Genomic DNA, 72,089 nt, shown 5'->3' with positions numbered 1-72,089 from the left:
CCAAGTCTTTCCAGATCGAGATCAATTTGTGCTGCTACCACGGGTTTGATCGAATGAGGTAGGGCTTGGATGAACTTATGTCGGACAATGTCTTCTCCAACACCAATTCTACCTGCTAACGACATGAGTTCGTTCAAATAAATCGAAGGACGTCCTCTCATGATTGAAGATGACATTAGTTTGTCCAGCATTTCAGGCTTTGATTTTTCATACTGATTAATCACAGCATCTTTTAACTTATCAAAGTCTTTTGATTCCAGTATGCTGTTTTGTAATTTTCCAACTATATCCGTTGGTAGTGACGCGAGAATATGATAAAATTTTTGTCTTGGTTGCTTAATGTTCATAATACTGAACTGGGCTTCCATTATTGAAAACCAAGCTAGTACATTTGAATCAATAAATGCCGGAGTTTTCATCGCAATTGACTGCACTGGTTTATCTTGTTCTGCTGCCATGTCGACTTCGTTTTCTGCCATTTTAGTTTTCCCTTTTGTTATTCACACTTTTGCTGTATGTTGTCTTTTATAATTTTGTTATGAAGATAGGTTTTTATGTTAAAAAAAATTTTTTTTTTTTTTTTTTTTTTTTGGAAAAGTAGATTTTTATATTCAGAAGGATTTGTTTTATCGTTTTCATACAAAAATTTTTTTATTTTTGTTGAATTTCCATAGTTTTTCGCGACCTTGGTGAAATTGTTTCTTGAGTTTTTTATTTACTTTTGTTGAAATTCACATCAAAAGTTGGTTATTTGAAGTATTAGAAGGCAGTTTTGTTTGTTTGTTTGTTGGTCCATGGTGAATTTCTAGTGAAATTATTTCTTGGGTTTTCATTTTGTTTAGTTTCATTGAAATTCACATCAAAAGATTGGTTACTTGAAGCATCAGAAGATAGCCTTTTTTTTTTTTTTTTTATAGAAATGTTTGCGTGTTCAAAATAATCACGTCGGTGGGTCGCCAGTTTTTGGCCTATTCCAATGTTTCTTACATTTGTTTATTATTTATTAATTAATTTTACTATTATTGTGGGGAAAAGAAGTAAAGAGAGCAATACAGAGAGTCGAATTTACGATGTTCTTTCGTAGAAAATATATCAACAAAATAAATACAGTTAACTCTCAATTTATAAAAAAAGATTTATTACTTTTTAGGAAATATTTCAATGAAAATAATAGTTCATTTATGAGTGAACAAAAGGAGGGAATTAGTTGAGATTAAGGAAGTTTTAAAATAATTATTTACATAAAATTAATTAAAAATGAGCATGCGATAATAAAAGGGAGAATACAAAAGTTAGTTACTGTGTCTGTGTGTTCGCCCACATTGTTTTATCAGCCGACTCGCTTGCTACGTTCACAGTGTTGTCGCGTTAGTTTTTAGCTGCAGACAGTAGTGATATATATATCTTTCAACACTATCTCTGAATTTTGTTAACTGCGCTTTTTTTAGAAAACTACAGAGGTTTTTAAAGGTTTTCACCGGCTCCCAGACACATAATTTCCGACAGCCCGGAAAACTCTCTGATTGGTCAAAAAAAAATCAAAACATTGAACCTCCAGAGCAATTCAGTAAAAAGAAAAAGGGCGCCTCTAGCCGCTTGCGCAGAAAAAATGTTTCACTTTTTATAGCCAACCGAATTGTGTTACTTAAATATGACTTAAATATAACTTTTTTTAAAAAAATTATTTTACAATAATTAGTTTTATATTATTATGTTTAATGTGAAATTTTATGCTCTTTCTAATAAACCGAATATAATATTCTAGACAAATATTTTTTTTTAAATTCAACCCCCCCCCCCACCATTTTGAAATGTCTATTAAAAAATAAATAATTAATTTTCTCACCTAAGGTTTATACATCACAAATTGAAGATAAAAAATCAATAAATAAAATAATCTAATTTAAAAACAAAAACAAAGGAATAGTTTTGTGCAAATTTATCTGTAAAGTCAAAAGTTTAAAACCTTTTTTTTTTAAACACATTAATTTTTTTTAAAGTTAAATTTTTAAGTTGATTTTTTTAAGTTAAACTTCAAAATTGTCCTGTAAAAATTGGACACCTACATTAATTTTTTCTATTTCATTCAATGTTTTTTTTTGTTTTTTTTTTAGATTTTTGAAAAAAATAATTCATTGCATAAAGAAGAAATAAAATATTTTAAATAAAAAACTCATGTAATTCTTTAAGAGAATAAAAAAAAATCGAAAATTTGTCGGTGTTTTTTTGTTTTTTTTAAAGTAAACTTTGATGAATGAAATATGATCATTTTGCAAATACGGTGACCCATACTTGACTAATTTGATTGTTGACAGTAACCACATGTCAGAAATTCAAAGGGGAGATAAGACATATCAGCACTTTAAATGTTTGTTTCTTTATATAGTTACTACCGGGAAATATATTTCGTCTACTGTGTTGTTTTTACGTTTTGGAAATAATTAATTATGGCGCTTTTCAGCCTCCGTATTTGTCAACTGGAAGAAAAGGAGGCAACTCTGCTCTGTGGCCACATGTTATTAGATTTGAAAATCGCGGTCTTTTCGAATGCTTGCTTAAAAAATTCTTTTATTTAAAAAGTACATGGAATATAAAATATAAATATGGACAAATTCTTATAAATGAAGAATGGAAGCACCCATTTATTAGTATTTTTTATAGGTATGTGATTTTTTAGAAATTTATATATATTATAATTGGAGTAAGTTAAAATCCGTTGAATTTCTTTAAATCTTTTTTAAAGAAAACCGATTAAAAATAATATTGCATATTTTTCTATTAAACCTTTTATTATTTTAAAATTTGGTCTTTGCTCCTTTTATTAAAAAAAAATTAGGGTTTAAATTACATTTTTCAAGTAGTTATAAGATCACTCATTTTAATGGCGACATCTGACACTGCTAGATTATTACCGAACAGACACTAGTCTACCAGATTATCAGAAAAAAAAAAAATGAAAAAAAAATCAATATTTAAATATTTGTAGGGGTGCTCAGTTTCTTATGTAATGCTCTAGTAAATCGATCATCCATTTTAGGACTACTCGATGTTTTTAGGCCAAATTTCGCTAATTCAAGCCAATAAAAAACGATGTATGTTTACAACTACGTCAGCACAATTCGCATATAAAAACAACGCCCACGACAATCCAGGTAGTTTTTCTTAGAGCGCAATGGCCGCCTCCAGGGCAGGTCAACCTCTACACCAACTGACGGCTATCCCAATTCAGAAAGTTTTCTTTCACTATTACTACATGTGATAAAACGGCCCTTTACAAAATTACTAGACATTTCGCGAAATCGTCTTCTCAATCTTACAGCTGCCTGCATCTTCCTGCAGTTTCCAGCGATGACAGTAAAGCCGCCCCAACTTTAACACAAGACTTACAACTTTCATTGATTTACTTTTCGGTAAATAAACCTGGAGGCTATTTTTTATCGTTCACAGCATTGCATCTTGTCCTTTTTTTTTTTTTTGCCATTGTTATTTACTTTTTTCTTGCCTGTGCCACCTTTTTAGTTGTAGGATCGATTGTCATCAACAGCAATAAACAATGCGTCTAGACCAGAATTTCTCAACCTTGGATGACCCATGGCTCCCTTACTGACTATCTTAACATTCGTGCTTGTGACTCCCTGAATTTAAAAAAACAAAAATTTGTTATATGTCATTGTTAATGTTAGATGCTCTGATGAACTACAAGCACTTGTACCCCCTCGACATAAATACCCCCAACAAACCTGAGAAGCAGCAAAGTCCCACCCCTACACAGTAGAGTATCCTTAGATGTAAGAAAGCCTTCTACTCTAATAGTTTCTTCCCCAGAACTGCTAGACTCTGGAATTCCTTTCTGGATTCCTGCTTTCCCAACTGTACTGACATGCAGAAGTTCAAGTGTAATGTGAACTAACATCTTTCTGCTCAACTCCATAGTATCCCCATGCAACTCATGCCACGATAGTAGCCCCCTACATCAGTGTGGCACTGTGCCTTGTTTGGGGTGAAAATATAATAATAATAATAAAAAAAAATTAGTTACTCTAAAATTATAAATCAAAGTGAAAATCAACTCAGATTCTTCGATATCTAAATTAATGAATCCCTCTTCATCCACAAGGACTCTAAAAACATGAACAAACATTCTGTATCCCCCCCCACACACACACACCAACCTCGTCACAAATAATAACTTTAAAAAAAGATTCCCCAATAATGATGAATTGAGATTATAGGGTGAACCCGGGTAATTCCACCCCCCAACTTTACACAAGTGACTGCCAAAGACAAAATAATAGTTTTTACTAAAAGAAAACTTAACGCACACACACATATATAGGTCAAAACAGTTTAATATGTAAAAAAAAAAAAAAAATTGAACTTATGTAACATGTTTTAAATCAATTTCAATATTTACGAAAAAAAAAAAAGGGGGGGCAATTCCCCTCCCCCATCTTCCTTCCATTCCCTTTGCCTTCTTTTGAGAATCAAAAGTGTAAATAACAATATAACTGACCTACAGTGTCTTTCCAAATGCAACTAACACGAACAAAGCCATCTCGACACCCCACATGAGGTAACCTATCCTATTGTTTGACTGAAAAGAGATTTCTTGACCGGGTTGACGGAGTTTGTTCATCATTGTCGTCATCATCACCATGGGGTGACTGGTTTGACCAGCCCTCATCACTGTCCCCGATTTGTGAATCGTCATCAGAGATGGTAGCATGTTCTTTCTTTCCCTTTCCATTTCTTTTTACTTTCTGCTTTCTTGCTGAGGAAGTTTCATCTTCATCATTTTTGCCAACTCGGGCTGACCGTTTTGGCTGCCAATCTTCATCACTTTCAGTGGCACAATTGAACTCTTGCTCGGACTCGTCATCAGCAGATATTTCCACTCTTGATTTCTTCCCCTTTCCTCCCCCCCCTCTTTTTAGCTGGCCCGAGTTTTGCTCTCTTAGGCTGCCTTTCTTCCTCTTCTTGTGCCATCCTCTGAATAAATTCAGCAGATGTCAGACTCTCCCCATATATCCTGATAACTGTTTTTGCTAGCATAATCCTTCAGGACTCCACAGAATGACTGTTGGGAAATTCCACCCCCTTAGATGGTGGATTTCCCTCGAGAGGCATAAATGATAAAACCCACCTGTTCACTATACTAGGCCTGAAATAGAAAGATTGAGAGTTTCAAAGAAAAAAGAGTAACAAATTAGTAACAAAATGTGTCAGATTAAGAAAGCAACATCTTGACTTTATGACCTCATCATAAAAAGTGCGAAAGGTGTACTTATTTGACGGATGGAGTAGGATGATGTTTACAAGCTTGAAGCAATCAAATTTCCCACCAACATGCCTTCTGGAAAGGAAATCCTATTCAAGGAAAGCAACTCTATTAAATGGACAACTCAAGTAAGGGATGAAACAGCACCCCTGACAGCAGTTATTTCCCATTATATGTAAATGGGGTAGAATTCCTTCGTGGGTGGAAATACTCCGCTTGGCGCTTTCACCCTACAAGATTTTCAAAGTATTAAACTTTGTAGAGTTATGTCCCTTGGAGTCTGTATATAGAGAGTTGTGTCCCTTTGTTTGTATGCATGTACTTACCGGAATAAACATTGCCTGTTGGCGATTCGTACCTTTCTTACGTAATATCTCAACACTCATGGCCCTCTGCACTTCGTTTATTTAGTTACTCTAAAATGGGTTTGTTTTACTATACACAGATTCAAAAAAGTTGTCAAAAAACAAACAAATATATAATAAATAAATGTTATCAAAGGTAAGAGAAGTTACTTTTCTACCTAACTAGAAAACTTTTTAGTGTTTTCATTTAATGTAAAATGTTTATTCGGCTCGAAAAACACACAGTGTTTATCGATGTGTTTGAAAAATACAAATGGCGATGGACTCTATGTTGAACACGTTAAATTTGGAAAAATGAGTTAAAACTAAAAAAACTATACAAAATACTGTTGGAAACTCACTCAATATATTTTACCGTGACATGGCATAACATATATTCCGTGGGTTTCTAACACTATGTTGTATAGTTTTTTAGTTTTAACTAATTTTCCCAAACTTAACGTTAGAGTCCGCCGCCATTTGTATTTTTAAAACACATAGATAAACACTGTTTTTTGAGCCGAATAAACATTTTACATTAAATAAAAACACTAAAAATTTATTCAGTTAGGTAGAAACGTAACTTCTCTTGCCTTTGATAACATTTATTTGTTACATATTTGTTTTTTTGACAACTTTTTCGAATCTATGTGTACAGTAAAACAAATCCCTCTAAAATTATAAATCAAAGCGAAAATGTTGCTCAAAATGACTCGCTGTTGAACTTGTGTGATAAGGCCTCTTGTGTTCGGCTTTGTCTTGCAAGCAAACTAAATTCTTACATAAAGTAGGGTTCGTATAGATTTTCAATGTCCATTTTTTAGGATTTTCAGTTTTTCAAGGCCTTCTCTAGACAAAATTATAGTTTTTTTAAGGATTTTTTTTTGTAAGGATTTTTTTAAAAAGTTTTAAGGATTTTTTTTTTTTTAAGGATTTATTTTTAAAGGATTTTTCAAAGACTTTTTAGTTTTTCGAGGCCTTCTCTAGACAAAATTATAGTTTTCGAAACGAAATTTGGGGTTTGTTTTACAATCCACAGCGACTCGAAAAAGTATTAAGAAATCAAATATCTGCCTAAAACTTTCGACAGAAGTGACGGATTTTCACGAGATCAGTATCGTTTTGAAGCTTGATCCTTTGGGCGATAAATATCGAAAAATTGGCTAAAAACATTAATTCGTTCTCCCTCAACTGAGCACTTTTCTACAAGGAGGGGTCGCTTTTTTGCCGATAATTTCGAAACTCATTCCTCCCTTTTTTTTCTTTTTTTTAGATTAACTAGCCTTAATTTAAACCTTCGTCACTTCTGACTTGACGATGGACGCAACGGCAAAGATGTCATGTTTTTTTTTTTTTTTTCACATTTTTTTCCTCCTTCTGATACAGGTTCGAGCCTGCCTTCCTACTACCACTTTTTTTTTTTTTTTTTTTGCTCAACACACACCTCCAAACACCCGGGCAACGCCAGGCATCCAGGCTAGTAGTGAATAATTGGTGTTTTTAGATAGTTTTAAATGCTTCTTATTTCATCTCAAATATTAACTCTTTGCAGCATTTAAATTTCCAACCAAGATGACTGCTTGTTTGTCCATTTTTTTTTTTTTTTGGCTCAACACCCGGCACACAGGCTAGTTGTTATTAAAATTGAAATATTAACATTAATGAACTCGTCTGAAACAAAAATGATTTTTTTTAATAGCATGTTTGTCCGACAAAGGAGACAGCTTTGGTCCATAGTTTTTAATAAAAATATTAATCACAAATATATATTATATACTAGCAGGGGGGGGGGGCGTCCGACTTATATTATTAATTTCCCGTTCTTTTCCTCCTTCGCAGTACGGGTGTGAGCCTGCCTGCCTGTCTGTTATACTAAATTTTTTTTTTTTTTTGGCTCAACACACACCTCCAAACATCCGGGCAACACGAGGCACCCAGGCTCGTAGTGAATAAAAGTTACTTTACAATCTCCCTGCATCATATTTTTGGTGTTTTTAGATAGTTTTAAATACTTTTTATATCATATATATTATTCCTTAATTGGAATTCATTTTTGAGATGAGCATTATATATATTAATTTATTTTTATTTCGGACTACTAATCTCATCTTTATTAGTTGTTGTTGAATTCCAATTAAGGAATAATATATATACCAATCGGTACGGACCAGACTATAGAAGATCAGATAATAAATAAACGTGGATTTATAAGATCAAAGAATCCAACCTTGATCGCCCTTCAGGGCCCGTGGCGCAGTTGATAGAGACGTTGAATCTCTACGGTTCCAGATGAGCATTGTCTGAAGATAGTAGTTTCAATCCCACCCAAAGCGTGCCAGAGGTTAATTGGCTAAAATGTGGTGAGACGACAACAACTACGGATGGCAGTGATGGCTGAAAATGCAGTTAGGAGATTCGAAGTTCCTATCCGTCGCGGTTACCACCTGACGAAGGCCAGAGGAATTAGTTGGCTGAAACGTTGTGAATAAACAATCCAATAAAAGATGAAAAACAACAACTAATAAAGATGAGACTAGTAGTCCGAAATAAAAAATAAATTAATACTTTTTATATCATCTCAAATATTAACTCTTTGCAGCATTTAAATTTCCGACCAAGATGGCTCTTTGTTTGTCCATTTTTTATTTTTTTTATTTTTTTTTTTCAAAAGTTCGGCTACCCTCATTTTCAGTTGTTGTATAGGGAGGGATGTGGATTAGACATTAAAAGTTTTATATCTTACATAGTGTGGTGCGGGTGTGGAGATATTTTCTTATAACATGTTATAAACGTAGAAATTGTATGTATGTTGTTTAGCCAGCGATATAATAATGACGTAATAACTATATCATGTTGTATCAGAGAGTTATCTCACGGATATATATTACAGTTCATATTTATATAAAGTATCATTTTTTTATAAGAAGAATAATATACGTTTCATACCTTTTCTTTCTTCAAGAGTTTTTTTACCTTCACTGCTGAGCTCCGTGACGAACGATGAAATGACCAACACCATAACAAATTGAGACTTCTATTCTTCCTTCTTTTGTGAAACCACAGAACAACACTTTATATCTTTAAAATATAAATTTATTTCAGCTGTCTCAAATGGTCTTCACAGAGTCTGCTTTTCTTGTCTACATGTTTGTTCTAACCAGCCACACTTCCTGGCTGGTCTGTTCACTCCCATGACCAAGCTCCAACTCTCCCGTCTGTTCAGTCTTGTGATCAAACTCCAACTCCTCGACTCTAAAGTTCCCGACCTCTTGACCTCAGTTCTGTTACGTTATAATTCAAAAAGCACATGTATCCCTTATGTGTGACATTTTCACGTCTGCCTGCCCAAAGTTATTTTTGTTTATATTTAACCTAGCTAATTTATATAAACATCTTCAACTAAAACCCATTGCTACAGTTTATTCGTTTATTCTATAAACAATAAATAACTCCCAATATAAACTATTTTAAGAATATCATTGATAGATAGATAAATAGATCGATAATAACTAATTAACTTTTAATGTTAACTATTCAACACAGTTATCACAATTTATTTTGGGGGTTGGGGGATTCGGCATTGTAGAATACCATCCACACTAAGAACATTTTTTAGGAGGAGATGGGGTAATTTTTATTTATGGTGCCCCCTTCCCCCAAATGAAATTATAAATGAAAACAAAAATAGAAAGATTTGACCCCCCCCCCCCAATAAAAAAGTGAGAAAACCTTTTTGATAAAGGGACATAACTCTTGTATCCACGATAATACAATGCAATTTTCAAGGAATTTTCCATATTTTCAAGGACTTTTCAAGGCAAAACTCAAAATGCAAAGATTTTTCAAGCGTATGCGAACCCTGTAAAGATAAACTGTCACTTAAAAATCCACTCCGTCACCATCCCTGATTCTTGATAAATAGATATGGGAGAAGTCTTAAGTTTGAAATATTCATAAATGACCTCCCCGACAAAATTGTCTGTAAGATGTGTATATATGCTGATGACACCACACTCTATAACAGGCACGACAGGAAAACAAATGAACACATATCTAAAGAAATGCCAGAAACACTAGAGGATGACCTCCAATTTGTAGTGGAATGGGGACAAAAATGGATGGTAACATTCAATGCTGCCAAGACTAAACTTGTTTCCTTCAATAATTACAAGAAACCTTCTCTACCACCAATAGCAATGGCCAATGACTCTTTATCTGAAAGTACATCTTTCAAACTCTTTGGCTTAACGTTCACAGGAAACAGGAGTTGGAACAATTACATTGAACGCATTGCCAGGACTGCTGCAAAGAAGATAGGCTCTCTCTACCGTGCTAGAAAACTACTAACACCCGAAAGTATCCTGTACCTCTATAAGGCCACCATTCGCCCATGTATGGAGTATTGTTGTCATATTTGGGCTGGTGCATCTGCTACTAGTCTCTCACTCCTAGACAAGGTTCAAAAGAGAGTCGCCAATCTGATAGGTCCTGAACTGTCATCTAAGCTTCAGCCTCTGTCCCATCGACGAAATGTTGCATCCCTCTGCCTGTTCTACAAGTATTTTAATGGTGAATGCTCTGATGAGCTGCAAGCCCCCACAACGTAAACACCCTCAACAAACCCGACAGGCAACTCTGTTCCGTCTGCCTGCTTCCCACCGGACTACAACTTGGATGTGTTCAAGTCCAACGTTAACAAATTCCTAATGAACCGCCCCCTTAAGTAAACACTTCATCAAATCTCCACACTAACGTAATCTACTTGCAATAACCCTTATCCCTGAGTAGCTTCCGGGCCTTGATAAGTGGTGATCACTGTGTAAAAAAAAAAAAAAATCCCACCCCTACACAGTAGAGATCCCTAGATGTAAAAGATCTTTCTACTCCAGTAGTTTCTTCCCCAGAACCGCTAGACTATGGAATTCCATTCCAGATCCCTGCTTCCCCAACTGTACTGACATGCAGAAGTTCAAGTGTAACGTGAAACGACATCTTGCTGCCTAACTCCCTACATAGTATCCCAGTAGCTGTTGACCCTGATAGTAGCCTCCTACATCTAAGTGGCAATGTGCCTTGTTAGGGGTGAATTATAATAATAATAATAATAAAAAAAAAAAAAAAGAAAGCCAATCGTCAACCCAAACTCACATGCTGTGCGGCTTGGCTCTAAATATGGTCTTGTTTAGCGTCTGGTAGAAAATCCCTGAAAATACTTTGTCCACTTCCATCTGTTGCTATGACAATAGTTCTCCACTTGTTTTGCTTTTTTGTAGTTTTCTCCATCCTAAAATATAAGGCATATTGTCACCCGATGTATGAGAGACTACTGTGATAAGGGCCGGATTTAGGTATTCGTGCATTCATTTTTTATTTAATTAATTGGAATGTTTATTGAGATGAATATTATTTATTCATTTATTTATTGCGGACTATTATCCTTATCTTTTTAGTTGTTATTTCATAATGTTTCGGCCAACTATTCCTCTGGCCTTCGTCAGGTGGTAACGTGAGGACGGTGGTGAAGATAGCGGTTTCAATCGTACCCAAAACTGACTAGAGGCTTACTTGGACCAAAACGTGGTTAGACAACAACAACTATAAAGAGCAGTAATTGCTGAGGATGCAGTTAGGAAATTCAGAGTTCCTATCCCGCTGTGGTTACCACCTGACGAAGGCCAGAGGAATAGTTGGCCGAAACATCACAAAACAACTATAAGATGAGGATAATAGTCTGCAATAAATAAATGAATATATTCATTTTTTAGTTATTAATTAAATTTATAATATTTACAAGGGGCGTGCAATAAGTAACGCCCTTGACCCACTTCCCATAGCAGTAGAGCAACGAAACTTGGCACAATTATTAGTCTTTCTCTACATACGAACCACCCAGAGTTATGCATTTCTCCACTCGTTTGATGAAGCTCTGGAGACCGCTTTTGGTCCTCCAACCACGACGTGACTTCATCATCTGGGAAATGTTTTCCTTTCAAAAACAACTTCGCTGGGAAGAGGTGAAAGTCAGGTGAAATACACCTAAAGAAGGTCGGAGGTTACATTGGTCGAAATACTGTAAAAAATACACCTAAAGAAGGTCGGAGGTTACATTGGTCGAAATGCTGTAAAAAATTCACCTAAAGAAGGTCGACGGTTACATTGGTCGAAATGCTGTAAAAAATTCACCTGAAGAAGGTCAGAGGTTACATTGGTCGAAATGCTGTAAAAAATACACCTAAAGAAGGTCGGAGGTTACATTAGTCGAAATGCTGTAAAAAATACACCTAAAGAAGGTCAGAGGTTACATTGGTCGAAATGCTGTAAAAAATACACCTAAAGAAGGTCGGAGGTTACATTGGTCGAAATGCTGTAAAAAATACACCTAAAGAAGGTCGGAGGTTACATTGGTCGAAATGCTGTGAAAAATACACCTAAAGAAGATCTGAGGTTACATTGGTCGAAATGCTGTAAAACATACACCTAAAGAAGGTCGGAGGTTACATTGGTCGAAATGCTGTGAAAAATACACCTAAAGAAGGTCGGAGGTTACATTGGTTGAAATGCTGTAAAAAATTCACCTAAAGAAGGTCGGAGGTTACATTAGTCGAAATGCTGTAAAAAATACACCTAAAGAAGGTCGGAGGTTACATTGGTCGAAATGCTGTAAAAAATACACCTAAAGAAGGTCGGAAGTAATATTGGTCGAAATGCTGTGAAAAATACACCTAAAGAAGGTCGGAGGTTACATTGGTCGAAATGCTGTGAAAAATACACCTAAAGAAGGTCAAAGGTTACATTGGTCGAAATGCTGTAAAAAATACACCTAAAGAAGGTCGGAGGTTACATTGGTCGAAATGCTGTGAAAAATACACCTAAAGAAGGTCGGAGGTTACATTGGTCGAAATGCTGTGAAAAATACACCTAAAGAAGGTCGGAGGTTACATTGGTCGAAATGCTGTGAAAAATACACCTAAAGAAGGTCGGAGGTTACATTGGTCGAAATGCTGTAAAAAATACACCTAAAGAAGGTCGGAGGTTACATTGGTTGAAATGCTGTAAAAAATACACCTAAAGAAGGTCGACGGTTACATTGGTCGAAATGCTGTAAAAAATACACCTAAAGAAGGTCGATGATTATATTGGTCGAAATGCTGTAAAAAATACACCTAAAGAAGGTCGGAGGTTACATTGGTCGAAATGCTGTAAAAATACACCTAAAGAAAATCGGAGGTTACATTGGTCGAAATGCTGTAAAAAATACACCTAAAGAAGGTCGGAGGTTACATTGGTCGAAATGCTGTGAAAAATACACCTAAAGAAGGTCGACGGTTACATTGGTCGAAATGCTGTAAAAAATACACCTAAAGAAGGTCGGAGGTTACATTGGTCGAAATGCTGTGAAAAATACACCTAAAGAAGGTCGGAGGTTACATTGGTCGAAATGCTGTAAAAAATACACCTAAAGAAGGTCGGAGGTTACATTGGTCGAAATGCTGTGAAAAATACACCTAAAGAAGGTCGGAGGTTACATTGGTTGAAATGCTGTAAAAAATTCACCTAAAGAAGGTCGGAGGTTACATTAGTCGAAATGCTGTAAAAAATACACCTAAAGAAGGTCGGAGGTTACATTGGTCGAAATGCTGTGAAAAATACACCTAAAGAAGGTCGGAGGTTACATTGGTCGAAATGCTGTAAAAAATACACCTAAAGAAGGTCGGAGGTTACATTGGTCGAAATGCTGTGAAAAATACACCTAAAGAAGGTCGGAGGTTACATTGGTCAAAATGCTGTAAAAAATACACCTAAAGAAGGTCGACGGTTACATTGGTCGAAATGCTGTAAAAAATACACCTAAAGAAGGTCGGAGGTTACATTGGTCGAAATGCTGTGAAAAATACACCTAAAGAAGGTCGGAGGTTACATTGGTCGAAATGCTGTAAAAAATACACCTAAAGAAGGTCGGAGGTTACATTGGTCGAAATGCTGTAAAAAATACACCTAAAGAAGGTCGACGGTTACATTGGTCGAAATGCTGTAAAAATAACTCAAGATGAGAACAGTAGTCCGAAGAATCCAAATAATAAGAATAATCAATCTTCATCTCAAAAATTTAGAAACAAATTATCTAGGAATTTCTATTGTGAGAGAAGTTAAGATTAGTCAGATTTATTGGCAGTATTTTTATTTTTAGAGGGGGGGGGGGTAACTTTTGTTAAGTTTTAGTATACTGGCGGGGGGGGGGTCTGGGTTTGCCCGGTTGTAAAATATGCTTAAATCTGATATTTTAATTAGTCCAGATTTTGTATATAATATTATTTCTAAAGTAAAAAAAAAAAAATTATTTGGGTGCCATCAGCTAGAATCGAAACCGAAACCAAAACTATAGCATTCAAAGCTGGTGACGTCACCACTGTACCAACGTGACAGGCATATGAACTGAATTAAAATAAACTAAGACGAATGTACAAAATGTTTAACGATTTTTTTCAATTTTGACCCCTTAAGAACAATTTTAACCGGCTAAAAACCCATAAAAGAACGACCCGTAAAAAATCCATTCATTTGTGATCCCTAGAGCCACTCTGCAACTTTCAGTTTCGGAAGAAATAGAGTTTGAAAATATGAAGACAGACAGACAGACGTAGTTGGTTTTATACATTAGATTTATTGATTTTAAACTATAAGTTTTATAAATTAGATTTCTATTAGTGAGAGAGGTTAAGATGAGACAGATTTATTGGCAGTATTTCGGGGGTGGGGTGCTGTATAGCTACGATAAGGTTTAGTATATTCGGACAACATTTTTTCTCTAATGCATGTTTTTTTTTATTTTTTTTATTAGGTCACCACTTATCAAGGCCCGGAAGCCACTCAGGGATAAGGGTTATTGCATGTACAGTACGTTGTACGTTAGTGTTGAGATTTCATAAAGTGTCTACTTAAGGGGACGGTTCATCAGGAATTTGTTTACGTTGGATTTGAAGACATCCAAGTTGTAGTCAGGTGGGAAACAGGCAGACGGAACAGAGTTCCACTGGCGTGCTGTTCTAAGAAAGAAGCTGTGTTCATGGAATCTACGTTTTGATTTAGGCACAGATAGAAAGTGGGGAAAATTTTTGACAGTGGATTCAGCTAGACGGGTGTTTTTCGTAAAAGATTGGCGAGGGGGGGACCAGAGATTGGAGTTCAGACGAGCACTTGCCATGGAAATAACGGTAAAACAAAGACAGGCTCGCAACGTCTCTTCTGTGGGAGAGAGGTTGCAGGGAAGAGAAAAGGGCATCCCCCACTTAGCCACGAAGTCTATTTTATACTCTGTGTTTGGTTAATGCTTGTTTTTTTTTCTGATTATAACTTTTCTGAATTGATGGACCAATAATCTAATGTTCTGCTCGAGTATAAACAGGGTATTTATTTGCTCCCCCACCGAGCAAATTAGGCACAAGGCCGATTTTTAATGTGAGGAGTGAAGGGAAAATGGGGACCAACTCCCCAGGGGGTAGGGGAGCTGGATAGTGACAATTGGTATGAAGGGTTGCCCCTACATTGACCAAGGTCTTATATGTGGGGTTGCCCCCACATATGGTCTTTGCTTGCAGTATCTGCCGGACAGATACTACACTTTGATCTTGGCCCGATGGCCAAACCTCCAAAGGGAGGCGGAACTGCTCGAGTGTGAACAGAAACTCGCGATATCTGCAAACGTTTTCACCTTCCACGAGTCTTCGTCAGCCATGTGATGCGCTACGAAATTAAAATTGTTCAATTTATAAAGAAAGTTAATTAAAACACTATACCTTCTCGTATCGAGCTTGGTTAATGGTGGGTATCTTTGCTCATACTGTGTTAGACTTCGATGATGGAGAAGCACAGGTTGCAAATTCGATATGAGCGAGAGAGAGTAAACAAAAAAATGGGTTAACGTAAATGGACAATTTCCTCGATTAATCAGAATCTATGAATATCTAAATACGTGAAGTTCATCAACAAAAAAGATTCAGAGTTTGATAGAAAGATTCATCTGGAGGTTACATTGACTGATATTGATGGTCTCTGGATAGCTCACTAACAAAACTGCACATGTGAAACTTAGGCGTTTGTTGGAAACAACATATGCAAGCTATTATGTTTTTGTTTTTTTTACATGGAGTTCACCACTTATCAAGGCCCAATGGCCACTCGGGGATAAGGGTTATTGTGTGTACAGTAATCAAAGGGATAGTGTAGCACTAGTATTGGAGAATTGGTAAGGTGTCATTACTTGGGGGGGAGCGGTTCATCAGGAATTTGTTTGTGTTGGACTTGAAGACATCCAGGTTGAAGTCGGGAGGGAAACAGGCAAGTGGAACAATGTTCCACAGGCATGCAGTTCTAAGAAAGAAGCTTTATTCATGGTATCTACGTTTTGATTTAGGCACAGATAAGGAGTGGGGAAAATTATTGACAGTGGTTTTAGCTAGTCGGGTGTTTTTTGAAAAAGATTGGCGAGGGGGGACCAGAGAATGGAGCTCAGACGAGTACTTGCCATGGAAATAACGATAGGATAACGACAGGCTCGCTACGTCTCTTCTGTGGGAAAGAGGTTGCAGGATAGAGAAAAGGGCATTCCCCACTAAGCCACAAAGTCTATTTTGTACTCTGTCAAGGCAGGATAGCAGCTCCCGCCCAGATGTGGCAGCAGTACTCCATCTTTGGACGTACTTGGCTCTTATATAGATAGAGAACTGCATCATTAATGAGATATCTTCTGGAGCGGTAGAAGGATCCCACCATTTTCCCAGCGACCTTGGCCACAGACTTGATGTATGTGTTCCATTTAAGATCAGGAGTAAAGGTCAAACCCAGAAGCTTATCAAAACATGGGGCCTCCCCTAGATGAGAGCCATCCATTTCAATTGATGCCAGATGAAAAAAAAACATTACAATGTAATGTCACCATATGGAAAGCAAGATATTATCTATAATATAAATATCACCTGTCTGTTTAAATACATACATCTATGTATGTATGTATGTCTGTCTGTCTACTTAAAATTTTCAGCAGAGGCAACGGATCCTGACGAGATTGGTATCATTTTGAAGCTCGTCATCTCAGATGACAAATATCGAAAAATTGGCCAAAAACATAAATTCCTTCACACTCAACTGGGCAGTTTTTACAAGGAGGGGTCGATTTTTTGTGAGCCATTTTTGCAAGTCATTGTATTGGTTGGATTGAGTTTGTCTAATTTTAATGTTTCGAACTTCTGGTTGCGTCATGAAGTAGCGATAAGGTTTTTCTTTCATTTTCTTTTCCGGCTTCACGTCACGGGTTTGAACCTGCCTACTATCACTTTTTTTTTTTGCTCTACACACACCGCCAAACACCCAGGCAATACCGGGCAACCAGGCTAGTTTTAAACCATGATGTAATGGTTGAAAAACATTACTATGCAATGCCACCATATGAAAAGCAAGATTTTTTTTCTTTTTTAACATAATTATCCACAGATTTGTGTTTCATCATCTTAAGACTCATCAGCATGGCTAAAACATAAGGCTTCAAACGTTGAGGTACCGGTTCTGAACTATCATACGTCTTCATTAGGCACACGAAGAGTGAAAAAAAAAAAATTGCAAAATTAAAAAAAAAAAAAAAAAAAAAAAAAAAAAAGAAAAAGTTGTTTAAAACTCGTTTCAAAAACAACTCCCCCTTCGTATAAAGCTGGAGTGACAGTGCTTTATCTTCTTTTTTTTTTTTTGCTCAACTTTTTCAATAAATTTTATTTTTTGTAACTCATCACATGCCTGATGAAGACTCGTTAGAGTCAAAACGTTTGGCAAGTTCAACACTCAAACAGAATGTTAGATTTTATTTTTCTACATAGTGACCAGCATTCTCAATGCACTTTTACCAGCAACGAATAACGCCTCCATCTTAAAAAATCCGAAGTACGCTTTGTCACTCACATCTCTGAAATCAACAAACCCATCTCTTAACTCTGCTGACATCAATTGAGTCTGTTTCATAATCATTCAAAAGGCGCCGATGAATGTTGATCAATATTTTCTGCATAGAGGAATTCAATGATGCATCTCTGCTTCTGACACAAGTCCATGACAGGGGGTTGTTTTCTTAAGAGTCTCACACCGTCAGTATCCGCAACAGAGAGATGAAACTTTCAGGTCACGAATGCACAAGTTCAGGAATTCTGATACAAAACATATCTAAGAAAACCTCCAGACACATAAAATGCATTGTGTGAAATAGATTAAAAAAAAAGATTCGCCCCGCCATTTCGAAATCCATAGGAAACAAGCTCATACAGACACACAGAGACAAAGCGCCTTTTATATGTAAATTGAAACAAGCCACGCGTGCTTGGTTCCCCTCTTGCGCTGCATGTGAGATGACGCCACAAAAAAATAGTGAAGAGCTGATGCATGTAAGAAATGTGAAGGGCCAACGTTGCCTTCACATTTTCGCCAAGTTTCAGAAAAATCTAATGGATGGGGCAAAAGTTATGGGGTAAAAAGTGTCATTTTTTGCAATTTTGGGGCATTTGTGACCCCTTTTGAGCTCCCGGAATGTCGAATCCCAGTGAAAGTGGACAAACAACGCAGTTTCACACCTTAAGACATGTATATTTGAATTCAGCACCATGGATAAACTACTATATAGACATACATATCAAGTTCTTGAGTAATATGAAGAGCTCCAAAAAGGCATGTCTTTAGCCCTAAAAGTCCCATAGGGATGCGAACCAGAATTTTGCCAGGGTCACCCATACTGAATTTATATTAAGAACAATGGCCTCCACATTTTGGCAAGTTTCAGGAAAATCTAATGGATGGATCAAATGCTATAGGGCAAAAAGTGTCATTTTTGGCCATTTTGGGGCATTTTTGACCTCTTTTGAGCCTCTGGAGATGCTGAGTCCCAGTGTAAATGGATAACGGTGCAGTTTCAGGCCATAACATATGTATATTTGAGTTGAAAAAAAAGCACTATATAGTTAGATATATCAAGTTTTTGTGGAGAAATATGAAAAAAAGAGCCACAAAAAGAGATGTTTTTAGCACTGAAAATCCCCGGGGACGTGAACCAGAATTTTGCCAGGGTCACTCATACTGGATTTATATTAAGAACAATGGGCTCCACATTTTGACCAAGTTTCAAAAAAATCTATAGGGCAAAATGTGTCATTTTTGGCCATTTTTTACCTCTTTTAAGCCCCTTTTGAGCAACAAGAATTTTTGTAAAAAAAAATTGTTTTATTGTGCAGATCTATTTATTGAAATACAACTTGTGGCAAAATTTTAGGAAAAACTAATGGACGATTATCTGGCAATAGTCCGGACTAACGGACGCCATTGAAAACATAGGTGCTTCTCCAACAAATCGGGGGACCAATATCACTGGAACCCAACCAGAAAAAAAAACATGTGAGATAATGGCCAGCCAGTATCCATTTGAAACGGCTAATGTGCTGGCAATCTATAAACAAAAACTTTTAATATCTAGCTGATCCCATATCTTGTCGGCCATTATTTTTCTCAAGTATCTTGTTCTTGGCATGAATTCCTGTTTAAAGAGACACTAATACCTACTGTCTAGGGTGACCCTATATCTGGGCAGTCATTAAATTTGGAAACTCCTAAGTGAGTCATAACCACAGCAAGGAATCTTGTATTTTTAGCATTTTCTGAAGCTCTACCTCTCAACATGAACCCACATTGAAAGATATTTATCTCCTTAAAATATGTAGATATTATCGGGACCACCATAGAAAGACCACTTGAGATTATGACTAGGCAGCGTCCACTTGAAAAGGCTAATCTGTTACCAATCGCTAACTTTAGTAAAACTTAGTGTCTCCAACGATGCTTGGTTAAACGAAACTGAAAGGAAAAAGATTACGAAATACCGAGGTCTTATGTACGACACGAAACAAAAACTGGAATCTTAAGATTTCTATCATTCTAGTTATCATAGGAGCAACTGGACTAACGAGAAAGAATTTTTTTAAAAACTATCTGGCAAATATACCCAGTGAAACAAGTGCAAGAGAGATTCAAACAATTGCACTTAAAGAGACAATCAGGATCTGAGTTGACGGGTGAATGTTTGGCATCCGGTTAGATGCACCATCCCCAGCTTGAAAATTATTTAAAAAAAAAAAAAAAAAAAAAAAAAGAAACATAAAATCCTTGTATCTGAAAAGTTATCAAATTTGGAAGACCTTAAGGAGTTGCAACCATGTACTTTTTTTTTTGTACTCATCCTTACCCCAAACAAGGCATATTGCCACTTGGACATAAGGAGCTACTAATTGGGACCATGCTTAAGAAAGATTAAGATGTTGATTTATACCACATTAAAACTTCTGCATATCAGTAGTCAGGAAAGCAGGCAGCAGAAAGGGAATTCCAAAGTCTAGCTGTTCTAGAGAAGAAGAGTATTAGAGTAGAAAACTTTCTGGCATTTAGGAACATCAACAGTGAAGGGGTGAGATTTTGTTGCTAATATCGGGAATATATACATCGAGGGGGCACAAGTACAATGAGTTCATCAGAGCACATTCCATTAAAATACTTGTAAAATAAACACAGGGATGCAACACTGCAGTGATGGGACAGGGGTTGGAGCCTAGTTGACAAAGTGTGGACCTATTAGGTTGGAGACCCTTTTTTGAAAAAAAAGAAAAAAAAAGCGATTACTTTCATTATCTAGATGATTACCTATCTTGTCGGACATTATTTTTCTCTGGCCCGGCAAATCAAAAGGATGCATCATAAAAGAAGCAAACAGAAATTGTTACTGTTGTTTAACGATCTCATCTCATCTCCGTTGTCTTTCAGAACGCTTCACCACCAAATCCACACGACTTCTCCTGTCCTTGTGATCTCACATGACGGTTTGCAGGTCCCGAACACTTTCCAATCCTGCGCCCTATAGCAGGATGTCAATGTAGGTCATTCTTTTTCTATCCCGATTTGGGTGTCCATATGTTGGTATCCAGAGAACTAGCTTGCTCGCTTCCTCTTCGCTCTGTCTCATGCAGTGATCGGCTACTCTCATCCTTCTCTGCTGTACTTTCAGTGATACTCGTGGTAGCTCACCATAATGCTGCTGGTATGCTGCGTGGCTCCTCCATGATGTATTGAGGGCCATCCTGAGCATCCATGTGTAACAGCCATCCGGTTTCTTTTTCAGCACATTTGTAAGAGTCCATGCCTCAGCACCACAAAGAACGACTGTTTCTACTGTGGCAACAAATAGTCTTACTTTCAATTTTTCTGAAAGAGTGGATGACCATATCTTCGTCAACTTGTGAAATGCACTCCATGCCAGTGCTTTTCTCACTTCAAAATCTTTTGCAGTACTCTCGGACCATGCTCGAAGGTATTTGAAGTTTTCAACAACTTTGAGCAGAATCCCATCAAGTGCTTTCATGCAATTGGGTCAACGTGATTGAAGGCTTCTGTATGTTTTCTTAGCATTACAGTACAAACCCACCAATCGCAATCCCCCCTCCAGTTGGCTTAGGACTTCTTCAAGGTTTCCATACTTTATCCTATGGTGTTGGAGCGTTCCACGCTGAGTGTGGAGAGTTCCGCCACAAATAGTGCATGAGTAGTTACCAGGGTTCTGCCTTTGGTAATGTTTTTGTTTAGACCTGGCCTTTATTTTTGCCTCTATTTCTGCCTTTCCTTTGTGAAGGCTACTGCGCCGGCAACTTCGGTCTGCTGGTAGCTCTTCCCAATTTTTTGCGTTTGAATTCATTGCCTGTAGGTGGCGCTTTATAAGATCGCGGAATTTCTGCCCACCAAACCTTCTGTACCAATTTTCCATACAATAGGATTTTTGGAATGTGATTGTTTTCCATTCTGGCCACATGTCAAGTCCATCGCAGTTGTGTGGTGGTGAGTACGGCTTCTATGCTCTCCATGTTGGCTCTGTTAAGGATTTCAACATTTTGTATAAGATCGTTCGATTTAATTTTCATCATTTTTCTTAGGTGGCCCTGTTTTTATTGCTTCTAACCGTTTTATATGATCCCTGTAAAGTGTGTAGATTTCTCCTGAATATAGTAGAGCAGGTAATACCACTGTTTTATAAACTTTGCATTGTTTCTAGTCCTGTGTCGTTCCTTGACCATAATCGTTTTTTGGTACTCATGCAGAGAGTGATCCGTGCTGAAATAATAACGTTATTATTTAAAAAGCCATTCTTAACATAGGGAGGGGAGGGTGTTTTGTACCTAATCTGTACTTTAACCTTACAATTGAATAAAAAACATAACCTTAATGGAAGTGGAACTACGATTTAAAAAATAATGCAGATCAGTAAATGCATTAGCACCCGTTTTTCTAGTTTTCCAAACGAAGCACATACACTCCGGATGTGGCAGCTTATCTCCTTGTCTGCACATTGATAAAAAATTATATCGGCCCCAAATAATCACAGTATTTGTTTTTGTTTGCCAAAAAAAAAAAAAAAAAAAAAAAAAAAAGGGGGGGAGGGGATAAAATCTTTTTTATGTTAAGAAAAATCACAGCTTGTTGCATTGAATTTTTTTCTGTTTAAAAAAAAATTTCTTTCGTTTTTTGTTTTTTTTATATATAAAAAATATGCTTGTTGATTTTTATTTTTCGATTATTTTCGATTGTGTTGGCGCCTGCGAAATTAAAAAAAAAAAAAAAAATTTAACAAAATTTAAATTTCCATTCCATTTTTAAAACAACCCTAAAACTCGCGTGCTTTCGACAAGTTTTTTTAACATATTTTTTTTAATATACGGGAATTCTAGACGAGAACAAAAAATAATAATAAAAAATGAAAAAAATAATTTAAAAAATAATTAAAGAAAATAATAAAAATTTTTTTAAATAACTGAAAAAAAAAAAAAAATAATAAAAATAATTTAAAAAAACAAAAACTTAAAAAAATCTTTTTTTTAAATAATTAAAAAAAATAATAAAAAAATATAAAAATAAAAGGAGTGCACCACTAGAATGTGTGTGTGTGAGAGGGTGACAGGCGTATACATTCTTGCCAAAAACAAATAAAAATAAAATAAATAAAAATAAATAATAAAATTTAATATCAAAACAAAGTCAAGTGTACCAACAACAAAAAAAAAAAAATTTGAAAAAAAAAAAAGAAAAGAAAAAAAAGACGACAAAAGTTAGGTTGTATGTGAAAGAAAGGAGGTTTTGTGAAAAAACATTAATTAAACCGAGAGTGATGCGCATGTGTGGAGGTGGGGAAGATGAAACGAAGACATGGCAAGTTCTTTGGACACGAACATACAATCAAAATGACAACTTCCTGTTTATTTGTTCCTTTTTTATTATCTTCACCTTTCTTCTTTTTCTTCAAAGAAATATTTTATATAAAAAAAAAAAGAATTGTGATTTAGATGGGCGTCTTTTACACACACACACATACATACATATCCACCCCAAAGTTCATCCAATAATTATCCCTTTGTATGCCCCCCGTTCTGTGTACAGAGTGCGTGCGTGTGCGCGCGTGTGTGTGTGTGTGTATACCCTTATTACAAAACAGGCTGATGAAACGTGACCCTACCGTTGAGACACCCGGCTACATACATGCAATGGGTGGGGGAGAACTTAGCAGTAACCACCACATTACTGTGCGCCATCGTGCATGTCACTTCGCACATCTTGAGCGGCCGGGAAGGAACGCAGTCGGGAAGTTCAAAGCAGTGGGGGTTAAAGGCAAGCAGACGGGTCCCAAACCCAAACGGGGAACAGATAAGGCGCCCATCGGGGCTAAAACACAGTTCTTTAATGAACCCTCGACCGACGTTTGGTTCCTCGCTGTAGTAGAGAAGACGCGGTCGGTTCTTATGAATTTTGTACAGTTGAGAAGGATAAGGTTTGATGCCTGAACATACAGCCAGCGTCCGTTTCTGTTGACCCGCCGTGCGGAAAATAAAAGTGTAATCCGTGGGATCCTGGGAGAGAGAGCCCTGCTCGCTACTCGTACCGATACCACTACTACTGCTATTGTTGCTGCCGCTACTACTGCTAGAACCTGCGATGGGAGAACCCGCTCGTAAAGCAGCAGTGCTGGGTACAGTCTCGCTACTTGGAGAGTAAACGCTTCCGTTACCTAAAACGGCTGTCGATCTATTACTTCCACCTCTTGAGGAAGCTGGGGTAATCCCTGTTAGAAGATCCTGAACCGGAATCACTACTGGGCGCCAACCTTGCTCGGATGACGAAGTCGCTGAACTGGAGGATGCCTGATTGTCTTCAGACAACTCTCTATTGTTATTGCCGCCACTGCTGCTACTACCACCATGTCCATTCGACGTTGGACTCGTGTCCACCCTGGGTGTCCGGTAGTACATCACCCGATTCCGTATGGGTCGAGCACGTTCCCGGAGGGTGAATTCTGCAGGATCAGGATCAGAATCGTCGTCATAATCGTCGGGTTCTAAATTGTCATCATCGTCGTCGGATGCAGAGTTCTCTGGGGTGGGCGATTGGACATGAACGTAGATTAGCCATGATGGACTTGAGGGGCGTGAATTGGCAGCAGGAGAACGTGATCGGGTTGGAATGGGTGACATGGTGCCAATCGGCCGACGAGGAATCTGTTCGGCCGACGTTGATGGTTGGGGAGGATGATCATAACTAAGCATTTCTTCATCCACGTCATCCAGATCCTCCATTTCCGACAAATCCATCTTCATTTCTTGAATGTCATGTAAACATGTCCACTGCAATATAAAAAATTTATTTTACATTAGTAAAGTTTGGTGATTCAAAGTTCACCAATTAGTTCGTAATTACGTTTCTGAAATAAAGATTGTTTATTTGTGTTACTTATTAATTTGGCTGCTATGAGGTCAAAGCCCAAAGAGTTGACCTTTGCAGACTCTAACAAACTCCTCTGCCAATTTTGGGTCTAAACATGTGAAATTTTATATGCAGGTTACTTGAACATAAGTCAAACTGTTTAATATATATATATATATATAACTACTTCATTTACTCACATAAAATTAATATACGAAAGTATAGATTTATGCGTGAACTTTAAGTATTTACTTCAAAAGTGCTCAATACGTAGGTAGAGCTAGTTAGTAATTTATAAATTATATATGGCGATTAAGCTACACTGAATATTCCGCGTTTCATCCACTGTAAGATTCGTCAGGCTTATGCGCATAAGCCTGACGAATCCTACGGTGGATGAAACGCGGAATATTCAGTGTAGCTTAATCGCCATATATATTTTATAAATTACTATATATATATATATATATATGCACATAAAGTTATGAACAGTACATAGGGCCCGAGCAAAGCCGGGCTGAACTGCTAGTACACAATAAATCCATACGGCGTTTGTTGGAATCCACCCTTATCTCACACTCTTCCAAATGTACTTAGACAAAAGGAAAGGATTTTTTAATATTTCTCTGCACTTATGTAAAATAATTATCCATGAAAATAATTTAGACACTGGTTTATTTTTTTTTTTTTTTAACAAATATTGTATATACACATGTAAATATGTATAAATTTTTTTTTTTTTTTTTTTTTTTTACACAGTGATCACCACTTATCAAGGCCCGGAAGCCACTCAGGGATAAGGGTTATTGCAAGTACATTACGTTAGTGTGGAGATTTGATGAAGTGTTTACTTAAGGGGGCGGTTCATTAGGAATTTGTTAACGTTGGACTTGAACACATCCAAGTGTAGTCTGGTGGGAAGCAGGCAGACGGAACAGAGTTCCACAGGCATGTAGTTCTAAGAAAGAAGCTTTGTTCATGGAATCCGCGTTTTGATTTAGGCACAGATAAAGAGTGGGGGAAACTTTTGACAGTGGATTCAGCTAGACGGGTGTTTTTCGTGAAAGATTGGCGAGGGGGGACCAGAGATCGGAGTTCAGACGAGCACTTGCCATGGAAATAACGATAAAACAAGGATAGGCTCACAACGTCTCTTCTGTGGGAGAAAGGTTGCAGGGTAGAGAAAAGGACATCCCCCACTAAGCCACGAAGCCTATTTTGTACTCTGTCAAGGCAGGATAGGCTGTTTTTAGCAGCTCCTGCCCAGATATGGCAACAGTATTCCATCCTTGGATGTATTTGGCTTTTATACTGCCTCCCGCCTCCCTCTATATATAGTCTTAATTAATCTTCTTATCAGTGAGCGTTTTACATTTTTACTCTTGAAAAAGCCTGCACATAAACGGGCGAAACGTCATTGTAGAGATTTTAGGTCGTTCCACCTCACTTTTAAGTAAGTAAAAGGTAATGATTACCTCAGAATTTTCATCACTGCTTGTATTGCGAGACAAACAACACCAGCCTTGAGGATGAACCTATAAAAAAAAAATATTTTTTAAAATGCTTGTTTTAAACAAGAATGAAAATCGAAAAATTGTATTTCAACTAAAAGCAATGTTATTTACTTAATTGCTATATCAAAATTAGTAACATATTACATTATTGCATAAAACATTTAACTTTCATGATCCAACACTCTGCCAATACTGCAGTTATCTCCCCTTATTTCATGCAGTTACCTCCCCTGTTATCTAAAAAAAACTTAACTTTGTAATTTTTGGACACGTTACCAATTTCGACATGACAATTAAGTAGAAGATATTGGTTTTAACCGAAATTTAATGTTTTTACTTTCGTCAGCAATTTATTAAATGGCATAAATTCAGAAAAAAAAAAAAGAGGAGCATATCGATGTAACACTAGGTGTCTCAGAATTTGGGTGAAATTTTGACCCCCCCCCTACACGAAACTGCAAATAAAATATAAAAAAACTCGTAATTTCTCTTTTAAAAGTGGGTTGCTTATTTTCTTTATGGAATATACTTCCAAAATAAACTATTAAATAATCGAAATGCGCCTTCATGCAGCATTTTTTTTTTACGTTAATAAAATCAATTGAATTTTACAAGTTAATTTTTTTTTCAATTTTTAAACTTAAAAAAATCTATAAAAAATTTTCTATTGGTTAAATTTTTACGATATTTTCATGGTCAATGTGAAATTTTTAAGCTCTTTCCAATAAACTGAATATAATATTTTAGACAAACGTTTTTTTTTTTAATTCATCCACTTTTTGAAATATCTATTAAAATTTAAATAATTAATTTACTCACCAAAGTTTTATATATCACAAATTGAAGATAAAAGATCAATAAATAATATATTGTAAATTAAAACAAAAAAGTGTTTTTTTTGCAAATTTACTTGTAAACTCTAAAGTGTAAAACCTTTATTTAAAAAAATAAAAAACACATTGATTTTTTTTTCTTTTTAATTGGCAGCCTATGTTCTGCTTATATTGCCCAGTAAGTATTGGATGCTGACGACAATTTTTTCTATTTCATTCAATGTTTTCTTTTTTTTTAAGATATTTAAAAAAAAAATTTTTCACTCAATAAAGAAGAATTGAAATATAATAAATCAAAAATTTATGTATTTCTTTGAGAAAAGAAAAAAAAATTCCTCAACTATTTTTTTTTAAATGCAAAAAGTAAAATTTGACTATTTTTAAACTATGGGAACACATTTTTATTCATGCACAAGGCTAGATGGCTAACATGAATGTGTGTTTTTTACTTTCTGTCCATCCGTAGTTTTAAACAAGAACAAACCAGTACTTCCTGGTTTTCGATAAGAATGTAAAAATGCTTGCATAATGGTGCCTTTTTCAAATAGTCGTTTAAAAAATTCTTTTACTTAAAAAATAAATGGAATTTAAAATATAAATGTGGATAAATTCTGAACAATGAAGAATAGAACTACACATTCAATAGCATTTTTTATAGGTAAGTGATTTTTTGGAATTTATATCGATTTTTTATAATCGAAGTAAGTAAAATTTCGTTGATTTTCTTTGAATCTTTTTTAAAGAAAACCGATTTGAAAAGACAAATATTGCATAATTTGCTATCAAACCTGTTATTTTTTTAAAATTTGGTCTTTGATCCTTAAGTGAAAAAAAAATTTGAGGTTGAATAACATTTTTCAAGTAGTTATAAGCTTGTAAAGATAGGAGGTCGAATTATTCAATTTTTTTCCACAAATTCTTAAGATCGGCTTCTGACACTGCTAATGTAGCACACAAAAATAATTTACATGCTCACATGTATCACCATTACAAAAAAGATACAAAACATGACGTTAAAAAAAATGGGGTGCTTGTTCAAAATAATAACAAAAATTAAAAAATTCAATTTCAACTAAAAGCAATGTTATTTACTAAATTGTCATATTGAAATTCGTAACATTTTACATAAAACATTTACTTTCATGATCCAACAATTCGTCATTACTGCAGTTACCTCCCCTGACTTTGTGCAGTTACCTCCCCTGCTATCATAAGCCCTAAAAAAATGCGTAAAACTGATTTTGTCATGAGAGGACGGTTTTTGCTGTTCGCTTTTAAGTAGGTTAGCTATGGTATGATTTCTTATGGTAATTGAAGAAGAATGCATTGTGTGAATGTGGTATTTTGGTGAGAGAAAAATAAATGTAGGAACTAGCTACGTTAGCATTAGTTCGTCATGACCATCCTCCCTCACTCTTTTCGACCTTGTGCCAAATTATTTTAATAAAAAAATCACCTTTCCCCATACACTACTCTGTCCTTCTTTTTTCTTTTCATAAAACCAAAAAACAGTTCTGTATGGAAACCTCCCCCTTTTTTTCCACCTACCTGAAGGGAGGCAATCACACAGGCCTCGTCTCGTCCTGGAAAGTCGCTGATAAATTCAACTCGGTTACGATGCCGCTCAAAGACATGATTGTAAAGTGCCGTGGTGCGCCGCGGTGTCTGTACCAATTGCATTGACCGGTAGAACTTGGGTTTGAAACCGCGCATGTCCTGTTCAAGGCAGGAGAGGTCGAGATTGTGGATCACAATTAAGTAACCCTTCGTTGTGGAAATTACCAACTTTGATGCGTCGGGGGTCAGTTTTGATCGCATCAGTCCTCGCGTGTGGAAAACACGCTTGAAGTTCGGTTCATTTGCCGAATAACTGTCAAAAAGAAAAAAAAAAACACAAATCATTAATTTTTAAAATCTTTAATGAATTAGATCATTCAACGACAACCTGATATCACGCTGACACAAGTGCAAAAAACAAAATAAAAACAGGTGGCTAACCGCGATGGGATAGGAATGTCGAATCTTCCACTTGCATCCACATCAATTACTGCCTTCCATAGTTGTTGTCGTCCCAGCACGGTTTGGCCAACTAATCCTCTGGCCGGCTTTAGGTGGGACTGAAACCGCTATCTTCAGACAATGCCCACCTGAAACCGTAAATATTCTGCATCTCTATCCACTGCGCCACGGGCCCCGAAGTGGATAGAAATGCGGAATATCTATAATTCCAGATGAGCATTGTCTGAAGATAGCAGTTTCAATCCCATCCAAAGCCGGCTAGAGGATTATTATAATTGCTGTGGATGCAAGGGGGAAATTCGACATTCCTATTCCGTCGTGGTTAACCACTTGATGTAGGCCAGAGGAATAATTGGCTGAAATATTATGAAACAACAACTCAAAGATGAGGATAATAGTCTGCAAATAAATAAATAAAATAATTAAATAAGTAAAATAAATAAAATAAATAAATAAAATACATAAATAAAATCAATAAGTAAAATAAATAAATAAAATACATAAATAAAATCAATAAGTAAAATAAATAAATAAAATACATAAATAAAATAAATAAGTAAGTAAAATAAATAAATAAAATACATAAATAAGATACATAAATAAAAAATAAATAAAATAAATAATAAAATAAATAAATAAATAAAATGCATAAATAAAATGCATAGATAAATAATAAAATAAATAAATAAAATAAATAAATAAAATAATTAAATAAGTAAAATAAATAAATAAAATACATAAATAAAATCAATAAGTAAAATAATTAAATAAGTAAAATAAATAAATAAAACAAATAAATAAAATAAATAAAATACATAAATAAAATAAGTAAAATAATTAAATAAGTAAAATAAATAAAATAAATAAGTAAGTAAAATAAATAAATAAAATACATAAATAAGATACATAAATAAAAAAATAAATAAATAAAATAAATAATAAAATAAATAAATAAAATACATAAATAAAATAAAATAAATAATAAAATAAATAAATAAGTAAAATAAATAAATAAAATAAAGAAATAAATAAAATAAATAAGTAAGTAAAATAAATAAATAAAATACATAAATAAAATAAATAAAATACATAAATACAATAAAATAAATAAGTAAAATAAATAAATTAATAAATAAAATACATAAAATAAATAAATAAATAAAATAAATAAATAAAATACATAAAATAAATAAGTAAAATAAATACATAAAATAAATAAATAAATATGAATAAATAAAATAAAATAAATAAAAATGTAAAATAAATAAATAAAATACATAAAATAAATAAATAAAATAAATACAACATTGTTGTCACATCTCTATAACAGACATGACAAGAAAACAAATCTCTACTATTGTAGAAAAGGAACTTTCTTCAGATCAATCTTTTTGAACTCAGGAATCCACAAGTACCCGACATAGTGGATAAAGTATTTGGCAAAAATTCAGTTGTAATGTTTTTTTTTTCTTTTAACATAGGCATCACCACTTATCAGGGCCAAAAGGCCATTCGAGAATTAGAGTTAAAGAATGTACAGTAGAAATTGGACAATATAGTAATCGTTAGTAAATGGAAATTCGGTAAATTTGTTAACAAGTGGAACGGCTCATCAGGAACTTGTTTACGTTAGACTTGAAGACAACTATATTGTAGCCAGCTGGAAAGCAGGAAAACGGAAGACAATTCCACAGGCGTGCAGTTCTAAAGCTTTGTTCATGGAATCTACGTTTAGGTTTAGGCACAGATAACGAGTGGGGGGAATTATTGATAGTGTTTTCAGCTAGACGAGTGTTTCTTGTGAAAGTTTGGCAAGGGGGGAGCATAGACTGAAGCTCAGTTGAACACTTTCCATGAAAATAACGATACAGCAGAGACAAGCTCGCAACATCTCTTCTGTGAGATAGTTACACTCTTCTCGAGGTTGAAGATTCAATTCTTGGTGCAGGCGACACTCAAAATACAATTACAAATTACTTAGAACGTCTACTCAGTAGTGGCTGACAGAACGAGAGTATGCTACCCACTGTGGATTAAATAAAAGGCCTCGTTCAAACAGTTTGTCTGTGTTGCTGCTAGATGAGCAAGAGTAATGCTCCACGACTGTCTTGACTGCCCAAACAATTTCTGCTTCTAGAACATTATCTTTTAACATGAAGCTAGGTTGTTTTGCTCATTTTTGGCCTCTGAGCGCTGCCCCGGTGATTTTCCTTGTGGTGGTTCAGGTATCGTTAACTGATTTGCAAGGGGCGCACCCTTTTTCTCTGCATCTGCGGATGAAGCAGTTACACAAGCATCACTATTCGAAAGCATTTTAAGTGACTGCAATTCTCATTTGCCTTTCAGCAACGATTTCAACCGGGCCTTATGCTTATCTCCAGCTGCATGGGAAGACGGAGCCTTTCCGCCCATATTTCCCAGTTTAATGTTCTTTCCACAAGGGACACATTTTGCTTTGTGACTGTCTATTGGGTGTTTTGCTACCCATTAAGAAAAGCTAGGATCTGCAATACATGAAGCCACTTAATATTAAAACTTGTCTTCTTACTCATCTTTCCAAATCACAGCAGTTCTAAAAACAATAAATACAAGCATTATTGAAATGGAGATTTAAATACTTTTGTTAAATTTACTAACACTATACTAACGGGACTCTTTGCCAAGGTGGTCAGAGTACCAACACCACCAGTGAGCCTCTTATGCCAGGCTACGCCATGAACAGTAACCATGGGAAATCCAGTTCAGCTAGGTTTCAAGGTAAGTGGACTGTTAAAATAATTTTGTTCTACAGTGCAATACAATGGCTACATATGAGAATGAAATTCTTGTGTTACCTTCACATTGACAGCTTGCATTCTTCACCAGAGAAAAACACCACTGAGATGGCAGTAAATGAATTAGTACTCTTAAAATTTAACTTTTCCCTGACTTTTTTCAAAGATGTAAATTTTCCCTGACTCAGAGTGAAATTCCCTGACTTTTCCCTGACCTTGAAGATTTTTTCCCTGACTTTTCCCTGACCTTGAAGATTTTTTCCCTGACTATTTCCTGACCTTGAAGATTTTTTCCCTGACTTTTCCCTGACTTTGAAGATTTTTTCCCTGACTATTTCCTGACTTTGAAGATTTTTTCCCTGACTATTTCCTGACTTTGAAGATTTTTTCCCTGACTATTTCCTGACCTTGAAGATTTTTTCCCTGACTTTTCCCTGACCTTGAAGATTTTTTCCCTGACTATTTCCTGACTTTGAAGATTTTTTCCCTGACTATTTCCTGACTTTGAAGATTTTTTCCCTGACTATTTCCTGACCTTGAAGATTTTTTCCCTGACTATTTCCTGACCTTGAAGATTTTTTTCCTGACTATTTCCTGACCTTGAAGATTTTTTCCCTGACTTTTCCCTGAATTTGAAGATTTTTTCCCTGACTATTTCCTGACTTTGAAGATTTTTTCCCTGACTATTTCCTGACCTTGAAGATTTTTTCCCTGACTTTTCCCTGACTTTGAAGATTTTTTCCCTGACTATTTCCTGACCTTGAAGATTTTTTTCCCTGACTATTTCCTGACCTTGAAGATTTTTTCCCTGACTATTTCCTGACTTTGAAGATTTTTTCCCTGACTATTTCCTGATCTGTGGCAACCATGTTACATCGACTGAAACGTTATGAAAATAACACGCAAGATGAGAATAATAATAAGAATAATACAATAGGTAAAAAGTAAATTGGTTCGATTTTGAAACGTTCATTTCTTACCTGTTAATGTCCCACGTGTATATACTGTCGTCGAAACCCGATGTTAACAAAAGACTGTGTGCCGCATCGTACTCGATATTTTTCACCCAGTTGGAATGGCCGCGCAAAGTACGAATCTCATGCCGCAAGAAACGGACATCCCATAAAGAAACGGTTGTGTCATCCGAACATGTCGCAAAAACTCGAGAATCAAGAAACCTTAAAAAAAAAAAGAAAAAAAAAAGGGGAAATATATAAATACATATGCGTTACAAATTTACAAAAATAAAAAAAAGGGAAATATATATGTGCGTTACAAATTTACAAAAATAAAAAAAAGGGAGTATATATGTGCGTTAAAAATTTACAAAAATAAAAAAAAGGGAGTATATATGTGCATTACAAATTTACAAAAATAAAAAAAGGGAGTATATATGTGCATTACAAATTTACAAAAATAAAAAAAAGGGAAATATATATGTGTGCATTACAAATTTACAAAAATAAAAAAGGGAGTATATATGTGCATTACAAATTTACAAAAATAAAAAAAGGGAAATATATATGTGCGTTACAAATTTACAAAAATAAAAAAAAAGGGAAATATTTATGTGCATTACAAATTTACAAAAATAAAAAAAAGGGAGTATATATGTGCATTACAAATTTACAAAAATAAAAAAAAGGGAAATATATATGTGCATTACAAATTTACAAAAATAAAAAAAAGGGAAATATATATACATGTACGTTACAAATTTACAAAAATAAAAAAAAAGGGAGTATATATGTGCGTTAAAAATTTACAAAAATAAAAAAAGGGAAATATATATGTGCGTTACAAATTTACAAAAATAAAAAAAAGAGGGAAGTATATATGTGCATTACAAATTTACAAAAATAAAAAAAAGGGAGTATATATGTGCATTACAAATTTACAAAAATAAAAAAAAAGGGAAATATATATGTGTGCATTACAAATTTACAAAAATAAAAAAAAGGGAAATATATATGTGCATTACAAATTTACAAAAATAAAAAAAGGGAAATATATATACATGTACGTTACAAATTTACAAAAATAAAAAAAAGGGAGTATATATGTACGTTACAAATTTACAAAAATAAAAAAAAGGGAGTATATATGTGCGTTAAAAATTTACAAAAATAAAAAAAGGGAAATATATATGTGCGTTACAAATTTACAAAAATAAAAAAAAGGGAAATATATATGTGCGTTACAAATTTACAAAAATAAAAAAAGGGAAATATATATGCACGTTACAAATTTACAAAAATAAAAAAAGGGAAATATATATGTGCGTTACAAGTTTACAAAAATAAAAAAAAGGGAAATATATATGCGCGTTACAAATTTACAAAAATAAAAAAAAGGGAAATATATATGTGCGTTCCAAGTTTTCAAAAATAAAAAAAGGGAAATATATATGTGTGTTACAAATTTACAAAAATAAAAAAAAGGGAAATATATATGCGCGTTACAAATTTACAAAAATAAAAAAAGGGAAATATATATGTGCGTTACAAGTTTACAAAAATAAAAATGTACATTCTTCTTTCACAAACGGTTAAAAAATTCATGTACACTCTCAAAAATTTTTGCAAGGAATGCATGCAGCCAATATATATATATATATATATATATTGGCAGGGCCCAACTCTCTTCCTGATCTACATCAATGCTCTCCCAAAACACATGCTTAAATCATTCATTAACATCTATGCTGATGACATGACCATCTATGGCAAAACATCAAAGGCTGTAAATGACAAAGTTCTCTCTGATTTTCTCTCCTCTGATCTTGAGTGTGTGGTACAGTGGGGGAGAGGTGGCTGGTTACTTTTAATGTATCTAAAACCAAGCTCCTATCTTTACATCATCAACGCTCTGATCCCCATCTGGCATCAATTAAAATGGATGGCTCTTGTCTTGTGGAGGCTCCATGTTTTGACAAGCTTCTGGGATTGAACTTTACTCCTGATCTAAATTGGAACACGTACATCAAATCTGTTGTCAAGGTTGCTGGAAAAATGGTGGGATCCTTCTATCGCTCCAGAAAATATCTCACTGCTGATGCAATTCTCCATCTATGTAAAAGCCAAGTACATTCAAGGATGGAGTACTGCTGCCACATCTGGACAGGAGCTGCTAAAAATAGCCTATTCTGCCTTGACAGAGTACAAAATAGACTCCATGGCTTAGTGGGGGATACTCTTTTCTCTTCCCTGCAACCTCTCTCCTATAGAAGAGACGTTGCGATCCTGTCTTTGTTTCATTGCTATTTCCATGCCAAGTACTCGTCTGAGCTCCAATCTCTGGTCCCCCCTCACAAATCTTTAAGGAAAAACACCAGTCTAGCTTAAATCACTGTCAGTAATTTTCTCCATTCTTTATCTATGCCTAAATCAAAACGTAGATTCCATGAACAAAGCTTCTTTCTTAGAAGTGCACGCCTGTGGAACTCTCTTCTGTTTGCCTGTTTCCCACCTGACTACAACTTGGAGGTCTTCAAGTCCAACATAAACAAATTCCTGATAAATCACCCCCTTAAGTAAGACTCGTCATCAAATCTCCATTACTAACGATGACTACGATATTATCTCATTGATTACTATACACGCAATAACCCTTATCCCCGAGTGGTTTCTGGGCCTTGATAAGTGGTGACTACCATGTAAATATATATATATATATATATATATATATATATATATAAACGCACTCTCCAATCGGGTCAGATGTACGAGATTCAAGCAACTTAAATTATCTGAAACCAACGCAGATGATTTGTTTTATAGTGATGAAGACTTTGTGTAGGACCATCCACATTTTTTAAAACCACTGCTTACCTCAATCGATGCAAATGACTGCCACAAGACAAACCAAATAGTAGACCTCAAGTTTTACACCAGAGTTTTCCTTCTAGATGCAAGTCTTAATGAAGACTGATAGTGCATCTTTCCAGATTTTTCCGATTCCAATTCATTGTCCCAACACTAATATAAACATATTTATATATATTTTTTGGGCTGTGTTCATTCCTTACATAAATTTTTTTAACCATTTGTGAAAGAAGAATGTACTTTTTTATTTTTGTAAATTTTTAACGCACATATATATATATATATATATATATACATATATATTTATTACTTGAGGGTAAACAGTTACATATGGTCGCTACAAATAACCATCTGTTTCAGTCAATGAGACTTCCTCAGATGACCTGGAACCTCTCAATGTCACAAAGAAAAATGGAAAAAATTAGAATGCTTTCTAATTTTTTCCTCATTGTCTTCATTGGTTCCGACTTTTGAACACCTCAAACCTGGGTATATATATATATGTGTAAGGCACAATCACATTGACACACCGGTTCTCACCAGATCACTGAAGTTAAGCAACAATGAGCCTGGTTAGTACCAGATGGGTGACCATTTGGGAAGGCTAGGCGCTGTATGTATTGCGCTGAGATAAAAATTTCCAGGCCGGTATCTGGGGGCACGTTTAATTCACTGGAAGAGATGCAACCCCAGTCTTCATTAAAACATGCATCTAGCAGAAGGCAAAACTATTATATAAAAACCTGTCTTGTGGCAACTATTGCACCAAAGAGGATCAGCAGTTATACTAAAAAGAAATTTTGAAGTATGATAGGTTATGAAAAGGAAGGGTTGTAAAGAGATAGCTTCGAATTTGGGGGTATCACAACCAAAGCAAAATATGATGAAAGTAAAAATAAAATAGATAAACCCCATAATTTATTATACCATACCTGTTCACACTGAAACACTTATCTCAATATTCTGTGGATCTATATTAAAAACCCTTGTTAAACTTTGTAAAATCCATCTATCATTATATGTGATCAGTTTTCTATAATAGTCAACCATATAGGAGCCTATTTGTGACCACACACACACACACACACACACACACACACACACACACACACACACACACACACACACACACACACACACACACACAGACGTTCAGCTTTATATTATAGATATATATATATATCTATAAAAGTGTGTCTGTGTACATTTCCTTACACAATAACTCTGTCAATTTTTAGTCTACAGACTCGAAATTTGATATACAGGGTACTGCGATTTAGGAAAATCGATGTGATCGGTTTTTGGCCAGAAATTTGGCGATTAAGGGGTAAAAGTTCAACGATTTGACCTTTGAGAACTCTACCAAACTCCTCCGACAATTTTCGATCTAAACACTTGAAATGTTAGATATAGGTTCCTTGGACATGGATCTAACTTAATAACTTGATTTGAGCCCAAAACAATAAATGTTAAGAGGTCATAATAGGGGTCAAAGTTAAAAAAAAATTGACCGCTTTTTTTTTTTTTTTTTTTGCTCAACATGCACCTCCAAATACCCAGGCAACGCCGGGCACCCATGCTAGTATATCTATAAAAGTGAACGTGTCTGTGTGTCTGTGTACATTTCCCTACGCTATAACTCTGTCAATTTTCAGTCTACAGACTCGAAATTTGATATACAGGGTACTGAGATTTGGGAAAATGGTTTTCAGATAAATATTTGGCTGTTAAGGGGTCAAAGTTCAATGATTTGACCTTTGAGAACTCTATCAAACTCCTCCGACAATTTTGGGTCTAAACACTTGAAATTTTAGATATAGGTTCCTTGGACATGGATCTAACTTAATAACTGTATTTGAACCCAAAACAATAAATGTTAAGGGGTCATAATAGGGGTCAAGTTTTAAAAATTGACCTTTTTTTTTTTTTTGCTCAGCATACACCTTCAAACACCCGGGCACACATGTTAGTATATATATATATATATATATATATATATATATATATATATATATATATATATATGAGAGGGAGATAATGGCAGAAAGAGAAAGAGTGATAAAAGTATGAAAGAAATGATTACCTCACACAATTGACACAGTCTGTATGGGCCTTGGCCTTATGTCTGATCAACCTGGCGTTAAAAGGGTCAAATAGTAAAATACTTTGACGCTCACAGGCAGCTACAAGCAGTGATCTGCAAAAGAAGGGGAAAAATATAAAACTAAAAAAACAAAACAAAAAAAATAAACAGACTATACTAAAAAAAAAAAACATATATATATATATACTCAAAAAAATTATATACATACTAAAAGAAACATATACTAAAAAAATAACACATATATTTATACGACAAAGGTGAAGAGGATGGAAAAAAAGAAAAAAAAATTCAAATTAGGCGAAACTACACATAGTAAATTAGTAATAAAAACAGTAAAACGACAGAGAACAAATCAATCAATAAGTAGGATGCACAGGAAGAACAACCCTGACGATGGTCAATCGAGACCGAAAACGTTTAGTAAACTAGGGGACTTTATAAGAACTTTGGATCCCACAACAAAAATACTTGTACGAAAACAAGAAAAATTCGAAAGAAAGATCATAAAAAGAAGAATGAAGATCCTCTCCAATAAAATATGTGCGAATAACATATATATATATATATATATATATATATATATATATATATATATACATATATATATCTGATAGGTTGAGAGTACTGGATAGACAGTTCCTGGCTGCTATTCCTGACTGGTAGTACAGGAGCCCTAACTCTTTGGTAGCGCTTAGAGAGGCTGCTCCATCAACAGTTGTATAATATCGGGTTGTTTGTAGTGCCATGTCGCACATGGAAAGGGACCCTGCACTCATCCCCAGTGGGCTATCCCGAGGCCACAATCCTAGTACATGGCAGGACAACTGATTATCTACTTGTGTTGCATGTCTGGTATTCTGCATAACCACTTGTTAAGCATCCCTTACCTAAACTGAAACTCTTAAAAAAAAAATGACAGTACAATAAAAAATTACGCTAAAACCGGGCCCAAACTTAACCAACCTGCCTTCTCCCTTGAGGCTTGCATTTACGAACATCCGTGGGCTTAGAACTAATTTAAATGATGTCGAAGCATTTCTCCTAACAAACACCCCGGATATCTTAGCACTAAGTGAGACTAACCTACACTCCTCCATCCCCTCTAACTACTTTAACATGCCTGGCTATCTCCCACTCTGCCGTAAGGACTGACAGACATATGCATGGACTTGGAGTCTACATTCGTAACACCCTCCCCTTGACTAGAGAAACAAACCTAGAATCGGACGATCAAGCCTTTATGTGTTTTAGACTAAACATGTAATATAACCTAGCTACTTTTATTTGCTCTACCACTTTCCCTCGACCCAGGACTGCACCATAATAAACAAAGTCTCTGACAGCATAGACACAGAACTCTCCCTCAACATTAGCGCACAAGTACATGCATTTGGTGATTTTACTGTCCACCACAAAACTGGCTTGGATTCTCTACTTACACAGATGCAGCGGGCAGCAGAACACATAGCTTCGCTATATCTCACTCCCTATCACAAATGGTTACATTCCCAACCCGTTTCCCTGATCAGCAAGAACAACACGCATCAATTCTAGATCTGTTTTTGACCACAGTTCCTGAGGATTGTATAACAAATGCTGACAGCCCACTCGGGAACACTAATCATGCAGTGATAATGGTCGAAATCGCCCTAAACTCTAGACCCAAAACTGAAGAGCCAGTGCTCAAAACAATGAGATATTATAAAAAGGCTGACTGGGAAGCCATCAGAGATCTTATCAAAGATGCCCCATGAGGAAATATTTTTTCTCTTCCTGCTGAACAGTGAGCAAATGAGACCACTGAATGGTTCAAAACGGCAATTGAAGCACATGTTCCCATGCAAAAATTTTATAGCAAGCCCCACTCTCCCCAATGGTTTACTTCGACTTGCGCAACTGCCATTGCTCAAAGGTAGCATGCATACCGCAGATTTAACCGACATAAGTCCAGTTCAAACAGACAGAAGTATATAGAAGCTAGAAGTAATGTTAAGAAAGAAATAGTGACAGCTAAGAGAGAATTTAATGAAACCACTAAAAAACGCATTGAAGCACAAAGATAAGGAACGCATGACTTCTGAAAAATCTACAACAGTGTAGTAAATAATGGGAAATCAACAATTCCCCCACTAACCAACAATCACGAGGTTGTTTGCTCAGCAACCGACAAAGCTAATATGCTTGCCAGCCGGTTTACCTCAACCACCCCCTCCCAGACTTTCCTTTGCGGACAGACGCCATGCTAGACGATCTAAAAATCACCCCTGCTCAGGCACATGCTATCATAAGAAACCTTGACACTTTAAAAGCATGTGGACCCGATCTCATCCCAGCTGTGCTATTAAAAAAGTGCTCAGCTGAAGTAGCTCCAGTTCTCTCCAAACTCTACAACAAATGCCTTAATGAATCTTGCTTTCCGGGCTGTTGGAAAACTGCTTCTGTGGTACCAGTATTCAAGAATTCTGGCGAAAGAACTGACCCATCAAACTATCACCCCATTAGCCTCCTCCCACTTTTCGCCAAAATATTTGAGACCATAATTAACCATGCTCTAGTCCATCACCTTACAGATGCTAAACTTCTGACTGCCAAACAATATGGATTTAGACAAGCTCGTTCCACAGCAGACATCCTCACTGTAATCTCTGAACGTATATACCATTCACTGGACAAAGCGGGGGAGGGTAGAGCAGTAGCTCTAGATATATCTAAGGCTTTTGACAGGGTATGGCATGAGGGTCTCCTCAGTAAAATCAGATCATACGGTATCACTGGTAGAATACTTAACATAATTAAATCCTTCTTAGATAAAAGAAAAATCCAGGTTGTCCTGGACGGTCGTACATCTAAACAATATGATATAAATGCGGAGGTGCCCCAGGGATCTATCCTTGGACCTCTGCTGTTCCTGATATTCATAAATGACCTCCCCGACAAAATTGCCTCTGAGATGGGTATATATGCTGATGACACCACACTCTATAACAGGCATGACAGGAAAACAAATGAACACGTATCTAAAGAAATGGCAAAAACACTAGAGGCTGACATCCAATCTGTAGTGGAATGGGGACAAAAATGGATGGTCACATTCAATGCTGCCAAGACTAAACTGGTTTCCTTCAATAATTACAAGAAACCTTCTCGGACACCAATAGCAATGGCCAGTGACTCTTTACCTGAGAGTACATCTTTCAGGCTCGCAACGTCTCTTTTGTGGGGAAAGAGGTTGCAGGGAAGAGAAAAGGGCATCCCCCACTAAGCTGCAAAGTCTATTTTGAACTCTGTCAAGGCAGGATAAGCTGCTTCTAGCAACTCCTGCCCAGATGTGGCAACAGCACTCCATCATTGGCCATACCTGGCTTTTATATAGGTAGAGAATTGCATCAGGAGTGAGATATCTACTGGAGCGGTAGAAGGATCCTAGCATTTTTCCAGCGGCCTTGACAATGGATTTGATGTACGTGTTCCGATTTAGGTTGGGAGTAAAGGTCAAGCCCAGAAGCTTATCAACCCCCCCCCCCCCAAAAAAAAAATAGAGGACATTCAATTGTTTTTCTGAGCACTTTACAGTCAATGGAGTAAAAAAGGCCAAAGACCCTAGTGTTTTCATGTGATGTTTTGAATATAATAAACTAGTTATGACCAAAGTTTCATTTAAGTCGGACAAAACACTAAAAAACAGGGCCTAAATTAGAGTTGGGGCCCGTTTTTTTTTTGGGGGGGAAGGGTCACCCTGTACACATACGAGAAAGAATGTAGATTTTTCTAATTACTTTGAATGGAATTTTAACTAATTCCCCGAGTTTAACCTTACTTTCACAAAACTACATCGAAATATTGGATGGAATACTGTTGCCACATCCAGGAGCTACTAGAAAAACCTTATCCTGCCTTGATAGAATTAAAAAATAGACTTTGTAGCCTAGTAAGGGAGTGCCTTTTTCTCTTCCCTGCAACCTCTTTCTCACAGAGGAAACATTGCGAGCCTGTCTCTGCTTTATCATTATTTTCATGGCAAGTGCTAGTCTAAGCTCCAATCTATGGTCTAACCTCGCCAAACTTTCACAAGAAACACTCGTCTAGCTGAAAACACTATCAATAATTTCCCACACTCTTTATCTGTGCCTAAACCTAAACGTAGATTCCATGAACAAAGTTTTTTTTCTTAGAACTGCACACCTGTGGAACTCTCTTCCATTTGCTTGCTTTCCAGCTGACTACAATATAGTTGTCTTCAAGTCCAACGTAAACAAGTTCTTGATGAGCCGTTCCCCTTAAGTAATCCAATTTACCAAATTTCCACTACTAACGATTACTACGATATTGTCCCTTTGACTACTGTACACTCTTTAACCTTTATCCTCGAGTAGCCTCTGGGCCTTGATAAGTGGTGATGCCTATGTCAAAAAAAAATATATATTGGTATACTCTTTCTTGTGATTGAGGACCGACTTCGATTTGACTTTGTATGGAGGAAGAAGGTCAACAAAGACAATTAGCTGTCATGTTCCATATCAAATTTAAAGCTAGCAAGGGGGAGGGGGCAGAAAAAGTTGGGAGGGAAGGTGGAGAAAGGTCTGTGTGAGTTTTTTGTTGATGTTTAATTATTAATGTTGAAAGGAATCAATCAACAAGAAAACTTTTGTATTGATCTGCAGGATGCTGGGAAAGGGAAGAGACAAAGACGGTGAAAAGAGAAAGATAAAAGATGAAGAAAAAGAGAAAAACAAAAGAAAGACAAAAAGAATGCAAAAAAGAAAAAGAACACAATAGAAAGAAACAAAAAAAAGAAAGAGCAAGAAAAAAAGGAAAACACAAAAAAGAAAGAACACAAAAAAGAACACAAAAAAAGGAAAGAACACAAAAAGAAAAGCAATAAAAGGAGAAAAAAAAAAGAATAAGAAAAAAAAGAACGAGAAAAAAAAGAACGAGAGAAAAAAGAAAGAATGAGAAAAACAAGAATGAGAAAAAAAGAAACAAGAAAAAAAACAAGGGAAAAAAGAAGAAAAAAAAGAAAGAACAAGAAAAAAAGAAAAAACAAGAAAAAAAAGAAAGAACAAGAAAAAAAGAAAGAACAAGAAAAAAAGAAAGAACAAGAAAAAAAGAAAGAACAAGAAAAAAGAAAGAACAAGAAAAAAAGAAAGAACAAGAAAAAAAGAAAGAACAAGAAAAAAAGAAAGAACAAGAAAAAAAGAAAAAACAAGAAAAAAAGAAAAAACAAGAAAAAAAGAAAGAACAAGAAAAAAAGAAAGAACAAGAAAAAAAGAAAGAAAAAAGAAAGAACAAGAAAAAAAAAGAAAGAACAAGAAAAAAAGAAAGAACAAGAAAAAAAGAAAGAACAAGAAAAAAAGAAAAAACAAGAAAAAAAGAAAAAACAAGAAAAAAAGAAAAAACAAGAAAAAAAGAAAAAACAAGAAAAAAAGAAAAAACAAGAAAAAAAGAAAAAACAAGAAAAAAAGAAAGAACAAGAAAAAAAGAAAGAACAAGAAAAAAAGAAAGAACAAGAAAAAAAGAAAAAACAAGAAAAAAAAGAAAGAACAAGAAAAAAAGAAAAAACAAGAAAAAAAGAAAAAACAAGAAAAAAAGAAAAAACAAGAAAAAAAGAAAAAACAAGAAAAAAAAGAAAGAACAAGAAAAAAAGAAAGAACAAGAAAAAAAGAAAAAACAAGAAAAAAAGAAAGAACAAGAAAAAAAGAAAGAACAAGAAAAAAAGAAAGAACAAGAAAAAAAGAAAGAACAAGAAAAAAAGAAAGAACAAGAAAAAAAGAAAAAACAAGAAAAAAAGAAAAAACAAGAAAAAAAGAAAGAACAAGAAAAAAAGAAAGAACAAGAAAAAAAGAAAGAACAAGAAAAAAGAAAGAAGAAAAAAGAAAGAACAAGAAAAAAGAAAGAACAAGAAAAAAAGAAAGAACAAGAAAAAAAGAAAGAACAAGAAAAAAAGAGCACGAAAAAAAAAAAAATGAAAAAAAAAAATGAAAAAAAAAACCACAAAAAAAAACACAAAAACAAAATAAAAACCAAAATGGAAGAAAAGTTAAACAAAAAAGGAAGATAAAGCAACAATGTTTATGAACAAGGAAAGCGTTTTTATCCATTTATTTATTGCAGACTTTATTGCATCTTCATCTTTTAGTGGTTTCACGACGTTTCGACCAACTATTCCTCTAGCCTTCGTCAGCGTGGTTAACCCTAACAAGATAGGAATGCCGAATCTCTTAACTGCATTCTCAGCAATTCCTGCCTTCCATAGTTGTTGTCATTCCTATCTCGTCGCGGTTAACCACCTGACGAAGACCAGAGAAATCATTGGCCGAAACGTTGTGAAATGACCAGAAAATGAGGATGATAGTCCGCAAATAATTAAAATAAAATAAAATAATACAAATTACTCATCTCAATAAGAATTCCAATTAATTAAATAAAGAGAAGCGTGTCTACCAGGCATTTTATTTTAATAATGGGTCATCATTTATCAAGGCCTGGAGGCTACTAAAGGTTGTCAGTTGGAGAATAAAGAACACCACGAGAAGATTGCAACGAATGGATAGAATGGGGAGAATTTGATTATCCAAGATGACGAATCAACAAATATATTTTGGCAATGAACTTGAAGGCAATCACATTGTAGTCAGCCTTTAGGAAAGAAACTTTGTTCATGGAAGTTCTGTTTGATTTTTAGATACAGAGAATGCTGTATGGATAAATTTGCTCTGGTTATAGAAAGAGGAGTTCTCACTATGATTGTGTTGTACAGAGGGGAACCAGATCTGTGTACAGTGTAATGATGTACAGAAATGCAACTAGATCAGTGAGGGTTGAGGATATGTGTTGCATGGCGAGAAATGGTATGAGAATGATTTGATGGATGTGTAATATCAGTGTTAGAGACATGTTTAGACCTGATGACCATTAAAGGAAGATTAAGTCTGGACAGTATAGGAAGATGTGCGCAAAACAAAACTTCAATAGTATGGAAATGCTAAATCCTTTCCCCCTGACATGTTCATAAAGTAACCATTACTGGAATCTTAGGCAGATATCAAACATACCAGTTAATATAGGTGCCACAGGGCTTATGAAGAAGAACCTGAAGTCCTACCTAACTAATATTCCTGGTGAACCAAGTGGAAAAGAGATCCAGATAATTGCACTTAAGGGAACAGCGAGGATACTAAAAAGAGCTCTCGGTTGGTTTCAATAAGAAGCAGGGCAATGTTGGCAGCTGGTTTGGCTGCCCCATACCCAGCATTACAATCTTCAAAGAAAGAAAATTAAAAAAAAGCAGTAATTTGAAAAATCAATTGTAAAAGTGATATTCTCTTGAAGGTTCAAGGTTCAATTCTCAATGTGGGCGACCATAAGATACAATTACAAATTATTTAGGCCCTCTAACCAGTCATGGCTGACAGAACAAGGACATACTACCCCCATGAAGTAAATAAAAGGCTCCATTCAAAATTCTGTCCAAATTCCCGAGTTTGCCAGAAACATTCCAGAGTACAACAAGATACACCTGAAGAAGGCCGGAAGTTACATCCACCGAAACATTGTGAAAATGATGCCCAAGATGAGAACAGTAATCCAAATAATCCAAATAGCTAATCCTCATCTCAAAATATTTAGAAATGCAATGCTCGATCATTTTTCATAATTTTTGGATTTTTTTTTTTAATTAATTTCCACACGACATATAATTACATAATTTTACGCAAAATGCATTTTTTTTATCCGGTTATAATGTCGAAGCACTCATCTATATATATATACATATCTTAAATCTCGAGAGCTCTTTTAGCTATCATCTCATCAGGAGAAAATCGATAGCGTAAAAATAATACTATGTCGAAAGTAAAGAGTTCTGATGGGGAACTATTGAATGTGCCAAAAATTACGGGGACACTAAAATAAAGTTTATTAACATTTAAAAAACGATTAAGATAATGGCACAATGAGGGGAAAAAAAAAAAAAAAACGGGAGAAAAGATTCACAGTTCCCCAAAGAGAAACAATGCGTTAGATGTTTCTTTCTGCCGACACAAAGAAGGTTTCTGCATCGCAATAGAGACAGACTCCAAAATCTTTAAATGGTTTCTGGAGTCCGCTCTATGTAGCACCTCGAACCATTCAATTTTATATCTATCGGCACACACGGATTGTCAACCAAATGCTGGTCAATAGCAGAGTCCAAGGCTGCAGAAGTGTGTGTGTGTGCATTTTTTCTGTATGTCCGCCAAAGTCTTTTTTCGCCAGGATTCTCTGGGTCCTATTTCTTATAATTTTTTATATGCTCTCAAGATCATAATATGTTACACTTACGAAACAACCGTAAAAGTCTTATTTCAACGACTTTTATCTGACAAAATTTGCGCTGTGAATTCGTTTTTCTCTGCTGCTGCTGTTATGGCGCGATATTTGATCTAGAAAAACCACCTGGGTTTTTAAATGTTTATTTTCAACTCTTTCCAAGTCCTTGGCGTCATGCTTATGTCATCAGGCTATTGGCCTCAAGGTTTCCGGTTCGAGCCTATCTCCCTCCCAAAACTTTGTTCGCTGCTTATTTTTTTTTGCTTTTGTTCATTTTTTTTTTAAATATTTAAACAGCGTTATGTCTTTTAATTTCCATCTACCCCCCCCCCTCAACACACACAGTTTTAATATCGAAACAGGGTTGTTTATTTATTTTTATTTTTCAGATTTTTTTAAAAAGTTTTAAGATCGTCCGTTTTGCATCACATTTGTTTTTTTGGGTTTTTTTCCATCACATCCGCGTTTTCTTTTTTAGTTTGCAATTTTCCGATTTGAAGAAATTTTCTATTTAACACATTGTTAGGACCCTAACAGGTACTACCACTCCGGGTCAGAGTGGACCTGAGAGCAATGGCAATTAAAGAATAGCTCCACACTCCCCAAAGCCCACAAGCTGGAACCTCACCATCAGATATAATTTAAGGTCAAATCCAGGACCGGCATATTACAGTGTGACCCAAAAAAAAAACCCAAAAGAGGCCATCTAGAACGCTGTAGAACAGAGAAAAAAAGGCCAAAGACCCTAGTGCTTTGATGTGATGTTTTGTATATAATAAACTAGTTATGACCAAAGTTTCATTTCATTTGGACAAAACACTAAGAAACGGGCCCTAATTAGAACTGGGGCCCGTTTTTTTATGGGTCACTCTGCATGTATTATTAGGATACTCTGTAATATTTAATATGGAATTAATGTTTGGGTATTTTCTTTATCATAAGTTCTTATTGGATTATTATTATTATATTTACAATTTATGACACATTATTATATTTATGACACTTATTATTATACTTACAATTTATGACACTTATTATATTTATGACACTTATTATTATACTTACAATTTATGACTTATTATCATATTTATGACACTTATTATATTTACAATTTATGACACTTATTATATTTATGACACTTATATTTACAATTTATGACACTTATATTTATGACACTTATTATATTTACAATTTATGACACTTATTATATTTACAATTTATGACACTTATTATTATATTTATGACAGTGGTTGAAGTGATGTTAGAGCTCATTAAAGTTCTTGCCATCAAAATAAATAGAGCAGAGACAGGCTCGCGACATCTCTTCTGTAAGAAAGAGGTTGCAGTGAAGAGAAAAGGGCATCATTTATAAGGTTTGAAATGCAAAATTTTAATGGCAACTTAAAATGTAATGCAGTCAGCACCAACACTATTCAGGGTTTAACCGGCTTCCTCTGAAGGAGGAAGTTTCATGGGAGTATGAAATTCACAAGCGGTCCCCAGTCGCATGTATATCCCCGTTACGGAAGATGACGACGTTAGATTTTTGCAACTTTTTGCAGGGAGATGTTGACGTACTCCTACATACAGCACCTGGACTTCCCAAATTGGTCACCCGTTTTAGTAATGACCAGGCTCAACGTTGCTTAACTTCGGTGATCTGACGGGAACCGGTGTGTCACCGTGATTATGCCGTATTACTAATGTCAACTTGTTGACATATTTCTATTACTTTTGCGCATATGCAAATTCATTCAAAGCTTGAAATGGTTGAAGTGATGTTGGAGTTCATTAGAGCTCTTGCCATGAAAATAACGATAGAGCAGAGACAGGCTCGCAACATCTCTTCTGTAGAAAAGAGATTGCAATGAAGAGAAAAGGGCACCACCTACTAGACTTCGGAGCCAGTTTTGAATTCTATCAAGGCTGGATAGGGTGTGCCGAGCAGCTCCTGCCTGGATCTGGCAACAGTACTCCAGTTTCGGACCTATTTGGCTCTTATACAGATAGAGGATTGCATCGGCAGCAAGATACGCACTAAAGCAGTAGAGTGATCCAACCAGTTTTCCAGCAATCTTGGCAACAGATTTGACGTATGTGTTCCATTTCAGATCAGAAGTACATGTGAGTCCGAGAAACGTCTAGGTGCTTCCCCAACATGAGAGCCATTCATTTCAGTCAAGTGAAGATGAGGGTCAGAGCGATTATGATGAAAAGAGAGAAGCTTGGTCTTAGATGCATTAAAATTAACCAGCCACCATTTTCCCCTGTGTAATATAACAGTTACTGACCTAATCTATCGCGGTTATATTTCCAGGCGCCATCTTTTAAATCTCAACGATATTTTTTTAGCCCAATTAATTCTCTCGTTTCAGTTTATCAATTTATTTATTTACTTTTTCATTTTTAGATGTAATCTTTCAAATCACTACGCTAGTTTACTCTAATTTATTTTATATAATCATAAAATGTATATATATATATATATATATATATATATATATATATATATATATATATATAGAGAGAGAGAGAGAGAGAGAGAGAGAGGCATATAATTTACATAAAGAAAACACGCTGCTTTCCTCCATCATTATATATAGCCCCAAATCTTCCGACCCTCTCGTCAATGACCATCCCTCTTGAAAAAGAGCCCGCATAAATCAGGCGAAACATTGAGTATTCAGGTCTTTCCACCTCCATTCTATTTTCATATTGTCAGATTTAATCCAGCTTAACAGGCATAACAGTTATTACGTTAGCTGTAGATCTAGTAGAATGGAAACCATATTGTATGTCACTGAGTAGGTTATACCTGTTGTGATGGTTGACTCTTTTTCTATTTATCACAGATTCCAGAAACTTATTCATGACACAAAGGAGACTGATTGGTCTGTACTGAGAGGTAGATGACAGATCTCCAGAATTTTTAAATACAGGACAGACTAATAAAGTTTTCCAGGATGTTGGGAAACATTTCTCCTTAAGGCAATGTTTACACAGCTTTGTAAATATGGGGGCTAGTTCTGGTTGAAGCTTTTGGAGTACAACAGCATTGGGACCAGTTGCTTTACAGAAATCAAGGTTTTTGATAAGCTTGGCAACATCACGCACAGATATTTGTATGTCACATAGCATGTTTTCAGTCACAAGAGGAAATATGGTAGATAGGCGGCCATGGTCTAAAAGGATAGAATTTGCTGCAAAGTTCTTGACAAAGAGTTTGGCTTGGTCAGATGCTGTTGCAATATTTTGGACTTGTAATGGGGTATATATTTAATTGCTGCCCACATCAGCAATATGTGGCACAAGGCCAGAAAGTGGGAAGCCCGCAGGCTCCCCTAAAGAAGGGGCACTCCTGCAATTTTAAAAATTGCCTGAGTAACCCCATCGACATTCCCCCGATCGGGGCGCCTCAGGCAGTAAGCAATAAACTTGCCCCACCGGAAAGCCCGGTGGCAAGGCCTGGGAGGGTGGACCTCCTAGGTATTACCCAGGCGGCGTACCTCAGTTCAACAGGTGCTGGGCCGGTTCCCAGCCCCTCACCTGTTGGGCTGAGTGTCAAGTGATGAATCCTTGACATGTACTACTCTGTCTCCCTGCAGCTGAAGCCGCTAGGAAACACATCCCATCACAATGGAGTTGTAATGGGGTATGATCCCACACAGTCAGACAATTCTATTTATAAACGATGCTGCTATGAACTGACAAATCAAATTAATTCACGTTCTGCTACCAACCAATCAGAAACCAGAATTGGTTCATAAATATTAAACGTTTTCTGGAGCAATTTTACATGTTATTTTTGTTTTTTTTCCCCCCCATCTCGACACAGTAAGAATATTTTGCTCTGTGGAACTGTCTACTGCAAACAAGTAACCTCTCAAAACTTGTTTAGAACAACGAACCATCGGAAACTGTTCTGTCTACTGCAAACCAGTCACCTCTCAAGACTTGTTTAAAACAACGAACCATCGGAAACTGTTCTGTCTACTGCAAACCAGTCACCTCTCAAGACTTGTTTAAAACAACGAACCATCGGAAACTGTTCTGTCTACTGCAAACCAGTCACCTCTCAAGACTTGTTTAAAACAACGAACCATCGGAAACTGTTCTGTCTACTGCAAACCAGTCACCTCTCAAGACTTGTTTAAAACAACGAACCATCGGAAACTGTTCTGTCTACTGCAAACCAGTCACCTCTCAAGACTTGTTTAAAACAACGAACCATCGGAAACTGTTCTGTCTACTGCAAACCAGTCACCTCTCAAGACTTGTTTAAAACAACGAACTATCGGAAACTGTTCTGTCTACTGCAAACCGGTCACCTCTGAAGACTTGTTTAGAACAACGAACCATCGGAAACTGTTCTGTCTACTGCAAACCAGTCACCTCTGAAGACTTGTTTAGAACAACGAACCATCGGAAACTGTTCTGTCTACTGCAAACCAGTCACCTCTCAAGACTTGTTTAAAACAACGAACCATCGGAAACTGTTCTGTCTACTGCAAACCGGTCACCTCTGAAGACTTGTTTAAAACAACGAACCATCGGAAACTTTTATGAAACTAAACATGGCTTACACTTCTAGAGATGCTGATGAAATGAACAGGTCTGTTGATGATGGGATAGAGGGCACATTTCTGTTCAGGACCCAGTTTGTTATTCGCCAAAACTGGTGAGAACCAAGCTGCTGCTCTGCTACTTTAAACTTAATGTACTGAGCATACGAATCTCTTGTATTCTTTATTACTCTTTTACAGCGGTCGCTGGCAGTTCTAAAGGTGGCTTTTTGTGCCAGATAGTAGTCCCCTACATCAAAGTGAGACTGTGCCTTGGTTGGGGTGAAAATTAAAAAAAAAAAACTCGTTGTGGTGGACATGAATGAGAACCCCCCCCCCCAATATTAATGTCCAATCAATAATAATCCACTGAAAAAAACTACAAATAACCGAAAGCCGTTCTTAACATGTATAGGTTGGGAGTGTTTATTCCGAAAGACTTCTGGGAGTGGGGAGTGATTCTCGTTCAGGTCCACCCTAATTTTTTTCGAAGTAAATAAACGCCTTAAAATAAGTTAAAACACAAAAATATCTTATTCGGGTGTTTTTTTAAGATATAAAACAAAACAGTCATTTATTTTGTTTATTTTATTTGGGTTTTGTTCAATTTAAGTCTGCGATATTTTTTACAAAGGATTTACTTCCGTTTTGTGCGGACCGTTCTGCATCGCACTGAATACCCTGAAAAAAATCCCTTCTGATTAATGTTTACCAAGTTTAAAATATCCTATTATTCTGAAAAAAAAAAAAAAAAAACAACAAAAAAAAACCCAGCTGAGTTTGACTATTTTTACTGTACAAGAATTTATATCCGTTTGAAATTGGTTAAACTTAAAAAGAAAAAGAAGTTGCTAATGACCATTTGAATACAAAAAAAAAGTCCACTGATGTCGGCCCACTACTACGAATTCGGAATAAAGGCATATGAGCGAGAAAAAGCGAAAGTAGAATCAGGGGGACATATGCTACAGGATACCAAAATCCTAATTAAACAGCACGAAAGCAGGGGAAGTAACTGCAATCTGTCTTGTTACAATTAATGGGGAATATCGCGGAATCGTACAAAGTACATATTTTATGTAATAATGCAGTAATATTTAACTAATCTCGACATAACAGTTTAGGAAGAGAAGGTGCTTGTTAAGATAAAGTCGAAAGATCGATCTTTTTAAATATGTGAGTTCAAGCCAAAATAACATCATTTAATTGTCATGTTGAAAATAGTAATATATCCTAAAATTAGGAAAATTCATGGAGTAGAACTGCTATTATGTTTTTTTTTTTGTGGTGTTTTTATACAGGCATCACCACTTATCAAGGCCAAGAGGCCACTCGAGGATAAGGGTTAAAGAGTGTGCAGTAGAAATTGGACAATATAGTAATCGTTTTTAGTAAAAAAACAACAAAAAAAAACAAAAGAAACCGCCGCTATCGGTTAAAAGTTTTAACAGTACATACATCGGCCATTTAAGTGACATAAAGGGAGATGCTTGTTGTCCCCATGTATTCGCAATCTTCAAGGTGTTCACATCTAGGGAACATGCCATTTCCCCCAATTTTTCGTAAAAATTACTTTTAACTATAAATAATTATTTTCTACTCGATGAATGTTCGTAATTTTTGGATATATTACTATTCTCGACATGACAATTAAGTAAATAGTATTTTTTTTTTTTTTACTTACAACCATATATTTAAAAGAAAAATCGATTTGTCGACTCTATCTTAACAAGTACCGTAGATGACATTGATTTTTTTTTTTGTTTGCAATTTGTTTCGAATATCATTTTTGACAATAAATTAAAGTTTGAACAAAAAATTAATTTATCACAAATGTATTTTTTTTTAAGATATAAATAAAAATTGAACGGAAAATCGAGTATTATTATTTTTTTTTTAATGTTTCAGTTTATAATCGATTTTGTTTTTTGTTTTTGTAAGGAGGAGATTAAGAGCGTTAGTGTTGGAAATAAAGAGATTACTAACCTATTTTTAAATTTTATTAAAAAAAACTGTTAAAAGGTGTTTTTTTGTTTTTTTAAATTTTTATTTGTCTTACCCTTCTGGAGAGAAATCAAAGTTAAAAATCCCACCATGAGATTCGTGTGAAGTTTTGTCGAGTTCCCACGTTTGGAAAGCTTTGAAATTTGAATAAAGTCCAGAATAAAGCTGTGAGAGAGTCCCCAGTTCGGGTTTCAGTCCCAACTCACGCCTCTGCTGCCATCGCCAGCTGAAAGCCATAATAATTAAATATATCTACCCTAAAAGTCACATCTCAAGTGAAAATATAGAAAAAAAAAACCTTCAACACAAACTGAAAAGATGTAAAAAATTCGCCATTTTGAAAGGAGAGTTCGATTTTATTTTAAAGAAACACAGAATTATCTCCCTTTGTTCTTAGTACGGTGACGTGCTCATTAGGTTTAGATGAGAAAGTATCGGACCTTCGGGCTAAGATCACAGTGTAGTATCTGTTCTGATTCTACACTTAAGTTAATTTGTCCTTAGTCAATGTAAGGGAAACCCTTTCTTACTAAGGCATTTTTTTTTAATTTCTGTCTACTGACAAAGTACAGGTTTTCCCCCACATTAAAAACAAATGACCTTGTGTCACATTTTGCTTTCGTGGGGGAAGCAAATAAATATCATTAAGTTTAGAAAGCTACTCAGTCGCACTTGTGACTAATCATTTGCCTCCCCATGAGGGGAGATTTAGAGAAAAGGCCGTTTTTTTTTGTTTTTTTTTTAATGTGGGTAAATCTGAATCCCTAAGAAAAAAAGGAAATCTGGCTGGACTAAGATAAAATTTAATTTTAATTTAAATTGTCTTTATCTAGAAGGATTTCTCCTTCACTGAGCGAGAATGGAAAAGATGGAAGTGTAATTCTTACTTATTCTCCCCTTCGCACAGGGCAGAATTAGACACAAGGTCAGTTTTTAATGTAGAGAGGGTCTAGCCCACCCACCCCAAAGGAGCACTCTTGGGTGAGACAAAAATTGGCGCTGTTTTACAATCGTTCACTGTGCAGAGGGAGACAACGTTCTTTTACTTAGTCTTTAACTTCATTTTTTTTTCATCTCATAGTTTAGGACGCTCGATGCGACGATATTTAAAAAAAAAGTACTTGTACAGTTGATTCAAGACATCAAAAAATGAAAATATCGAAAAAAAATATTGTAATGTAAGAAATTATTTCTCATATCCCAAATTACTCCCTACAGAGGCAAAAGAATCCGCAATGAAAGTTTATTTGGTTCTGGTATTGTCCTTTTGCAAAATGATGGCCAGTTTTGCTTCCATGCGCATGGAGCCTTCAGTTCGGATTCCTATTGTTGGAATGTTAGTTTGTTGTTCCTCGGAAGGATCCATGAATGTTCATAGTAAACTCGGCGGCAATGTTGGTGCCTATAATTAGGTATAATATGAGCCACTTAGGACTCAAGATGAATTGAGATAAGATCCAATATTTGGTAAATAAACATGCAGAACAGTTCTAGAATGTCATCCTTAATTTGGATAAATTCAGTAGGATACGTTGTCTCTGCTTGTAGAGATGTGGTCCCTCGTTCACCAACTGTTTGGTGTTCATGAATATATATATTGTAAGAAATTATTTCTCACTTCCCAATTTCCCTCCGGAATAAGCAAAAGAATCCACAAATACAAAGGCCATACTTTTCTAAACTCAAAATTTATTCAAATGTAATATTAATAACAATTTATTGGTTCTGGTATTGTCCATTTGCAAAACGGTGGCCTGTTTTGCCTCCATACGCATGGAGCCAGTAGTTTGATTCCTATTGTCGGAATGCTAGTTCTTTGTTCCTCGAAAGGATCCATGAATGTTCATGATGGACTCGGCCGGAAAGCGCCTATAATTAGGCATAATGCGAGTCACTTGGGACTCTGGATGAATTGATATAAGATCCAATATTTGGTAAATAAACATGAAGAACTGTTCTTGAATGTCATCCTTAATAGTTTCAGCAGTGTAAAGTTGTCTCTGTTTGCAGAGATGTGGTTCCTTGTTCACCAACTGCTTGGTTATACAACAAGAAGGAATTGTCATGGCTCCCTCCAGTGTAGGAGCCGCTGGGTTTTGAGTCCATCCATTTGCCGAGTTCCTGTGTGGACTGAAAGTAAAAGCATGATACAAAAAGCGTGCCAAGCAAATCACCTGACACATTCAAAATTAACCAATGATGGCCAACCACTAAACTGTGTTGGCGACCAAACAAAACAAGAAAAATGGCGACTGTATATGGAATTTCTCACACACTGCCAAGGAGAGGGGAAAAAAGTAATGGATAATCATTACTTTTTCCCATAACAAATTAATTAATAATAAGATCTGATAAATGACAAATAGCAAGTTAATCCAATAACCATAAGTCTCAACTCAGACAAATTGATAATTTCAGTATGTTTTGATTCAGTTAAATTTCTTAACTTTAATATGTTTGTCTGTTGACAATTCAAATTGAGATTCAATAATTATAATTTTAATTTAGTTAAAACTTTTTAATATTAATATGTTTGCCACTGTCTGCTGTCAATTTTCAGTTTAAACTTCAATTTCTCATGCATCCAGTCATTAGCTAATTTTCACCATATAGAATAACCTGTGGAGCTTTATCCTTACAATTAGAAGAAAGCCACTCCCCTAAGGTATCTTGCTGATTAACTCCTGCGCAGCTGAAACGGTACCAGCTGTCACAGGAATTGCAGCACACCATATATAATGTTCGATTATTAGGAACTGAACGGGTTGGACAGAAAAAGGGACATCCTTCTTCTATAAACTCTATTGATACAATATCATCATTACCCTTAATTTCCAAGGGTACAAGATTTTTTAAGGAATGGACCTGTTCACACACATCCTTAAGAACGACCGCGGGACGAACATTATTGTCACTTCCAGTAATTAATTTAATTATTTTACAAAGATTCCAAAATTGTCTGGTTTTGTTGGGAGTCTTAATAAGTACTATCTCTCCAACAGATAACTTGGGGGCACAATTGCTCCCAATTTTGGCATCGACTTCTCTTAATGACAAGAGGTAATCATTATGCTAGATACAATCGAATTTTTCAACAAATTTATTCCTCATTTCGAGGGAATGTAACAAGGCAGTCCTATTTGGGGGGTCAGGACATAATTTAGAATCATAATTATTAATAAGCAAACAAGGTTGATGGCCTGTTTGAAGAAAATGATTCGGAGTTAAAATACTAAAGTCTTTGTCGGCAGAAGAAATATAAGGGAGGGGTCTGTCATTTATTGCCTTTTGCACATCAGAAAATGCAGTCAGAAATTCAAAATAATCCAACTTTCTTCTGCCCAATAGTTTCCTCAAACATTGTTTGACAGTTTTAATTAGTCTCTTCCAGGCTCCTCCTTGCCAGGCAGAGTAAAGGGGAACGGTTCGATGGATGACATGAATGGATTGAAATTGTTCCTTCAGCTCATCCAACTCGAGCACGTTCGACAAAAATATTCCAGACGCAACAAAGGATTTTGCATTATCAGAATACACATGCGTAGGGATACCAAATAAATTGGTAAACTTAACAAAGGCCAGCATGAAAAAGTGGGTGCTAATGTCCGGCAATAATTCTAAGTGAATTGCATGCAAACTCATGCATGTAAAGAGTGATATGTACATTTAAATTTCTACCCCTCTAACTTTTATGGAAAATTGACCGGTGAAATCCACACCGACTTGTTTAAATGGGCGAACAAAGTTCACCCTATGAGCAGGCAATAGTGACCCTGCAGGTGCCTTACAAGGCAGAGCTTTTAATTTTTTACATGCAATGCAAGTATGCACGAAGGATTTTATGGCTTGTCTCCCCTGAGGGATCTAAACCCCAGACAGCCTTAACTTACTGAGGGTTGAATTAACCCCCATGTGGCAACAGTTAAGATGAGCTTCCTTAATCACCAGTTTTGTTAAATAATTATTTTTTTCCCCAACAAAAGAGGAAACTTGACTTCAAAGGAAACTTGACTTCAAAGGTCAGAATATCAGAATTCTGTATCCTACCTCTGGTTCTAATTAACCAATCTTTATCAAGGTATAATGCTAAGGCAGTTACCCTAGGGGGAGGCACTTTACCGGAAGGTTGTTTCAAGTAACCTAGTTCATGTGAGGAGGCCTCCATTTGCATATTAGCAAATAGTAATAATTTGGCCCTATTAAAATTGTCAGCACTACGGTGACGTAACAAATCATAAAATTTCAACACTTTTTCTAAGATGCTGATTGCCTTAGGATAAGCTGGAATACCTTGTAATATCCAACGGGAAGGTATTTTCAGAAGGACGTGTCTCCTGAGAGTACAAACATGATACAATTTTTTTATTAGTTTCGTTTAGACAAAGTAAGGGTGAGATTGGCCAATCAATGCCATCTCTATTGAGCCATTCCGGGCCATACATCCAGAAATTGAATAACTAGGAAAATTTAGAAATGTTGATACCTCTAGTTAGAAGATCTGCTGGATTTTCGATGTAGAAGCATATTTTAATTTTGGTAGAATGCCAAATTTAATACTGATATCTTCTGAAAATATTTTGATCTCTGCGATCCTGTTTTCAATGAATATATTTTTCTTGGATCCTTTACTGTTGAGGATCCACGAGAGGGCAACCTGGGAATCAGACATCAGGAAAAAATTATCAATGTTAAGGGGCTCCAGAGCACCCAAAACCTTAAGGGCTAAAAACATAGCCAATAATTCCAAAGTGGGAAGTGACTTCCCTTTAATTGGGATCACTCTGGCCTTTGTGAACAACAGAGAACAATTCGCTCCCTGTTTCACATACAGGGTGAATCTGTATGCGTTTTTCGACGCGTCACGTGTATTGTCAGAGAATCATTCTGTCGAATTTATTAAATTCGACAGAATGATTCTCTGACAATACACGCCTGGGAAATTCAAAATCCTTGGCATGGGGCTGCCACAGCCTATTGAGCTCTTCGGGTATCTGCTCATCCCACGACAACTTGCTTTCCCAGATCGAGCTGACAATGATCTTCCCCTGTATTGTGACGGGGAGAAGCATAGATAAAGGGTCATATATTCCTGATATTTGCAAAAGAATCCCCCATTTGGTATTAGCCTCAGGGTCCACTAAAGTGGGAGAAAGTTTGAACATGTCCTGAATAGGATCATATTGGTATCCCAATACCTTCTCAAAGGCTGGGAAGGGAGAAGAAATAGTTTCATCCTCCAACATTTTATCTTGTATCTTAGAACAGTTAGAATTGCAGGATCACAAATCGAATCCTGCCTCTAACAATCTGCTATGATCATTGTTATAAATAGAAAGTAGGGACTCTCCATCACAACTTGTGGTGACAAGATTATCCACATAAAAATTGTTGGAAATAGCATGCAATGCTGCATCTTTTGCATATTTTTCCGCATGGGATTTCAAAATGAAGTTCAGAATGAAGGGGCTAGCGTTGAACCCAAATATAATTGTTTTGTACCTGCATGTGCATAATTTGTCACCCTATTTAAGGCAAAAACAAAGTCTGTTTTTATCCTCTTCCGAATTTAAGGTGAATTTGTAAAAAGGCCTTCCTTATATCACCTAGAAGGACATATTCGTTTTTCTTGAATCCCAGCAATAAATCCAATAATTTAGCAGTTAAGTTCACGCCCATGTAGGCAGCGTCATTAATTGATGTCCCCTCTCGACGTTTCAGGGAGCAGTTTTTAATTTTTTAATTATTAATGTCATGATCGCAAACTGATTCCAATGAACTCTAAAAAGCAAATGCTTCTAATTGCTAATCCTCTTTCTTTCTCTGTTCCGTTTTTGATTTGCTTCCTAAAGTAAGTTTTCACAGGAACGTGTGAACTCAGAATATTTTCCAACCAATCAAAAATCATCTCACATACAAAATGCCATGCTGCCAAATACTCACATATGTATATTGCTTATACACACATATTCACACAATAAACGTACTGACATGCACGTATTTGCATAAACGACTGAAAATAACTTTTATATTCTTGTCTCTTACGTAAACATGTTTTGTTATAAAATTTCGTTTTTCTAAATTGTTCCTTTATAAAAAACCTGTTTAATCTTTAGTTCACACTTGCCACCTGGTAACCCTTCTATTCACTTAATATTTAATTTTATTTCCATTTTATCATGCATGCACGTTTGTATATATCTTTATAATATATATATATATATATATAACTTTATTTCTTTGCTACAACATAAGTTTTATCCCCATCCATCCATCCATCCATCCATCCACCCGACGCAGTCGTAGCCAAGATTGAACTCACTACACGAGTTTGTAGTGTACCTATTTACAATGCCTCCCCACGGGACAGAGTTAGACACCAGGGTCGTTTTTTAACGTGGAGAAAAGGTACAAAAATAAAAATTGTCTCAGTTATGAAGGATTTCTCCTCCACTGAAAGAGAACAAGAAATGGAAGTGCCGCATCTGAAGAACAGATACTACACTTTGATCTGGGCCACTTGTCGGTAGCTGGATATTTGACGCTCCACCAGGGCTATCAAGGGTATTTTTTATCATGATGCCATCACTACGTACATGGGGTGCCTAACCACAGCTCAAGAGAGTCCCAACTACCCTCAAGAGAAGGATAGACTGTACCAGTTTCTCAACCTGGCATTTTACCTTGAAGTACATACAGCACCTCGGCTTCCCAAATGGTCACTCCTCTGGTACTGGCCAGGTTCAACGTTGCTTAACTTTGCTGATCTGGCGAGAACTGGTGTGTCAACATGACTGTGCCGTATATATACATGGATATCATTTAATACAACATATCAACTCTTTTCAGGTTATTTAATGTTGAATCCAATTATTTTGGACATAGTTTTTTTGCTTCAAGTTATTTATATCTTCAAATATTTATTTGTAGAGTTTGGTTTGGTTTGTTTGTTTTTACAGCGTATCAACCCTTTTCAGGTTATTTAATGCCGAATCGAGTCATTTCAGAAAAAAAGGTTTTATGATTCAAGTTCTTTATATAAGCAAATATTTATTTCTGGAGTTTGGTTTGGTTGTTTTGTAGAAGGTTTTTATTCTTCGCTCTCTTTTTATCTTCAATCAATAGTTTAAATGTCAGTGTGGTTCCTTGCAGTATTCAAAGACGCTATCGATTTTATTATACATGCACGTTTGTATTGTTGCAGACCAGGATATAAATACCCTAACTTGCTACAAGAAAAAATAATGAAACGAATTGAATGAAGGAAACAAAGAACTCAAATGCTGGAATAAAATAAACATGTCGTTTATTTTCTGTTGAGAAATGAAAGTTTTGGGTGTACACGTGTTCATTCGGCCGTTGACGACTACGCGCGTGGAAGGAAACGGGAATACAATAGAGAAACACGAAGTGGCAAGCCGGCCTGTAGAAAGAGAGGGTTAAGCTCAGTAGAGAGTTGTGCACATGTCTGTTTTGATGGACCAAAGCCGAAGGGAAGATAGAGTGAGAAAGTCAATCCAGTTCAGGGAGAGAGAAAGCGTATAAAGTGTACATACTGTCTGTTGGCTTTTTGTCCCACATAGTAGCAAGTGGTGTGAGGTACGTGTGTGCGCACGCCTGCCGAAAAGGCACGCTGTCGGTCTGTAGACTGCCCAGCTAGGAAGCTGGTCTGAAAAAAAGGCTGGAAACAGCTTGTCTCTTGCTTTTATAGTCGTTTCTAGTGGTCTTTTGCGCATGTGTGGATTTCCTTTGAAAGGGGAAGTGACGTCGCCCATGTGTGTGTACGTGTGCGCGTATATGTGAGTACATGTGTGTGCGTTAGCATGTGTGCGTATACAGTATATATCCGTTCATTTTATTCCTTCGATACAACATAACTTTTATCTCCTCTTCACAGTGTTCCACTTTGGTTGAGAGCATGTCTAAAAGGATTGATCTTTTAAAGAAATCAAAAGGGAATACGATTCCATCCTAAGCATTTATTAAAGTAAATGTCTTGTTCTGTGTTATTAGTCTCTTTGTTCTTTGTTCAATACACCTTTTAGTGCAATAAAATGTATAAAATTTGTTTGGCCTAATTTTTTTTTTTTTTTTTTGCTCACGAGTGTATATCCGTTCATTTTATTCCTTCGCTACAACATAACTTTCATCCCCAGTTCATATTAAATGTTCCTTGCAGTATTCAAAGACGCTATCGTCATCTAAAAAATGGTCGCTACCAAGGTCAGGTATCACGCCACAAATCCAATGGTTGGTTTTCATGTTGTCATTGAAATTTTCTTCTGCCAGAGCCAGTGACCTGCATCAAGATGTCTGTTATTGTACAAACACATGTATGCTCGTGTGTAGGCACCAAGAGGTTCTTGTGAGTTAGGGTTAGGGTTAGGGTTGTGGTATTCTTGTTGAAACAAGCCAAAGTCTCCCCACCCATCCCTATAAAATACAGATTTTTATAGGTCAAAGGTTAAAAACACTTTTTTAACTGAGAATTAAAAATGTCTCATTTTACAAATTAAATTTATTCACTTTTTTTTTATTTGATCTCTTTCTTTCTTTCTTTCTTTTTTCTTCACTAGCAGGTTGCCTGGTGTTTTTTACAATTTTTAAAAATTCCATTTTCACCCCAAACAAGGCACATTACCACTTTGATATAGGGGCTACTATCGGGGACATAAGTTGCAGGGATACTATATAGAGAGTTGAGCAGCGAGATGTCTGTTTTCATTACACTTGAACTTCTGCATGTCAGTACGGTTGGGAAAGCAGGAACCCGAAAGGGAGTTCCAAAGTCTTGCAGTTCTGAGGAAGAAACTATTAGAGTAGAAGGCTTTCTTACATCTAGGGATCTCTAATGTGTAGGGTTGGGATTTTTCTGCTTGTCGGGTTTGTTAGGGGTATTTATGTCGAGGAGGTAGAAGGGCTTGTAGCTCATCAGAGCGTTCACCATTAAAATACTTGTAGAACAGGCAGAGGGATGCAAGATTACTTCGATGGGGCAGAGGTTGAAGCTTAGATGACAGTGTTGCTCAGTCGTAAAATATATTTAAATATATTTTAATTTATATAGATTTCATATTTATTTATTATAGATCCAATTCTCTATTGATTATTATATTGTACCTAATATATAGTAGTGATCAATTGGTGTGGCCCGGTCGTAGGATACGCTTAAATATATTTTAATTCATACAAATTTTGTATTTATTATTATAAACCTAATTATCTGTTGGTTATTATATCGTACCCAATATATAGTAGTGAATTCAAAAGTTAAATATATATATATATATATATATACCGTAATGGTGAGAAGCCTTGACTGTTGTTTGGGTGGTCAGGTTTCGATCCTACCTTGAGGTAGTTGCCTGTCTAGCTGTACTGATGAGCTATGATACAGCGAAACAGTACTGTGTGTAGATGACTATAATGCTCCCTATCTTGGGTTGAGCATATTGGGAAGTGATATATAAACTGCTATTAGCTTATTAAGCGATGCTCTTTGCACAAACAAATCGACCTTAGGCATTTGGACGATGTCAAAACATCGTTAATTCATTACCTGCACAGCAGCAGCTGAATAGCGTAATGGTGAGAAGCCTTGACTATCGTTTGGGCGGTCAGGTTTCGATCCTAGCTTGAGATAGTTGCCGGTCTAGCCGCACTCATGAGCTGTAATACAGCGAAACAGTACTGTATGTGGATGACTATATATATATATATATATATATATATATATATATATGTCACTTGGATGCCATCAGCTATATAAATTATACATATAAATATATATTTGTGCATGCATAGAGGAAGACTATAAGTTGATTTATACTTGCAAAGTACCAATTTAAAAAAATTTTCACCCCTTAACAGCTATTTTTACCGGCTAAAAACTAAATCGAATTTGTTCCACAGGTCCAAATTCCCTATATATCAAGTTTCAAGTCAGTAGACCAAAATTGAGAGAGAATATTGGTAAAGACCGTTCCTCAAACAGACAGGCAAGGTCATGAAGTACTGACTGTCACCTGGGCAGTCAAGTTTTAATCCTAGCTTGAGGTAGTTGCTGGTCCAGCTGCACTGATGAGCTGTGATACAGCAAAACAGTACTGTATGTGGATGAATATATATATATATATATATATATATATATATATATATATATATATATATATATATATATAGTAATGTGATTGATAATTTAAAATTTAAAAATCAAATTATAATTAAATGAATTGCTTAATGAATTGGACACACAAAATTGCTTAATGAATTGGACACACAAAATTGCTTAATGAATTGGACACACAAAACAAAATTTGTATCAATTTACTAAATATTATATTAAGAAATCCTAGCAGACAAACAAATTTTCTGCGTTGGACACAAAAGAAAATGATTTTTTTTTTTTCGTATTAAACTCCTGGAATGGAAGATAAATCTGCCTTACTTTTAATGCTAGGTTTATTTATGGTGTCTTTTAAAATTAATAAAAACCCTTCAGAATTTGCTGACGAGGAGATCTTGTTTATTAAAAAGCTATATGTAATAATTATTGTCCGTAACTTGATGTCTACCAGAATAAAAACACTGTTTTCCGAAACGATCGTACAGATAATTGATTTTGTTGTTGTTCCTTCTTATGAAACGGATTTTTAATTTTAATTTAATTATAATTTGATTTTTAAATTTTAAATTATCAATCACATTACTTAATATTAAATTAGCTCTAGGATATTTACCTATCGAGCTTATTATATATCTAAATTACAACGAGCACTTTTTCTTTCCTGTATTTTAATTAAACTAGTAATTTCACTATTACATTAAAATACACTCAGCTCTTTAGACTAGTGTTCTAATCTCCTTTAAACTATATATATATATATATATATATATATATATATATATATATATATATATATATATAACGAGGGTAGATATAAGAAGAGAGTAAATTCAATTCTATAAGAAAAGACTTATCGGGATAATATAAAGCTCAACAAATTTCAATAGACCTGATATAGGAGTCAATAGGAGTGGAAAATGAATTCACAAACACTATATATTGGAAAATATAGAATGAGTCATTTATTTGATAAGGATATAAATACATATTTATTTATTTTGTTCCTGATGATTCCCTCGCTAGACGTTACATCTCCATTATGTTATCTAGCACCTTCTCTACTCTTCTAATGAGAAGCATTAGGCTTCGAAATACCTTGGTATAAAGAGTCCCGTTTACCCTCCCCAAATAATTGTATGTATATCCTTATTAAATAAATGACCCATTCTATATTTTCCAATATATAGTGTTTGTGAATTTATTTTCAACTTCTATTGTCTCTAAAGCGAAAATGTGTATGTATGTGTGTGTGTGTGCATTTTTTCTGTATGTCCGACAAAGGCTTTTTTCCGGCTGCTTCTCGGGTTGGTCGCTCATTCTTATAACTTTTTATATGCTACCGAGATGATAATATTTAACACTTACAAAACGACGTCGTAAATTTCTTTTATTTCGGCCCACTTTTATCTTACAACAAAATTTGCGCTGTGAATTTGTTTTCTCTCCTCCTACTCCTGCTGCTGCTATAGCGTGAGATTTGACCTAGAAAACCACCTTCGTTTTTAAATGCTTATTTTGGACTCTTTTAAACTCCCTGGTTTTGTGGCGTCATGCTATGTCATTAAACTATTAACCTCAAGGCTTCGGGTTCAAACCTACGTCCCTTCCAAAACTATTTTCGCTGTTTTTTTTTATTTTTGTTCGTTTTTTTTTATATTTAACCCGGGCAGTTTGTTTTCGAGCCTACTTTTCTACCTAAACTTTTTTTTTCTTTTTATGATCTACCCCTCTCCCCAACACACACACACCTACAAACACCCGGGCAACGCCAGGTACCCCCGTTAGTATATGTATAAAGGTTATCTCAAAACACAAACCTTACCTTAAACGACTACAATGGTTGATGGGTCATTAAACTTAAACAAGCCGAAATGAAACAAAACCAAACTAACATTTCTTTCTGTTTTTCTTTTTCCTCCTTCCCTCTATTTGTCTTTCTTTCTGACTTGGATTTTTTTCATCCTCCCTTCTTTCCCCATTTATTCCCCCTTCGTTTCTTTCCTTCTTTTCTTCCTTCTTCTTTGCATGTTTTTCTTCCTTTCTTCTTTTTTCTCTCCTTCTCCCTTCTTTCTCTCCTTCTTTCTTCCTCCTTCTCTCCCTCCCGCCCTCTGTCATACCTTCATTTAATATCCATCTCCTGTCAGCTCTTGTCTTTAATGTACCCCCTTTAGTCACCCAAACCTCTCCCTGTCCTTTCTTAAGCAATTCGCTACCCTAACACCCCTCCCCTTGCTAACCCAGCTCACCCATTTCACCTCATTTAACATCACCCACCCCTAGTTCCACCTGAGATCATTTCCCCTACCCTAACAATCTCCAATCTCCTACCTCCCAGGTAATTTCACTCACTCATTTTGTCAAATGCCACTCAGGCTGGTGGATCTCCTTATCAACGACCTTGCTTCATCCTCATCATTGGTCCAGCCTCTTCTCCATCCATGGCTTACCAACTTTCACCAGTGAATGAGAGCGATGAAGCCATTTCTTTGTTCGAGGTTTTGTTCCGACTTGGCGGCGCCGGACTTAAGCCCAAAGAACTCTGGTCCTTATGTCTGCAATGCACCGGGATACTACAAGACATCAACAAAGTCGGAGATTTCTTCCAGACGCTCTGCATCACGCCTGAATCGGTGGCCTTTGAGATAGGGACGGGTCAAATCTGTCTTCTGGACCTTTATGTCGGTAAGTGTTAATGCACTGTACTTTCTTAAGCAATTCACTACCCTAACACCCCTCCCCTTGCTAACCCAGCTCACCCATTTCACCTCATTTAACACCATCCACCCCTAGTTCCACCTGAGCAAACCCCCTGTCATGGACCTGTCCGAAACAGATGCATCGGTGAATTCCTGGCAAATGTCTATTGAGAATGATGGTGGCTATGTGGAAAAATAAATCCTGGAACACAAAAGATCGCTCGTTTTAATGGTACCACTCCCGTCTTCATAGCTGTTCAACTTTTTGAATTAAAAAAAAAATTAAATAGGAGACTTTACTTTTGGAACAGCTCTCGTATATCCACTCGGTGGAGGTGTGTTTATACCAAGAGAAAGAAGTTGTAGGATGCCTGTTACATCGAATCATAAATTATTGTTGAAATGCGAGTCTGTTTGATATTGTTAAATTATTGTCTACAATTATTTTTATTATTCGAGCAAATATAAGCTCTATTTCATCGCATATTTTTGTTAAACAGAGAAGATTATATAATTGTAAAAGAATTACATATAATATATATTTAAAGCAACTTGGATATCCAACATAAACAAATTCCTGATGAGCAACTTGGATATCCAACATAAACTCCAACTTGGATATCCAACCTAATGAGCAACTTGGATATCCAACATAAAATTCCTGATAAGCAACTTGGATATCCAACATAAAATTCCTGATAAGCAACTTGGATATCCAACATAAAATTCCTGATAAGCAACTTGGATGTGTTCAAGTCCAACACAAACAAATTCCTGATAAGCAACTTGGATATCCAACCTAATGAGCAACTTGGATATCCAACATAAAATTCCTGATAAGCAACTTGGATATCCAACATAAAATTCCTGATAAGCAACTTGGATGTGTTCAAGTCCAACACAAACAAATTCCTGATAAGCAACTTGGATATCCAACATAAACAAATTCCTGATGAACCGCCCCCTTAAGTAGGACACGTTATCAAAACTCCAATACTAACGATTACTACGATACTATCCCATTGATTACTGTACATGCAATAACCCTTTTCCCCGAGTGGCTTCCAGGCCTTGATAAGTGGTGACCTCCATGTAAAAAAAAAAAAAAAAAAAATACCTTCAGATGCTAAACTAAATGTAAAAGTAGGAATTGGTATGTTTTTTTGTATTTATTTTTGGCGCTTCTACACTATTGGGAGGAAATTTCGAAAATCGTAAAACTGAATTTCACATGAAACAATGTTATCTACATATGCCTCGTAGTTTTAAGATGATTATGTCTAAAAAAAAAATTACGAAAATCGATAAGGTAGAAAATTATTTATTAAAGAAAAAAAAAAAAGAATTTGATCAAAACGATCATAAGACACAGGATAGTTCAAAAGGGGGGTAATTTTCCGTTTCGATGTAAACAAGATTGCTGCAAGTTTTCACCTGCTACCATCATTAAAGTATTTTTTTTTAATAATTCAGTAATATTCAGGATATTCCGACTGCATAATTTTGGAAGCTACCAGTGTAAGTTATTAGAATTGACAAAAAAATTCAGTGGAAACCATTGTTTTTTATCTGAAAACTCCATTTATTGACTACAAAATCTCATCCCAATTCTGTAGAAGCGCCTTATTTTTTAATTACATTTTCACCCCAAACAAGACACAGTGCCACTTTGATGTAAGGTGCTACTATCTGGGACATAAGTTGCAAGGATTCTATGAAGGGAGTTGAGCAGCAAGATGTCTGTTTACATTACACTTGAACTTCTGCATGTCAGTACGGTTGGCGAAGCAGGAACCCTGTAGGGAATTCTAAAGTCTAGCGGTTCTGGGGAAGAAACTGTTAGAGTAGAAGGCTTTCTGGCATCTGGGGGTCTCTATTGTGTAGGGGTGGAACTTTGTTGCTTGTCGTGTTTGTCGGGGATATTTATATCGAGGAGGTGCAAAGGCTTGTAGTTCATCGAAGCATCCACCATTAAAATACTTTTGGGGTTATCAAGTGCATTGGAAAAATGCTTTTCTCTCGGATCAGATGATGAGTTTCCGCATCCTACTTAGCATCCTTTTTTTTTTCGTTTTGGAATTTTTGAGATGAGGATTGATAATCTATATACGAATACGATAACGTGTGTGTTATTTTCTGTGTCACGCTTACTTCTTTTTTCTTCCGAGTGACTGTCGTTTAATTGTTACGACCTATTTCTTGTAATAAATAATTTTACCCAGAAGAAGATTTTGGTTTAGATTATAGCTGATGGCACCAAAGCCTTCTATTTATTTTATAAATAATTTTACCAGGAATTCTTCATAAGTTTTGGTTTTGGATTCGATTATAGTTAGTAGCACTCAAGTCATCTATTTTTTTTTTAATAAATAATTTTACCAAGAATTCTTCATAAGATTTCGTTTTGGTTTTGATTATAGCTGATGGCACTTAAATCATCTATTTTTTTTAAATAAATAATTTCCTCAAGAATTCTTCATAAGTTTTGTTTCGGTTTCGATTATAGCTGATGGTACTCAAGTCATCTATTTTGCTCACGATTTATTTTTGCCTCTGTTGTCAATGACTGGGCCATGAAGACATTTATAATGCAAGGCTAAAAATTAAAACATGAACCAATAGCTACTACTTTATGCATTCGTAATGCCGGTGTTCAACCTTTACCTGGCAAATTAATTTTTTTAATTTTCACACTTTTGCACCGATTTTTCCCGGGTAAAACCCAAAAATAAAGTTTTGCATGGATTCAAATACCTTATATATGAAGTTTCATGTCTGCAGACCAAAAACTCTAGGAGGAGTTTGGTAGGTAAAATTTGTTAAACAAAAATATATACATATACATAATATATATATGGAAATAGTTTTGTGTTTACTATAAACTTCTTACGCAAATATTATGCAAGTATAAATTATGTAGAATATCTGCATTAATATAATTATACGTTAACTAAAGATGATCACCCCATAAGAAAACCGAAAAAACTAATAGGGAATTAATTAAAATGAATGTTTAAAAGAATATGCAAATAGGCTAGATCTTTTGCTAGTAAATGCAATTCCACAACCTATTTATAAGAAAGTTGTATTTTATTTTTAAATAAATAGAAAAGAGGGTTTTTAATATGAATATCAATACACACAAACAAAAAAACTAATTTAAAGAAGTAAAGATATGGACTCTCCCATTAATTTCAACGCATGAGGTTCCACCATAACAACTGAGTTGCTCGGAAATACAAAGAGATGATTTGTTTATAGTGGTGAAGGTTTTGTGTAGAACCATCTACACTTTTAGGTATTACTGCTAACCTCCGTTGGTGCAGATAACTGCCACTGCACAGAGTATACAGTAGACCGCAGGTTTTTACATCAGAGTTGCTTTCTCCTATATGCATGTCTTAACGAAGACTAGGGTTGCATCTCTCCCAGTGAATTAATGCGCCTCCAGATACCAACCTGGAAATTTCGACGACTCGGCGCAGTACATACAGTGCCTAACCTTCCCAAGTGGTCACCCATCTGGTACTGGCCAGATTCAACATTGCTTAACTTTGGTGAGAACCGGTGATTGCGCCATATATATTATATATATGTGATTGTGCCATATATATATGTGTGTGTGTGTGTGAAAGAGAAAGAAATTTTATATATATATATATATATATATATATATATATATATATATATATAGAGAGAGAGAGAGAGAGAGAGAGAGAGAGAGAGTCCTAGGTTCAATCCTCGGCTTGGGAGAGGTACTAGTCTAGCGGCACTGATGAGTTGTGATATAATGAAACAATACTGTATGTCGATGACTACAAATATATATGTGTATATATATATATATATATATATATATATATATATATATATATATATATATATATATATATATAAATATAAATATAAAAACTTAAATATGTTTTTAACTCTTTTTCAAAGTGTTTTTAACATGTTTTATTAATGAGCTTGGCCTTCGGGACAAGATCAAAGTGTAGTGTCTGTACTTCAGATGCTGCACTTCAATTTCTTGTTCTCTGTCAGTGGAGGAGAAATCCTTCATGACTGAGACAGTTTTTATTTTTGTTCCTTTTCTCCATATTAAAAAACGACCCTGGTGTCTAACTCTGTCCCGTGGGGAGGCATTGTAAATAGGAACATGTTTTATTAACTACTTGTTCTCATATATATATATATGTGTGTGTGTGTGTGTGTGTGTGTGTGTGTGTGTGTGTGTGTGAGAGAGAGAGAGAAAGAGAGAGAGAGAGAGAGAATAACTTCAATATTAACAAAACAAAATGAAATCAAATATTAAAAAATAATAAAAATAAAATTAAAAAATAAATACACAAACAAACTAAAAACGACAACCACAACAAGAAAAGATGTTCGAATCTGAAGACATGTTGAATCTTGTTGAGCAAATTAATATGCCGACCAACCATAGCTTTGAAAACATCATTGACCCTCAACAAATAAATGAAGGATTGATGAAATGAGGAGACAAAAGGAGTAACTAAGTGACGAAGAAGAACGGGAGAAATGGAATCCATTTTTATTTGCATATTTCTTTTCTACTCTTATCTATGTTTTCTGTCTTTTTTTTTTTTAACTTTGGCATTTTTTCTTTCTTATAAATTTTTTTGTTTTCATATTTTTAAGAATTCCAAGGGGAGATAATTCAAGAACTTGTTAAAGTACCGTTTAAAGCAAAACAAACTAAATTAACAATAAAACTTTTTTGGGGCCTTAACGGGCAGTCTATCAACTAGGCGAGGTTGGGAGGGTCCTACTAATCACCCCTTCCCCTTTTTTTTTCTCGCCCTCGACACAAATGAATTATTGTACCATTTTTATTGTTATCTTTTTTGTTTTTACACGTCAATAAAAAATGTTTTAAAAATTGTGAGTTAAGTAGGATGTCCCCCAGTATGAAAGGGTGAATGCGGTATTATGGTGAAAGATACTAGCTGGGATAAACTTTTGATTTTGTTTAGTTCTGGAGTGACAAGGATGACCAACGACACCCACAATTCCCCCCTTTTGAGTTGGCCATGTGCCTAAGTTTTTTTGTTCATTGTTGATTTTCAATGTAATTTTAACATGAATAAAGAATTTAATATCTCAAAGTGTAGTATCTGTTCTTCAGATGCTGCACTTCAATTTCTCGTTCTCTGTCAGTGGAGTAGGAATCCTTCACGACTGAGACAATTTTAATTTTTGTTCCTTTTCTCCACGTTCAACGGCCCTGGTATCTAACTCTGTCCCGTGGGGAGGCATTGTAAATAGGAACAATAAAACAAAGTGAAACGTTATCTGAAAATTTATGGGTACTAATGCAGTGCACGTATTGCTGCAATAATAACGTTATTATTTAAAAAGCCATTCTTAACATGGGGAGAAGAGAGTGTCTTGTACCTATTCTGTACTTTAACTTTACAATTGGATAAAAAATAAAAAAACATATCATAAAACTTTAATTAAACTTGAAAATACGATTTAAAAAATAGCGCGGATCAGTAAGTGCATTGGAACCAATTTACGAATTAAAATAAAATAACACAAAAATATTGCCTTAAACTACAACAGAACACTGATCACTCTAATTTGTTTTTTTAGGGGTATCCGAGGTCGCTGACAACGAATCTGATACTCAAGCCCGCCGCAAATTTACCGTTTGCATGGTATGAACCCCTAGACCTTAGGACTATTTTGTGCTATTTCACCGCCTTCGGTAGTGTTTTTCTTATATACGTTCGCGTGCGAACGGGTGTAGTGAAGTGTCTTATCACATCAAGTAGAAATCTTTCAAATAAGAAAGTTTAAAAAAAAAATGTGGTTCATTTTTTTTTCGTCTTACGTAGTTTTTAATGCTTTACAAAAACATAAGCATCAAACACATTTTTATGTTTTTCGTTCTTTTTGAGAGGGGGGGGGTCCATTAACAGGTGCTTCTGCAGTTTAATTAACCGTTTTTTTCCGTAAGTAACGCACCGCCATTTACCATTTCACAAAAATTTTGTTTATGTGTTCGTTACAACTCTACTTTCAACCGAGTCGTTGTTTGTTTCGTTCACCACACTCTTTTCTTCTACCTCTTCTTTTACACACGTCCGTTCGTTTTCCTCACTCAAAATCGTCTCTCGTCCCGCTTTTATCTCCTCGTTATTTATGGAATCAGGGTACGACATTCTCCGAGATTCTCCGAGATTCCACGAGACTTTTTTCCACATAAACGCATGCAGGCGCCATCTTGATTCTTAGTTTGTGCTCTGCAGGCACAAACGCGCAGTCTCTTTAACGCTAAGCCACTTTCTCCACACTCCCCCCTGATCTCATGATCACAGAGACGACAGGGGGGGGGTGATCGCCGCCGTCGAGTGCTTCTATGAAGGGGGACAGTGCTGCTCTCGTCTTTGCGTACGCTCTCATCCACCGCCTGATGGTCGGGGAAGGCTTCATCTCCGTGGAGGTTACTGATATCAGAGTCACTGCTTGATAGGGATGGTGCAAACTAAAGCGATGGCCCACTCGTCTCAGAGTCAGAATCACTCTCATCGTCCACTGGAGGTGGTACATGTGTCGCCGGCCGTAGGTCCCTAACGTGACGGGGTACGCTATCAACCTGGACACACTGCTGACTCACCACATCGGTCACTGTGCCTCGTTTATACTTGTCAGTACATCGGTTTCCTGGCGGCTTCACCCAGACAGCATCCCCTTTGGCATATCGATTCTGTTCTATCTCAGTGGCCACAGTTGTATCGGGGTGGATTCCTTTTTCTCGGACATGGTACTGATAGATTGTGTTTGCAGGCTCCGTTCCTGGAGAGACGCCATCCTTTGGCATGAGATTATACCAGTACACAGCTTCTGCGATGGTGCACTGCTTCC

General features: G+C 35.7%; 2 protein-coding genes and 1 pseudogene across 2 annotated transcripts; all 3 read right to left on the bottom strand.

Annotated features, from left to right (window-relative positions):
- Window positions 1-20,551: 20,551 nt before the first annotated feature.
- On the bottom strand, window positions 20,552-21,055 carry LOC145267146 (uncharacterized). Its single transcript, XM_080123192.1, has one exon. The coding sequence runs from the start codon at window positions 21,053-21,055 to the stop codon at window positions 20,552-20,554; it is 504 nt and encodes a 167-aa protein (XP_079979318.1).
- A 1,862-nt stretch (window positions 21,056-22,917) lies between these two features.
- Window positions 22,918-52,724, bottom strand: LOC145266957 (DDB1- and CUL4-associated factor 10 homolog). Its single transcript, XM_080122780.1, has 6 exons — window positions 52,432-52,724; window positions 37,483-37,596; window positions 32,556-32,753; window positions 28,331-28,652; window positions 25,911-25,970; window positions 22,918-24,356 (listed from the first exon to the last, which is right to left on the bottom strand). The coding sequence occupies exons 1-6, from the start codon at window positions 52,611-52,613 to the stop codon at window positions 23,163-23,165; spliced, it is 2,070 nt and encodes a 689-aa protein (XP_079978906.1). The 5' UTR covers window positions 52,614-52,724; the 3' UTR covers window positions 22,918-23,162.
- LOC145267397 (5S ribosomal RNA) lies at window positions 47,392-47,510 on the bottom strand (annotated as a pseudogene).
- Window positions 52,725-72,089: the final 19,365 nt, after the last annotated feature.

Source organism: Euprymna scolopes, chromosome 42 (assembly GCF_053919585.1).
Source record: "Euprymna scolopes isolate OS-2025 chromosome 42, ASM5391958v1, whole genome shotgun sequence".
In the NCBI taxonomy this organism is placed as follows: Eukaryota; Metazoa; Mollusca; class Cephalopoda; order Sepiida; family Sepiolidae; genus Euprymna; species Euprymna scolopes.
Note: the sequence above shows the minus strand (reverse complement) of the source record. Positions and strands in the feature narration are given on the sequence as shown.

Bases quoted from the DNA above. Each gene is read 5' to 3' on its own strand.
- LOC145267146 (XM_080123192.1), bottom strand. From the start codon at position 21,055: ATGAAAGCACTTGATGGGATTCTGCTCAAAGTTGTTGAAAACTTCAAA.
- LOC145266957 (XM_080122780.1), bottom strand. From the start codon at position 52,613: ATGGCTTTCAGCTGGCGATGGCAGCAGAGGCGTGAGTTGGGACTGAAA. The intron at 32,754-37,482 runs GTAATCATTTCT...TTTTTTTTTAAG, and splicing joins GACTGTGTCAATTGTGTGAG to GTTTCTTGATTCTCGAGTTT. The intron at 24,357-25,910 runs GTAATCATTACC...TTTATATTGCAG, and splicing joins GCAGTGATGAAAATTCTGAG to TGGACATGTTTACATGACAT.